At 32.9% G+C, this 69,710-nt stretch overlaps 7 protein-coding genes and 1 non-coding gene across 16 annotated transcripts; 5 read left to right on the forward strand and 3 right to left on the reverse strand.

Annotated features, from left to right (window-relative positions):
- Positions 1-576: 576 nt before the first annotated feature.
- Positions 577-6,376, reverse strand: LOC129315120 (protein RETICULATA-RELATED 4, chloroplastic-like). The gene is made up of 8 exons (XM_054958671.1): positions 5,689-6,376; positions 4,660-4,728; positions 3,848-3,979; positions 3,692-3,745; positions 3,566-3,610; positions 2,470-2,609; positions 996-1,121; positions 577-902 (listed from the first exon to the last, which is right to left on the reverse strand). Exons 1-8 carry the CDS (start codon positions 6,247-6,249, stop codon positions 854-856), a joined length of 1,176 nt encoding a protein of 391 aa, XP_054814646.1. The 5' UTR covers positions 6,250-6,376; the 3' UTR covers positions 577-853.
- A 2,192-nt stretch (positions 6,377-8,568) lies between these two features.
- On the forward strand, positions 8,569-14,206 carry LOC129315788 (F-box protein FBW2-like). 8 transcript variants are annotated; one of them, XR_008594594.1, is made up of 5 exons: positions 8,569-8,778; positions 9,584-9,863; positions 9,951-10,546; positions 10,757-10,934; positions 11,053-11,803. XR_008594594.1 is itself a non-coding variant. In XM_054959837.1 (4 exons), the coding sequence occupies exons 3-4, from the start codon at positions 13,081-13,083 to the stop codon at positions 14,092-14,094; spliced, it is 846 nt and encodes a 281-aa protein (XP_054815812.1). In that variant the 5' UTR covers positions 10,443-10,934; positions 11,053-11,804; position 13,080; the 3' UTR covers positions 14,095-14,206. The 8 variants fall into 8 exon arrangements, 3 of the variants coding, with proteins under 3 accessions (XP_054815812.1, XP_054815813.1, XP_054815814.1); XR_008594590.1 differs by having other exon boundaries at positions 9,951-10,934; XR_008594592.1 differs by lacking the exon at positions 8,569-8,778 and adding an exon at positions 8,790-9,018 and having other exon boundaries at positions 9,951-10,934.
- A 20,256-nt stretch (positions 14,207-34,462) lies between these two features.
- On the forward strand, positions 34,463-38,626 carry LOC129314812 (50S ribosomal protein L1, chloroplastic). Its single transcript, XM_054958244.1, has 7 exons — positions 34,463-34,948; positions 35,409-35,588; positions 35,689-35,743; positions 36,871-36,998; positions 37,602-37,685; positions 37,960-38,085; positions 38,167-38,626. The coding sequence occupies exons 1-7, from the start codon at positions 34,580-34,582 to the stop codon at positions 38,302-38,304; spliced, it is 1,080 nt and encodes a 359-aa protein (XP_054814219.1). The 5' UTR covers positions 34,463-34,579; the 3' UTR covers positions 38,305-38,626.
- Positions 38,627-39,539: 913 nt separating this feature from the next.
- Positions 39,540-40,520, reverse strand: LOC129316702 (heavy metal-associated isoprenylated plant protein 32-like). Its single transcript, XM_054961098.1, has 4 exons — positions 40,485-40,520; positions 40,321-40,396; positions 39,845-40,074; positions 39,540-39,560 (listed from the first exon to the last, which is right to left on the reverse strand). The coding sequence occupies exons 1-4, from the start codon at positions 40,518-40,520 to the stop codon at positions 39,540-39,542; spliced, it is 363 nt and encodes a 120-aa protein (XP_054817073.1).
- Positions 40,521-41,225: 705 nt separating this feature from the next.
- LOC129316015 (RNA polymerase sigma factor sigD, chloroplastic) lies at positions 41,226-44,116 on the forward strand. 2 transcript variants are annotated; one of them, XR_008594653.1, is made up of 6 exons: positions 41,226-41,854; positions 42,140-42,364; positions 42,440-42,580; positions 43,014-43,214; positions 43,387-43,458; positions 43,674-43,810. XR_008594653.1 is itself a non-coding variant. In XM_054960244.1 (5 exons), the coding sequence occupies exons 1-5, from the start codon at positions 41,300-41,302 to the stop codon at positions 43,950-43,952; spliced, it is 1,401 nt and encodes a 466-aa protein (XP_054816219.1). In that variant the 5' UTR covers positions 41,231-41,299; the 3' UTR covers positions 43,953-44,116. The 2 variants fall into 2 exon arrangements, 1 of the variants encoding a protein (XP_054816219.1); XM_054960244.1 differs by lacking the exon at positions 43,387-43,458 and having other exon boundaries at positions 41,231-41,854; positions 43,674-44,116.
- A 1,011-nt stretch (positions 44,117-45,127) lies between these two features.
- TRNAG-UCC (transfer RNA glycine (anticodon UCC)) lies at positions 45,128-45,199 on the forward strand. Its single transcript has one exon. It is a non-coding gene; the product is annotated as a tRNA-Gly (tRNA).
- A 195-nt stretch (positions 45,200-45,394) lies between these two features.
- On the reverse strand, positions 45,395-48,483 carry LOC129314982 (uncharacterized). The gene is made up of 5 exons (XM_054958475.1): positions 48,105-48,483; positions 47,696-47,773; positions 47,344-47,443; positions 46,849-46,991; positions 45,395-45,755 (listed from the first exon to the last, which is right to left on the reverse strand). The coding sequence occupies exons 1-5, from the start codon at positions 48,399-48,401 to the stop codon at positions 45,546-45,548; spliced, it is 828 nt and encodes a 275-aa protein (XP_054814450.1). The 5' UTR covers positions 48,402-48,483; the 3' UTR covers positions 45,395-45,545.
- Positions 48,484-53,209: 4,726 nt separating this feature from the next.
- On the forward strand, positions 53,210-56,203 carry LOC129316703 (receptor-like protein EIX2). The gene has a single exon (XM_054961099.1). It carries the CDS (start codon positions 53,210-53,212, stop codon positions 56,201-56,203), a length of 2,994 nt encoding a protein of 997 aa, XP_054817074.1.
- The last annotated feature ends 13,507 nt before the right edge of the window (positions 56,204-69,710 follow it).

A 69,710-nucleotide genomic window follows, 5' to 3' on the forward strand; every position in this document is an offset into this window, starting at 1 on the left:
TATATTTTTATATATAAATAATATCATAAATTAGTGACTTATATGGAAGAGAATATTTTTAATAACATTTGACAAGAAGTAGGGAACAATTATAAAATATATGATTATTTTTAAAAAATGTTAAATAATTCTTTTTAAATCATTATTTTTAAAATTAATCTGCATCCCCTGATATGGGGTCTTGACTTTGCCACGTTGGTTTTCAGACATCAGATGATTTATTAAAAACAACAAAGAAAGAAAGATATGCAACTCTAGTTTACTTTTGGAAAATTCCAATGCCCTTTCTTCAGTTCCCTTTCTTGCATGAAATGAAGTGGACAATGATTCATATCTAAACATTTCACACCTTATCATGTTATCTGCGCGAGTCCATGTTCCCTGACAAGCGAATAATGGGAATGGGAAGAAGCAGTAGGGGAAACACGAGAAATATCAATGTCCACAAACTTGTTGCCATTCATTCTCAATATAAGAGACTACACACTAACACAGTCCACCACCACCACCACCACCACCACCACCATCAACATAATCAATTGAGGGATATTTCCACAGTTGTCTAACTTTATTTAAAAAAAAAAAAAAACGAGACCCAACTTCATCTAGCCACTTATGCCAGTTTATGGAGGATCAAAATGCTGTCACTGACCACCAGTGATGGTGGTATCTAGAGACTCGCACTCACCAATCTTTGTTATTCTGATAAATTATTTGTACAGCCAGTTTACCCGCTGGAAACAAATTTGATTGGAACTCCACCCAATTCAGCAATTACATACAATGATTTGGCTGAATCTGTCTCACGAAACATCGACGCATACTGTACTTCTTAGTTGGAAAACCGGCATGTTCAATCCCGTATTTTCTGGACTCCAACCCACCGAGCATAATCGACCCACCTATTTACAGAATATATGTAATAAATTTCTTTAAAAAAGAGAGGATGCAGAAAAACGATTTAAAGATAATCCGAGTTCGGTCGAGAATCTTACAACAGTGAGCCCAAGAAAGTATTGCCAGTTCTAACAGCAAAGCAAACTGCACTTAGTATAAGCTTTTGTTGATGTAGCAAAGGCTCTAAAATCCGTTGTTCAATAATTCCTGCGAGTATTTGGTACCTAAAAGACATCCACAAAGACAAAGCCTCTGTTAAATTCTGCATATGCACACAAGAATCAGACATCGCTCAATTCATTTATGCAAAAATGCGGTATTATAGCTGTCAAATCCCTTTCATCTTCAGTGCAAAGTAGGGTCTAATTACGTTTGCTTTTTTCAGGAGTAAATACATAGCAAAGTATGGATGGATGTTTACATAACTGGAGATTATCTAGGCATGATGGGTTGGACGAGGAGAAAGGCTCCCTCATCCAACCTTAGTGAATCATCCTTTAGTAAATCATCTTTATAATAGTTTCTTCTTCTTAGTTAAACATGTGCATGTAGAACATCAGTATTACTTCCAAGACAACGTCCTTTTTTTCTCTTCTTCCAGGCACAAACATAAATGTAACCATCGGATCATTTTTATCATGACAAAAATTCCTAACAGCTGTGTTAGCTGCACAGTGGAAGTATTAGTTCTGAGATGTGAATCAAAATATTAAAAAAAAAATACTTCAAAACATATACATTCCCCCTTGCATTCCTGAACATATATACCAGATCATACACACATGCAAAAATCTTCCTTGATTCAGGTGTCTTGTTCATTCAGAATCATTTGCTGATGTTCCCAGGCTAGATTTTTAACTAGTTAAAGCACAAACTATTACTTCATTTTTTGTGAAATACCACCCTAAGCCTTAGTACCACCGGTATAGCGCTTGTTATCACAATTTATATAAACTGCATACAGAAGTCAAAGAGCAAAGCAGATTTAAGGTGTAGGAACTAGAATTGAACAAGGTTTGTGCTGTGCAGAGAGATTATTAAAATGCCCTCAGATATTCATATGAATAGGATTCATTGTAATAACAGTGAATTCCAATATCAAAATTAGAGTGATTATGCATGCAGCTGAACGGATACAACCTCCAAAAAAATCCCATTCATCAAAAGCGGGGTGAACAGATAAAAAACCAGCATGCCAATTCAAGGTCATTATGCTTTTGCTTTCTCGATAAGTAAAACAATAGCAGATATGTTTTTACCCTTGTACACTAGCACTCTAAGAATGGTATTTGAGCAGGCTAGCATTTCCATTCCATGTCAAATTAGCTTAGCAGTGCAATTATTTTATCCAAAACATCAACAGTATGCAACGGGTCAGAATTAATGCAATATCTCAAGTATGGTTTTCTTGGTCAAAACTATATTATGGCGTCCATCATCCCTCAAGGTGCAATGCATTCAGCCATTCACAGCTTGATGTGATTTCCTTGAATAAGATTTAATTTTTTAGTTGAAAATTTAGTAGACAAAGGAGCATTCATTTGTAGTATAATGTTTTAGATAATGACACACCTCAGGTTGCTAGATACTGCCATGTAAACCCCATATGCAACACTGGTCGATATTATCGGTACATCCTCAGCTTCCGCAGCAAAAGATTTATCGACAGCCTTTCGAGCATTAATCAATGCATTTGTTACACCTGTACCAACCTGAAAAGGCACTGCAACAGTCATGATACTATCACTTAAACATTACGTATTCTTTATGTTGATTTCATATATGCTATAATATACACCAATCATGAAACAAGATAGACGCCCCAATGCCAACAAAGTGATTCCTGCCTCAAATCAAAGTGAAGTTCATTATAAGATATGCATCATAAAATCTTTCTAGCTAAAATCTAGGAAACTATATGAAGAATATCATACAATTAAACCAAACAAATAGGATCAGCTAAGCACGAAGAAGAATAAGATTTGGCATCGTAGATGACATCCAACTGCAAAGGAGATGTTCTTTTAGAAAACTGTGCACCTATATGATGAACAATATGGGGTCCAGACTCCAGAGGAGCAAGAGTCCCCAAGAAAGAGATGACTCTACAATAAGATCTCATTATTAAATTTTCATTATCTATTCAATTTGTTGACCTAATAACCTATTTCTTCCTCTTCTCATTTTCCAAAAAAGAATCTAGCATTCTTGCTCAATACTTTTGATATAAGCTCTAGCACAAACTAGCACTAGCACAATAAACACCATGAAACAGGTACCAGCAGCAGGTTTGCAAATTGAAATGACGACTTTACTTTCATAGTTCTTCATTACCCATGAGAATCAAAGAAATGAAAATAGTGCAATGGCTTTCCTATAGGGAGGTTAAAAAAAAAAAAATAGAAGGGCACAGTAGCTGCCAGATCCTCTTTTCTGGCAACAACTTATGCTTACAGAACACATTCAACTACATGCCAAAAAATTGTTAAACATGACTATTTCTATTATTTTGAAGATCAGAATAGTAGCAACCACAGAGAATGGAATACCATTTGCAATGACCAGGAGCAAGGTTTTTGGCGATGGATAGATTTGATGCTATGCTCAGTGGATGAATACTAAGACAACACTAAAATGGTATTTTCAAGCACATTAGGAGTTAAATTACCAGAGATGCGCCCGTCCCAACTGCAAATAGCTTCGCTCCATTACGCTGCATAATAGATGGAGATGATAAAAATCCTCACTTACAATGAAGTAATTTATGTCATTCTTTACGTGATCCAAAACATACCACTATAGCACCTATTCTCTGTAAAAGAGAATATGACGTTCCAGCCAAGGCCACCTGTTCAATCAATGTGATATTTATATCATATCAATTATCTACAGAAATAAAAAAAAATTAAAAAAAAAGGGAAATGTGGAAAGCTTTGCAAACAGTGCCAACCTGAAAAGCATTTTCAGGACAGCCATGGAAGAATTTAGCAATAGATCCAGCACTAACTGCAAGAGGTGGTCGGAGGGAAACCGTGGGAGCTGGCAGCCACACAAGCATAAAATCTGCTACAATAGCCATTACCTATTGAAGATATCAAATAAACAAATTAGATGGCACTGATCTGCTTAATAACGAAAAAGTCAGCCTGAATTCTTCAGAGACATTCATGCTAAAAGGTAAAACCAAAGCTGATTAGTAGCAAGAGAAAAATATGATCCTAAGCAGATTGCGGAATAGAAGTTAAATAATGCAGATGGACTTTTAACTGAGCAGGCAAAATCTGCTCATGTTATTACCTATTGCATTATGTTGTTAGACCAAAAGAAAATAGCTATTAAAAGGATTAGCTAAAACAACACTTTTATTTCATTTTGTTGCATATATATTTACATGTTTGCAACCCAAGAATATTTGTTCGTAAAAACAACTCAATTCACATGCAGTGATTTAGTGGCATGCCACAAGCAGCTCATTGTACAATTATAAACAATTTTACAGAGCACCTGGGTTTTTCAGACTTAATTTCATTCTCATCTAGAAAAGCATCATGACCAAATCTTCCAAATAAAGCTGAGGGCTAGTAGACAATTCAGCCATAGTTTTCAATTTACCATCCAAAAAACACATTTAGATCCCAATCCTGGGAAGAAAAGGGCTGGGGAAATTTCTAGATTTCTATCTTGTTGGACACTCTACATGGTTGCATTAGTCAACTGACACTGCATAACATAGAAGTGTATATATATTGTTGAATGGCATACCACATCAGCAAGAACAAAATCCAGCTCCTTGGAAAAATTTTCTTTGCGCCGCTCCAACTCTGCAGCAGTCTGAAAAGCAAGAAGGATTCTGAATTTTCATTATAGATGGACAAAATGTCTGATAAGTGTGGGACGCAGAAAAGGATTCTGAATTTTCATTATAGATGGACAAAATGTCTGATAAGTGTGGGACGCAGAAATGAATAAGCTCCAAGTGAAGAACCAAGAAACAAACCTGAGCTTTGCACTCCGTCTTAATGACAGTAATGAGAACTAAGAAAAATAAACTTGATTTGATAGATAGTAGGAGAAAAGATTCAATTTATTGTATTAGAGACTTTGGTTCTCAACATTGTTTCAATTTGGCATCCTCTGTTTTTTATTCAGTACATTGATAATGATAATGGAAGAACTAAAAACATGACTATATTTTAATTATTTAAATTCTGTGGCGCCATGACAAAATCACGGTTCCTCTCCTGAGTTACATGTCTTGTTTTAAATAAATTTTAAAAGAAAATAAAACCATCAAATTCCAAGAAATAGTGGTCTGAAATCTGCAGGGAACAATCAAAAAGTAAACTCATGACATGTATTGCTTGAAAATGGGGGTTTAATTTCAATGAGATAAATAGATACGCATCCAAAATCTAAACAATTAAGGCCAGTGTGAATATTCGTTCGGTCTTTTTTTTTTTTTTTACTATGATAAATACGTCTCATTTCATGGCTTATATTTTCATTATCAATTGAGTGACCTAGAAAACTCCATTTTACATACAGGACACAGCATTCTTACGATGGTAGCTAATAAAATATAAACATGGCAAATGAAAGTGTCTTTGTTCCCAGTGTAAGTAGCATGTAAAAGAAACATCTAACAGCATTAAGAATGTGATTGAAAGACAAAAGAAAGGAGATTAAATTCAGCTAGACTTGCAATCAACAAGTTTAAATAATCACGTCCAGCATCAGACACAAATGTGCCTAATTAACTGAATTCAATTAATATCATTCTGAGAAACGAACCTTAGTAAAGATCCCAACCCCGCACTCCATAGCAACCTTGGCCAGGAACAAATCATCCGCCAACAAACGCTCCTTAAACCCTCCGAAATTGAGCAACCACCGGAACACAGCGGACTTCTCCAAATCGAAGAACCTCCTCACAATCGAACCCGGCACACGCCCCGCCTTGATCGCCGCCGCTAAATCCGCCGGCAAACTGTCCAGCGACCTGCCCACCTGCGCAAGCACCAACAAAGCCTCCTCCTTATTGTGTTCTCTGCCCTCCTCTTCACCGTCCCACCCACCGCCGCCGCCACCTCCACCTCCACCTCCATGTCCAATGCTCCCGCCACCGTCCCCCACTGAAAAAATGGTGGTCTTCGGCGGACGGAGCAAATGGGTAGGGGAGAAAATAGGAGCGGAGCAAGTGAGATTGGAAGAGAAGAGATTAGGAGATTGTTTTGCACGGCGCGTGATGAGGGTGAGGCTTGGAAGAGAAGAGCGGTTGTGATAGGAACAATGGGGTTTAGATGGAAGAGAGAAAGAGAGGGAGGAGAAGTTGGAGAAGGAAGCGGCGGCCATTTGAGCGGAGAAAGAAGCGAAGGTGATAGTGGTAGATTTGTGAAGCAGTGTAAGGCGGATTGACTGTTGACTGTAAAAGTGGAGAAAGAGAGATGTGAGAGTTGGTCAGCCCTTCGGCTTTTGCTTCGCGTGATCCTCCCTTGTTTGGTGGGGGAGGGAGGAGGTTGTGGCCTTGTGGGGTCCTCATCTTGGCGACTATTCAAGCGCGCCAATGGTTGGCAGTGGAAACTTCCTCTTCTATTTCCATTCCACCTGATAATATTTTTTATTATATAAAGCAAAAAGTATTTTCCAATATTATTCCCCAGAAATTCTAACTTATTCAATATATTCTAGCTGAAGAGGACGAATAAATTCTAATATTTATAATTTTATAATTATATTTCTAACTTATTCAATATATTTAATATAATTTTAATATTTATAATTTTATTTTTAAGACAAATAAACTAATATTTAAATGCTTAAAATTATAGATACTGAATTATAAAAATTAAAATTTAAGAATCAAGTTACAATCAAATTAAAATTTTAGGACTTAAGTTATAATAAATCAAAATTTAAAAAGTAAATTACAATTAAATAAAAATTATAAAAATTAAATAATTAATTTAAAAAATATAAAATATGTGGAATCTTTTAATATGTAATTAATGAAGTTTTTTAAAAATATATTTTTAAAGGAGGCATATAATAATCAATAAGATTTTCTATTGAAAAACTCAATTAAATGGCCAAACTACCTCTCTTTTTTCTCCTAACCCACCTCATTTCAAGTCACACGGTGAATTATCTTTTTTTTTTTTTTTTGGTGAATCGCCAAGAAAGCTTTCATATTATGCTTTATCTGTAAAGGGGAAAGTTATTTGTGTTGCCTCAATTGATAGTGTCAAATCTAAATCAATCAATTACCAAAAAAAAAAAAGCCAATCAATCCAAGCTTGTTTGGTTTTTATTCTTATTTTTTATTTTTAAAAATTATTTTATAATACAGTTTTTAAATTTATTTTTTAAAATAAAATAAAAAAAAAATCTTCTTCATTGTATTAATTTAAAAAAAAATTAAAATTAAAAAAATTGGTCAATAATAATGGTCACTAGCAGTTAATAATAATAATTTGTGATAATTATTGATTAAAGTAACTGTAGTTTTCAATAATCAAATATAATATATTTTAAAAATAAAAAATAAAATAAAAAAGCTTTAAAATATTTCTATTTTTTCTAGTGAAAACAATAAACTATTTTTGAAAACAGAAATTAAACAGTCTGTCAATATTTTTATATTTTGAGTGTTTTGAATTAATTAATGGCCCCCAAAAAAGAACATTTTGAGCTTCCTGAGTTCTTTTCTTAAAAAAACTTTTACATCTCCCTGAATTTTTTTTCTCAAATTAGCATTTTATTGACTTGATCTAAATTTTCTTCATATTCAAAAATTTGAATTTTGCATATGAAAAATATGATCTTGAGACAACTATTTTTAACTTGCAATACTCAAATATGAGTCAATAATAGCGAATATATTTTACATCAAATATTTTCATGTTAAATTGTGTCATCTGATGGCTTCCAATTTATTGCTGGATATTTATTGTGTTAGGATCTTTGCAAAAAATAAAAATAAAAACAGAGACAGAGGATATGACATCAGATTTAAAACAACCATTTTTCACTTTAAGGAATCTGATGAATTATTTAACTTCACATTCTGGTCCCCAAAAAGAAAAAAAACTCTGTATAATAATAATAGTAGTAATAACAACAACATTATATTTTAAATTTACACAACTGCCAGCTCGGGGTCCTGCCCCTACCAAAGCTGGAGAAAGTAAATGATAAGCATAGTGGGGAAGAATTGCTTAAATTATAAGCCATGAATGATCATTTTATATGATTAACATTAACAACAAAATAATTAAAAAGAGGACCTCTTAATTAAGTCTTAAACCTCACTCAATAATAGAACAATTGGCAACTTAGTACAAAGCATCAGAAGAAAGGTAAGCTAAGCCAAATGAGAAAACATCAAAATTTGGAAGTGAAATATGAAATATTTTAATAAAATAATGCCAAATATTAATAAGGTAAGTCAACACGTCCAGAAAACTAAGGGTCCCACTCTCGCACTTCTGCTTTCAACTAAAAAGTGCAAATTCCTTAGATCGGAAGAAATTAATAAAACAGTGATGAGTGATGCAGATTCTGTCCACGTCATTCAGATTCCTTTACTTTCCTAAATTAATTAATTAATTCATTGTAAAATTCATTAAAAATTACACCAAAAGTACTCACAAATAAAATCATGAAAATCCGAGAATTAACACTCAAGCCTGCGTTGCTTCGCGCCTCCGAGAATACCGGCGGCGCCTGTGATTAAGCCATTCGCGCCCTTCCCTCAGATTTTCTCCCTCCGACGAAAAGAGAGGTAAGTTAGAGAGAGAGAGAGAGAGAGAGAGAGAGGACGAAGAAGGGCGGTCTCGTACTCAGGGACACTACTCTATAATTCCGAAGAAAGGAAATTTCCAGGTAAATCTCTCTTCATCTTTGTAGACCACTTCTTTCGGCTTTTCTTCTCTTCTTGCCCGTACCAGTTTCGTTTCTTCACTCAGTAACATGTGATATTCAGTTACTAGTCCTCGATCACAGATCTAATGTTCTTTAGGCATCTCGATTGAATCGGGCAACTTCAGAGGAAGGTATTTATAGTCCTCGATCGCAAACCTAATTTTCTTTACATATCGATTGAATTCGTCAAGTTAAGAGAAGGTGCTTTTATAAATATTATATTTTCCCCTTAATTTTCCTTTTTCTGTCCCTCGTCGTCTGTTCTCTGGACATGAACTTCTTGGCTCTTTAGTCTTTAGATATTACTCAGTCTTTCTCGCTTCTTTATGTTCGTATATGGTTTTTTGGCCTAACTTTTTTGTGTTCATTTTTTTTACTATTATTAGAAATTCTGTAACCTTCACAATGTTGGTCTTTGTTTTGGTTCGTAATGATTGAATTGAAGTTTAAGTATCTCACTTTCAAAATTTGATATTGATGTCTCCCCCAAAAAAAAATTTTTTTTGATATTGATGAACATATCATTCCGTGTATCCCATTGTATTTTAAAACGGCTTCAGCGTTTTTGGTTAAAAGGTAGTATTTATTTTATGCTCTTTGCCTTTTATGTCTTATCTTGCAACTGATAAAAAGTCCAGGGAAACATTGACAAGTGCTGGATTGTACCTCCTCAAACCTGTGTTTACACACACGTCCAATTCAATCATTACGTATAGCATTTTTTATGTCGGTTAAAAAACATTTTCTGTTGTTGTTGAGAAAACAGAAAGGATAGCGATGGAAGCAGAATCGGAATATCAAAGTTTGGATGAACTAATACCGGAGGCACTACGGCTAATCTTTAGCAGAGTCACTCTCAAAGATAGAGTGAGTGAACCTCATTTCTGTCACGAGATAGACCTTATGAAATGGAGCAACTGTCCCCAGCAGCCTGACCAACTAGATCAAATCGTCCAGATGCTCATCACCAGAAGCTCTGGTTCCATCCGTACGCTATGTGTTTCTGGTCTCCAATCTGACTCCATCTTCACTTTCATTGCACAAAAGTATGCATATCTAACTTTGATTCTGATATTCTTATCTGAAAGCACAGATTATATTGGTCTTTCATGTTTTGTTTTCTATTATGCAAGTGCGGCCTGTCTCCAAACTCTGAGAATTCCCAAGAGCTGCTTGAATGATTTCATAGTAGAACAGATTGCTGGAAGGCTTTCAATGATTTCTTTCTTAGACGTGAGCTACTGTATCAACATGGGTGCACGTGGACTTGAGGTGATCGGAAAGAATTGCACCCTTCTGGAAGGGTTATGCAGGAACATGCATTCATGGGACACTGGAAATCATGACGAGTCTTCACGAGATGATGAAGCAATGGCAATTGCTTCCACGATGCCTAACCTCAAGCATCTTGAAATTGCTTGCCATTGGATGACCACAGAAGGTGTTCGTAAGATACTCAGTGCTTGTTCGAAGCTTGGGTGTTTTGATATGTGGGGATGTGAGAATGTTGAAGCTGGAAACTTAGGTCTGCACAAGTTTCCAAAACTCACAGTATGGGGGCCACGTGCTTATGACTGTTTTGACAGGGGAGACGATCCATTGGAGGCAATGGAAATAGAATGAACATGATATACCAAGTTATACATATTATGAGGATCTCACCTGGCAACTCATGGCTGGTGGCATGGGACAATTTTGTGATTATCAAAGTAAGCCATGCTTTATGCAGGTAAGGCAGACGATGAATTCGAAGATTCTGAAGTATATTGGTCTCCATCTCCATAAGCCCCACTATAGACACAGACACACTTTTGATTTGAGTTGCATGATCTGTGACTATTAACCAACGCTCCTACTTATTACTCTCAGATTTTTTTGGTTGAAGTTGACAATTGACTTACTGTTAACTTTCTGTCTTCTTATCTTTGTGGTTCCAAAGCCAAAGGTTTGGCAGCTCCCATGGTTTCTTCTCCTCATCTATCAGAGCGTGACCCTTGTCCGTTTGCTGATGCTCATTTATACCGTTAGGATGCGGGGGCACTGCACTATGTCACTATTACCAGGCCAAAAATATCCTTCAGTGTGAATAAAGTTTGCCAATTCATGCAAGAACCCAGGTAGAGCCACTGGACTGCTATCAAAGGCATTCTGCGATATCTAGTTGGAACTTTATCTCTCATGGTTTACTACTGACAAAACAGCACAATAATGCTCTGATTGCCTTGTGTGATGCAGACTGGGGTAATGATCCTAATGACAGGCGCTCAGCATCTGGTTCATGTATCATTCTTGGTGGTAATTTGATTTCCTGGGCAGCCAAATAGCAGCCAGTAGTAGTTGCTCAGTCTTCAACTGAGGCTGAATATCGAAGTCTGGCAAATGTAACACCTGAGTTAACTTGGTTACAAAGCTGGCTTACAAAATTGGGAGTCAATACAGCTCGGAGCATTCCTCTTGTTCTATGTGATAATTTCAGGACTGTGTTATGTTGTCACATAATCCTGTTCATCACAGAACTAAGCACATGGAGCTGGATGTTTTCTTTGTACGGGCGATTGCCAAAAAGCTTTCTGTTCGACATATGCCCACAATGTTTCTAGCTGCAGCTATCTTCACAAAGCATCTATCAACTTTAGGCTTTGAATATTTGAAAACTAAACTCAAGGTAGCTGATGCAACTTTACCCACCTTGACTATACGTGAGGCTATTGGATACGCTGCTGTCGTATGAACATGAATGCACATGGGCTTTGTAGGAAATGGGATACTGTGGGCAAGCCTTTAGAGCAGCACGCCCATGAGCAACGAATAATGATCCCGGCAAAGTGGCACTTGGAGCACGAAAGATTTCTCAGGCGTGAAGAATTAAAGAACCAAGTATTTTTACTGCCCACACCTTTTCTTCAACACAAGAAAAACGATGGTTTGTGGAATGTGGCGTCAAATTTGGATGTGGTAAATAAATTACAAGGATAAAGTCACTGAAGGTGAAGCATTAAAAATGACATTTAAAGTCACAAATTGAAAATAAAATTTTAAAAATGAAATGGAGATTCTTGTAATTACATTGATTAAGATAAAATAAAACGGATGTATATGTATTTAATTTAAAAATTAACATTAATGCATTTTATAATATAGTAGTATAACTTAACATTGAACATTTTTGGGCTAGCGGCTTAGACTTGAAATTTAAAATAAGCATTCATCTAAAATAGCAAATTTTTGGCCGGCTCACATTTGTTGTCACATTTATTAAAAACAAAATAATTGTAACCACTGACAGCATGAGAAAAGAAAGGTCGTGTGGGAAGATGACAAAAAAGGTAATTGCCACCCTTATTTGTTTACTCATTCATTTTGGGGAAGATTTCATTAGACTACGTACCAAACTTATTTACAATCAACCCTTCTAAAATTCTGAAACATTAATCTAATCCCTATGAGTCCCATTTGGATTAAATGGAAATTAAATTTGAGGAAAATAATACAAATAACTCTAATCCTTTTTAATAAAAACAACTAATGTAGGGAAAGTTTCCAGCTGATCGATGTAGTAAATGAATAATTAATGTAAAAAAAAAAATTAAAAACTTTTATTAATAATATAATACTATTATCAATAAAAATAAGTGAAATTACGTGCGTAAACAACTTATATAAAAAAAATGAAGGACTGACATATGGAAATGAATAATTGACATATATAAAATTTGTAATTTTTAGCAGTAGCATTATATCATTATAAATATAAATAAGTGAAATTAGACACATAAATAATTTATATAAAAAAATGAGCTAGTGTTACATGGAAAATAAAACGTAGGGAATTAGAATTATTTGTGTCATTTCCTTCGAAAGATAAACTTCAACTTTGACCAAATGGTTACCATAGGGATTGAAATGATGTTTCCAGTAAGTTTTGTGAGAGGAGTTTAATGAAATTTTCCTAATTTATTTTGGCCGCCGCATTTCTCTACTTTTCCATTTAAAGTTGTAAACTGTTCAATCCCCTCCCTCTCATTTTGTTAATCTTCCCGGACAACCTTTCATCTTCTCTCTCAAACCAGCGTTTTCGGTTTTCTCCATTTACCCTCCTTTATCAATTGTGCCATTTGATGTTCATCCACTGGATCCTGCTTTATATTCCTCCCGCCTGTGTGGCCCATTTAAATCTTTTTTCTTCTCTTCTTGTTCATACAGTTTTCATTTCATTCCAATTTGAGAAACCTTGACAACAACAAAAATTTCAATTTTGTTAGAATGGCAGCAGCATCGGAATATCCCAGATGGGATGGATTAATAGCCGACGCGCTAGTTGTCATCTTCTGCAAAGTTTCTCTCCTTGAGAGACTGGCCGTGATCCCTAGGGTTTGCAAATCATGGGCCAAAGTCGTGAGTTCACCTCATTGCTGGCAAGAGATTGACATTTTGAACTGGAGCTGCTTTTTCCAGCCACCTGGCCAGCTAGAAAGAATGTTGCAGATGCTTGTCGCCAGAAGCTCTGGTTCCCTTCACAAGTTCTGTGTTTCTGGTCTCCAATCTGACTACATCTTCCCTTCCATTGCCGATCAGTAAGCATATTTTCTGAATATTCTTTTTCACACGTTTTCTTGGAATACAAAATAACATGGAATGCTAAACCTAAGGAATAGGATAGAGCCCATTAAGTCATTCAATCTTTGCTTTTAACTTTGTGACTTTCTTTTGTGTTTCTTATCTTGATCTGTGCGTGTTGCAAGTGCGGGGTGTCTCCACACTTTGTGTGTGCCGGGGTGCAACATAAGTGATTCCATGATGGAGGAGATTGCAGGAAGGTTGTCGTCAATCACTTTTCTAGACGTGAGCAATTGTCTGAACTTGACTGCGAATGGGATTGAAGTAATCGGGAAGAACTGCAAGCTGTTGGAAAGGTTCTGTAGGAACATGAACGAGAACCATTGGGTTTCTGCTGACAAGCCTTCACAGGACGACGAAGCCTTGGCGATTGCTGCTACGATGCCAAACTTGAAGCATCTCGAAATGACTAATCATGTAATAACCTCGGACGGTGTTCGTCGAATACTCTGTGCTTGTCCAAAGCTTGAATTTTTGGATCTGCGCGGGTTTCAATATGGTCAACTTGGAGACTTCTATCTGCAGAACAAGTTTCCAAATCTCACGGTTCTTTGGGAGGATTCGCCTTCAATGGGATCAGACGTTGGGGTATATTATGATTGTTTAAGTGATGATGACGAGAACTTGTGGGACGAATTCCATGGAATATTTTGGCTCTAGCATTTTATGTTTTGATCTGGCTCAGTGCAGATGACGATCATATTCATACTGTCGATCTTCACTTATATATGATAAGAGAAAACGCAATTGACAATGATCTGCTTTAGCTTTACGTACATGCTGTGTACAGCTTTATTTGCCCCTTTTGATGTGCCTTTAAGTGAACGAAAAAAAAAAAAACATAAAAAATGGGATCCGAGTCTTCTAAAATTGAAGATATGTGAAGCTGGCAAAGTTGATTGCAGAGTATCGATCAATTTTGTTGCATGTTAGAGCCAACTCCCTGCAACAAATAATCATCGACTAAACAATGGTATTTTGAGGAAGAAAGACAAAGGGCTTGTTTGTTTTTTATTTTTAAGAAATTTTTTTTCTTTTAAAAATAGAAAAATTTAAAAATTTATATGGATAAGTATTTTTTATTTAGTTATTTTCAAAACTGTTTTATTTTTTTTAAAACAAAAAAATAGAAACAACTTTGAGTTGTTTTGTTTTATTTTTTTTATTTTTAAGATACACTATATTTGATTATTGAAAATTATAATTACTTTGATCAATTTTTATTATTAATCATTATCATTGACTCCCTATAACCATCATTATTAATTTATTTTTTAATTCTAATACTACTTTTTAATTGAGATAACCAAACAAATTTTTATTTTATTTTGTTTTAAAAATAATTTTTAAAAACTGTATTATACAATAGTTTTTAAAAACAAAAAAATAAGAACAGAAACCAAACAGACCCAAATTTCTCAGGCTTGAAAGTTCATGCCAAGAACATAGCCGTTCGGTAATTTTCTTGATAGACGAAAGCTTAGAAATCTTGTTTGGTTTTTGTTTTCAAAAACAATTTTTTTGTTTTTAAAAACAAAAAAAATAAGAAACTTGTTTGGAGGAATGTTTTAAATTTAAGACTAAATTATACATTTAGTATTTTAATTTTATATAATATTTTATTTTAGTTTTTTAATTTTATAAAATATTTTTTTTACTCTTTTAATCCTAATACTGTAAGTTTTACCCCAACCAAATAGAGTTTTTTTTCCTTTTGTTTTGTATTGAAAAAAAAATTTAAAAATTATATTACAAACAGTTTTAAAAACAAAAATAATACTAATAAAGACCAAATAGGCTCCAAGCGAGTTGCATGCTGGGATTCACTAGAACAGAGACTGCCCACCTTGAGTATACGGGAGGCTAAGCGATTATTGAATGCCATTATTTTAACCCAAGACAAACTCGTTTGTGGAAAGTAGCAGCATCAAACACCTTAGTAAGGTATGTTATATGATCAACTTCAGGTTTTGAATATTTGAAAACTAAACTCAAAGTACTTAGCTGATGAAACTTCACCCACCTCGAGTATACGTGAGGCTATTGGATACGGCTATTGTATGAACATGAGCGCGCGTGGGCTTTGTAGGAAATTGCCTCCACGATGTCTAACCTCAGAAACATCTTGACAAACGTGTTCCTTTCTACTACCATGTTAGAGCCTCACGCCCATCAGGAACAAGTAATGTTCGTGAGGTTAGGTTTGATAAAATAAAAAAAAAAAAAACTGGCATTTTGAGTAATAAAGATTTCTCAGGCGTGAAAATTTAAAGAACCAAACATTTTTTTTTTACTACCTATATACCTTTTCTTCAAACAAAAAATGATAATTTGCGGAATGTGGCATCAAATTTGGATACGTGGGCAGTCGAAGTAATAGCATAGCATAATTATACACTTGCTCTCACTCATTTTGTTCATCTTCCCACGCAACCTTTCTTCTTATTCTTCTTTATTTTAATTTCTCAGTTTTCCTAAGCAGCTTTTTCGGTTTTCTCCATTTACCCATGCATCCTTATCTTCAAATTAATCATCCTTTATTAATTGTGCCGTTTAATGCTCATCCACTGAATCCTCCTTTATGTTCCCATTAAAATCTCCCCACCTTTCTTCTTGTTCTTTTAGTTGAGAAACCTAACCTCACGAACATTTCAATTATTGTTATGATGACAGCAGCATGGGAATCTCCAAGTTGGGTTGAATTATAGCCGAGGCACTTTTCACCTTCTTCAAAGTTTCACTGTGTGAGAGTGACTGCAGTTAGGGGTATCAGTGTGACTTTTTCAACGTTCCCTATAATGTTTCAATTTCTCAATTTTATTTTTTATTTTTTTTAGATTATTAACTTTTAAGAGACATTTTGATACCTTAATGTCCTAAAATAGTGAATATTTTTTTTTATGATCTTTCAAAAATAAAATAGTGTATTTGTGATATTTTTAGTTAAAAAATTGTAAAAAAATACAAATATTCACTATTTTGGGATATCAACATATTAAAATGCCTCTTATTTATATAGAAGATTCAAAGAGAAATGAAAAAAAATGGAGAAATTGGGACATTAAAAAGGATATTAGAGAAGGGCATGATGCTTAGGGTTTGCAAATCATGTTACGAAGTTGTGACTTCAGCTGGCAAGAGATTGACATTATGTATGGGGAATACTATTTCCAGCCAAATGGCCAACGAGAAAGAATGTTGCAGATGCCAATAGCCAGAAGCTCTGCTACGCTTCGCAAGCTCTGTGTTTATTATCTCCCATCTGATTGCATTTTCACTTCCATTGCCGACAAGAGAGCATATTTTGCACCCATCTTTTAATTCTCACTACCCATTTCTTAGTATTCATAAGGAGTGAGAAAGAACCCATAGAATGAATATAAAAGGGCGAATGCACTAACGTGGAAACTGACAAGAGGCCTATTAACTTTTTGTGACATTCTTTTGTGGCGTTTCATGATCTGTAGGTGATGCAAGTGCGGGTTGTCTCCATACTTTTAGAATACCATATTACAACATATATTTAAGTGATTCCATGATGGAGAAGATTGCAGGAAGTTTGTCATCAATCAAGTTTCTAGACGAGAGCAATTGTATGGAGTTGAGTGAGAAGGGGCTTGAAGTGATAGGAAAGAACTGCAAGCTGTTGGAAAATTTGTGTAGGAACATGAATTTGGACTATTGGGTTCGTAAATACAAGCCTTCTGCGAAGCCTACTTGCTTCTACGATGCCAAACCCGAAGCATCTTGAAATGACTGAGCATGTGATAACCACGAAGGGTGTTAGAAGAATTCTCAGTGCTTGTCCAAAGCTTGAATTCATGGACGATCTGCGCTGGTCTCAGGATGCTCGACTCGGGGACTTTTTTCTCAGGCACAAATTTCCAAACCTAACTGTTTTTTGGGAGGGACCGTAGTATTTATATTATCTGCATAATGGTATTGGTATGTGGCCTGTCCTCCTTTACGTGTACGACGTAGATGATGCTTATGAGTTGATTGATGCTGTTTATGATATAATAGGTCTTCTGTTGGAATTTGGCTTGTTATTGTTGCAGATGATAATGACAGTATTTCCCATATATTTTGAAATCGCAAATTTAGTGATTATAGGGATTATCTTGACCGTTTGCCTAGGGGGCCAATATTGAGTTAGGATGAATATCCGTCTGATTTTACAGACATTCATATATGGAGCATATCTATTGAAAAGATACACTGCCTAATTCAAAATAAGCATGCCTTAGTTTTCCATTTGAGCAGGAATCAATAGACCGTCATTAAATTTCTTAACTTCTATATATCTATTCTTATCTTCAAAATAATAGAAATGGTCGTGTAGTTGAATAATATTCTACCGTACGCTTAATTCGTGGCCATAATATTATTCATCCTTTGTTACGTTATCAAAGAAATCAAGTTTGCGGCTATTGAGGCTATTTTCATCTTTGCTTTGATTTTCATGGAGAATGAAGAAAGACAGGAAAATTGTCATTCCAGGATTCAAATTAACTTGCTGCTGCCACCTGGTTCTTAAGTATAGAGCTGTTCTAATTTTATGTTGCTCAATCAATATTACTCGCTTTTTAACACATGAGAAAAAAGGCAAGGTTTTTGTGGGGAGGACAACTTGCGAGAGAAAGAATATTGTTGATGCTCTATTTGGGAAAATGATAATTTAGTCCCATATAAGAAAATTAATGTTCGGTAAGTCCCATGAATTTATTCCTCTATGTTTAACTTGATAAATTTAGCAAACTTACATGAGCATTATGTGGTTAATATTTATAATTAATCATCAATTCCATAATTTACTACCTATACCTATACTTCAACCAAAGAAAAACTCATTTGTGGAATGTGGCATCAAATTTAATTTGGATGAATCTATGACTGTATGAAACAAATATACTAACGTATGAAAATTTCGAGTAATTAAAATAAAATAACCTTTCGTTTGTCAAAATTATAGAAACATTCCTTTTAGTTTTATGAAAATTATAGAACCTTGGTTTGCCTTTTACATGCCTTTGGAGGATGATGAAGCCTTTGCAATTGCTGCTACGATGCCAAACCTGAAGCATCTTGAAATGATTTTTCATGTGATAACCTCGGAGTGTGTTTGTCGAATACTCGGCGGTTGTCCAAAGCTTTGAATATTTGGATCTGCGAGGGTGTCGAGGTGCTCAACTTGGGAACTTCTTTCGGGAGAACAAGTTTCCAAATCTCACTATTCCTTGGGAGGAACCGGTTTATTTATATGATCGTGATAAGTGGCATCTTTGGCAGGGATCGAAGTATTTATCTGGTCATGACTTGTGGCCTGAGCACGACATGGAAGATCCTTATAGTTATCCTGTTGATTGGTGTCGTTTAGGACATGTGGTACTAATAGTAATAGGTTTTTTGTAGGAATCCTGCGGAGTGCAGATGATGATGACAATATTTGCCATATATTTTGCATATCGTTATGTTATCATTTGAAAGTAGAATATCATCTATCTTCACATGATCTGTTTCATTTTAATGAAGTTGTTTCACTGAGTTATGAAAGTGGCGCTGGAATCGCAAATTTAGTGATTATAGGGATTATCTTGACCATTAGCCCAGTTATGATTGTTTATCTGATTGTAAATACAATTCATCTAATAGAATAGTTTTCCCCCCCGGAAAAGTAGTTATCTTTTTTAGTATCCTAAAAAAATTCAATAAATATCATCAAAATTACTTAATTAGCTCATAATCAAGCAGATGGTTAAGAATCACCTGAACCTTTTGCCCTTGTTTGTTCTCAAAAAATTAAATATTAGTTGAAAAAATAATTTCTTAAAAAATTTTACGTCTTTTTATTTATGCCTTTATTAAATATTTTTTATTATTGTTTATTTTAAAAAAATAACAAATGAAATGTGAATATAATTGAAAAAAATTGTTTTCAATATCCTGTATTTTGAATCCAGATTTCCAGAAGATGAACCAGGGGAGTATGTCATGAATTAAGGGGGAAAAAATTAATCCTCAAATCCATCAAAAGTTAGCCAAAATTTAATTGCCCTCGTCTCTTTGCTCCCATTCTCTCTAGAGTCTAAACTCAAATTAAATAAATGATGCTATGATGTTTTTTCTGAATCATGGAGATCTTCGAACAGAGTTGTCATGACGGCGATTCCACCCTCCAATGTCGCTGCCAAAAGGAAGGCCTTGCTCGATAAGGCCAGCTGCTTCCTGAAACCAGTTTAGTGTAATGACTACACTCAATTGCTTCAAGCAGCGAGCACCAGCATCATTGAGATGGTCGAGAAAATCATCGTCTCGCACGTCAGCCACCACAGTGAGCAACTGAGCAGAACATCCCGCACATCGCCATCACGCACCGTCAGAAGAACATCTATAAGCACTATGTTTCTGTGGATCAATGAGGGAGAATGGACGTCGTCGTCGACGTCTCGCTGCAGATCCTCATCATTGGACGCTCTACCTATATAGGAAAGGAGACGGAGGAGAAGGCCATGGCTGAAGCTTATGACGTGGCCGGCAAGAGAGGAAGGGGATGAAATGACGTTAGAGACAAGAGAAGGACGGGGTGGAGAGCAATTCGGTATGAAATATTCAATCTCCATATACTAATCTTCAAATACTCCTTTATTGTGGCGTTTAATGCTATCCACTTTCAAAACTTAGGTTTTTATGCACTGAAGCCTGCTTTATCCTGCCGCGCCTGTGCCCTATTTAAACCTCTCCTTCTTTCACCCCTTCAATGAGTGATCATCTTTCAAAAGTATGCAGTGTTCGTTTCATTCCAAGCTAAGATTGAGAAACCCGACCACACAAATTTCAATTTTGTTAACAGGATTGTCACACCCCAAAAATAGGACATATTCGGCACAGAATATAGGGATAGTACCCATATCCCAATAGTCTTTATGCATGAAAACTCTAATTTAAATCACAAAAATATTGGATAATAAATTAAACCATCCTCAATACAAACCATGCGAATAAAAGGTTTAATATTAAAAAAAAGTTTTGATTGAATCTCCCCTTAAAATAAAATTTCCTAAAAACAAATCTATAAATATTTTACAAAACAATAGTAGCAGCAAGAAACTCTCTTTCGATCAACAAATAACAAAATATAAATAATAAGGATGAGGACCCTAACCATATCTTATGTGGAGCACCTGACATAAGAAATTTACTTTAAAGAAGTTTGATTATAGCTTTATATCTCAACTGAATCTTACAGCCCCTCAAGGACTAGCGGAAGGCACAACATCAGTTAACATATCTAAGACCAAAAATAATAATTTTCAGTGAATAACGTCCCAACAATAAATAATAGAACATGAATAAAAAGAAAATGTTTAAAATAATTGTGTGAGTCAAAGAGACAACAGCTTTCATAAAAATTTAATACACTTTAAAATAGAATAGCTCTATAAAAGTGTAAAATTTAGTCTTAAATCATTGAATTATCATGGCAAATGTTAATAGGACTTGATTCCAAGAAGCACATAAATAAAATAAATATTTATAAATAATTTACCAATAACATCAATGGAATGATCAAATAGTTGGATTCGTAATTATAGGGACTTATCAGAATAATTAACAAACGTGGACACACAATCCACGAGGGTAACTAATTAAACGCGGCTTATGCCACGAAAACGAACGTGGACACTCAGTCCACGAGGGTAACAAACGCAACCGAAGCCACGAAACAAACGTGGACACACAGTCCACTAGGGTAACAAACGCGGCTGAAGCCACGAAACAAACGTGAGTACGATGCTCACAAATAACCATCCCTCCGTTCCACGTGCGTTGGCCATCGCACGGGGCTACCACCTCCTATAAACACCCTGCTAGCTAGGTGTACCATGGCACGCCAAGGGCTAACGGAACTGCCGTTAGCAACCAGTGTTCTGTATACAGTCCCTTTTTAAAACCATTTTCAAACATGCGAGAAAATCATCACTTTCAAGATACAGTTCTCATTCTCAAATTCAAACTCACATGAATACTTTTAAGCATTGAAACTTTCCAGAATAAAATTTCATATCTAACGCTCATGCTTGCCTTTATCAAATAATCAAAAACTTTTCAAAGTTAAACTCGCAATAATCATTCTCTGTATCAATCCAATATTTGATAAAATAAAAATCTCATAATCAAAGTCCAAACTTGATTTAATTGATCAAATAACATTTCAAATTTGGTAAAGCTAATTTCTCAAAATAAAGTAATGTTAATCAACAAATATCCAGTAATCACATTAATGATATTAAAATGATTTTCAGAAAAACGTAATATTCTAGTAAAGAAAATTTTGATTAAAAAAATCAGTTGGGACGCTATTCACTTACCTTTAGTATGCCAAGAACCAAAATTCATTTCTTTCGACTTCATCCATGTCTCCATTCCTCTAAGCATCCTATTCAAGGTGGTGAACAATTTAATGGCCTTACTCTAGTCAAATAAATTATCTCCCAATATTGGTAACACTATAACCAATCGAACTCTAAGTCATTATAATTTAATTAACCCAATCTCAATTTCTTTAATCCTTTCAATACTTTACATGTCTACCTTTCTATGTGACACTTTGATTAGATTTTAATTTGCCTTCCAATTCTTATACTAAATTTTAATCAAGTGTGTATGTGTGTGTGTATATATATATAATTTTTATTAATCATAGTACAACCACCACATATCCTATGCCACAATAATTAAGATTACTTCGTTACAATAACAAGTTGCTTAAAGCATGATTGCCATTCAAAATAAGCTTCCTAATCCTCAATTCAAGCTTACTTCAACACTATTCCTATCCTTACTCATGCATAGCCATAGAGCAAATTGAAAATAAATAAATAAATAAATTTTCTATCCACTTCAATATCTATGTACAGACTGGCCGAGAAAAAAAAAACAAGTGGTATTCACCCATCTATGGAGCATATGAGAATTTAAACCATGAGCACAGCAGTGACACCAAAAACAGGGGAGAATGATCGACAATCCATAAAGTTTATGATTGAAGTTTGAACAACCAACAACAATAAAGAATAAGAGAAGTTGAACTTACCACACACATAAACTCGACACCCATGCTGAGAAGAAAAAGGAAATTAAAGGCTGAGAATACAAGCACAACACGAGCTCACACGACCAACAAACAGGAAAGTAGAGGAGAATATAAACCATGCGGCTCAGCACTTCAAGTTGACAGCATAGACGAAAAATCAGAACAGAGACGGTACGAACAGGGGAAGATGTGGAAATCTGGCGGCCTTCAGCAGCAAAAGATCTTCCGCTTCACACAAACATTAGCAACGTACAGACGAGAGAGGACAAAAAAGAATGCAGCGGCACACAGACGTTCATAGCAGGGCGCGAACAAGAACGACGAGGACAGCAGCGGTTGAGGAAGACAAAACAGAGAGCACGTCTGAGGGCCTGGCATCATACGAGAGTGACAAGCTCCCACTTCGCCGGCGGCAAGGGTAGGCTAGTAGAGAGAAGCAGAGTCAGAGAGCACACGATGAACATGTCCAGAGTTTTGATCTCTGGCCCTCTCAGCAGCTCAAAACGAGATTAAAGAGAGAGAGAAGGAGGAGAGACGGTAACTCAACACCTATGCAACGATGGTCGAAACTCTCTCTCTCACTCACACACCTCAACAGTTGCAGATGGTAGGGGAGAAGGAGAAGACAGAAAATGGTAGAGTTTTCCAGAGTTCTCTGGTCCTAGAACACGATCGAAAAACAAAGAGAGGAAAATAATAAAAAAAATCACGAGCTCTTCCTGTCTCTTCTGCCTGATACACCGACTAAGAAGGTGCCGAAAATCAAATAATAACTTATGGAGAAATTTACAAAATAGACCCAAAATTTATTGAGAAAATTTTAAAAGAAGACCCTATCAATTTTTTTTCAATTATTTTTTTATAATATTTCTATAATAAATAGTAAGGACTCTTTGGTACTTTTTCCAAAAAAATAAAATAACATTTGACTAAAGTAAAATTTGAACTCTAAATCTTCATATAAATATGTAGTATAAATTCTAATATATCATAGCTCTTCTTTATCATAAAATTCAAACTAATTAATTATCAATTGAAAAAAATTTATTTAATTTAAAATTTAAATCATTACAGGTGGCAGCAGCATTGGAATATCCAAGTTGGGATGAATTAATGCCCGACGCACTTGTTCTCATCTTTTGCAACCCGTGATGCCTTGGGTTTGCAAATCAAGGGCCAAATTTGTGAGTTCACCTCTTAAGAGATAAACTGGAGCTATTACCGGACGGCTTCCCAACGAGAAAGAATGGTCCAGATGCTGACAGCTAAAAGCTCTGGTTCCCTTCATGCTCTTGCTGTGTGTTTATGGTCTCCAATATCTCATTCCTTCTTCCTTTCCACTGAGGACAAGTGAGCATATTTTGCACATCTTTCAATTCTCACCACGCTTTTCTTAATATTCTTTTCTACACTGTTTACTTTGAATCGAAAATAAAATGGAATGCTCAACCTTTAGGAATAGTATAACATAGAACCCATTGGATTTAAACAATGTACTACCAGGATACTGACCGAGGCTTATAACTCTCGATTTTCTTTTGCGGGGTTTCTTCTATGCGTGATGCAAGTACGGGTTGTCTTCATACCTTTGAGTGTGCCGGGTGCAGCATAAGTGATTCTATGATGGAGAAGATTGCAGGAAGGTTGTCGTCGACCACTTATCTAGACGCGAACAATTGTGTGAACTTGAGTGCGAATGAGCTTGAAGTGATCGGAAAGAACTGCAAGCTGTAATTGGAAAGGTTGTGTCGGAACATGAATGAGGTCTCTTTGCTTTTTGCTGACAAGCCTTTGCAGGATGAAGCCTTGGTGATAGCTGCTACGATGCCACACCTGAAGCATCTTAGAATGACTAATCATGCGATAACCACAAAGGGTGTTCGTGATATACTCAGTGCTTAACTTGGAAACTTCTTTCAGGAGAACAAAGTTCCCAAATCTCACGGTTCTTTGCGAGGATTTGCCGTCTTTGTAGTATATTATGATTCTTTAAGCGATGATGAGGATGACTTTGGGGACGAAGTATAATTAGATGGAATATTTTGGCTCCAGCATTTTCTGTTTTGATCCGGCTCAGGCCAGATGATGATCATATATCCATATTGTTTGTAACTCCAATATGGTTCTTTTGTCATGTTATGATCTGAAAGTAGAATATCATGCTAAGAGAACACAATTGGCAATGATCTGCTTTCGCTTTACTTGCTGTGTAATTATTTTCCCCTTATGATGTGTCTTTAATAAAGAAACCGATCAAAATTCGAATCCGGGTCTTCTAAAGTTGAAGATACGTGAAGCTGGTAAAGTTGAATGCAAAGCATTGATACATTTTGTTGCATGTTAGATTCACGCCCCTAGGTTGATGCAGGAACTCCCTGCAACAAATAATCATCCGGTAAACCATGGTATTTTGAGGAAGAAAGATAATTAATTTCTCAGGCTTGATCATTCCAGGGCCCTGCTTTAAAGAATAAAATACAATGGCCTCCTTTGAAGTTCCTTCTATTTTCAAAACCTATATTTTAGTTCATTTTTTAACACTACTAAAAATATTCTGTTAAATATCCTAAAATGTTATGTCTTTTAAAAATAATTTTAAAATTACTAATATGCCCTCATAATCTAAACTCTTCTCTCTCTTCCTATTTTAAGATATACTATGAAATTTAAATTAATAAAATACATTATATTAAAATTAATAAAAGAAGTAAATTATGCTAATTAATTTACCCCTCACTATATTAAATTCCTAATTTTTTTAAACTTTATAATTTATTTAATTTTTATGTATGTATGTATATTTGAAATATTATTTTTATCAACTTATGTATTTAAAATTTTAAAAATTACTATATAAATAAGTTTATTTAAATGAATTTTAAACTTGTTTATCACATGGAAGGAATCTTTTAAAATAGAGGAGAGGTGAGTGTTATGTAAGTTTTGATTTTGAGAAGTTCATAAGAATTTTAAAAAAAAAAAAATATATATATATATATATATATATATGTATGTAGGTATGTATGTAATTGAAACAAAATAGATGGGAGATTGTGAATTTTACTCTATTTTTTAATCTAAACAAAAATTAATTTGTGGAACGTAGCATCAAACATCTTTGAATATCATTATAATCAATCAATCAATCAAGATGCATTATATGAGGATATACATATTTCGATCAGTCGCATTTGGGCTAGCAGAGGTGGTATTATACAAAGTAAGAGTATTCATACTCCATAGCTTTAGTTTGGCTTTGATTAAAAACCAAACCCATATATATTATAGATGATAAGAAGTGAGTATATTGAAAATATAATTTGGTCTAAGGATATTATAATATATTAGTGATAGCAATAACATATTTGTATGCAATAGACACACCGCATATGGATTATGCATCTTGTGATGAGTACCGTGTGCTTATAGAATGTGGTTCAACTGGGCCTTCGATTTTATTTTAAAATGATATTTGTTATTCGTTTAAGTTAATTTGTAAGCATTTTTAAATATTCTGTTTATTAATAAAAAATTATAAAAAAAATTAATATTAAATTTAAACTGGTCAAGGCATATATAAATGCTTAATTTGTAAAGTTTTAAATTTTTTAATATTAACTTGAGTTATTGAAATTAGATTTGAACAGTTGGGTTATGTTTAGATATTTATACTATTCAGATTGATAATGAATAGATTTATTAAAATGTTTTATATTTTTAAAAAAAATTATTTTAATAAATGCAAAATAAAAAAAGTTTTAAATCTAAATGATCTGAGTTTCATCAGAGGTGATAAGTATCATATTCCTTGATAAGTACAGAAGATAATTTAAAATTAATATTAATTTTTTTATAATTTGTATATTAATAAACATTATATTTAAAAATTAACTTAAATGAATCACTGAGACTATTTCAAATTAAAATGAAAAGCTCAAATTGACTGACTGAGCCACACGTATAATGAGCACACGGTGCTCATCCTAAATGCATTCGCTATGGATTATGAAGGTTAACAAGAAAATGAATAAAATATTGCTTGAAGGAAGACCACTAACGCAGCATCAAAAACTGAAATTGAAACATGCTCCATCACGCAACAAAGCCAGAGAACATTTCAAACAAGTTAAACCCATCACGCAACAGAGCCAGAAAAACAGTAACAATTAATAGAAATAGAAATGAAGCAGAGCTGAAGACAATCAAAACAATAAAATGCCTCTTTTCTAAGGTCATGTTTGATAAATAAGAATCTTGATATTAGAAACAGGATTGGAAACAGATTCCACGTTCAAGTATGTTTGGTAGACTCTAATCACAATTTCTAAAAATCTTGATTTAAGGAAAAAAGTCAAAATTAGATTCCATCAAAGTAGTTATGAAATTGGTTTGATTTTATGGAATTATTTTTTCTTCTGACTTCTACCCTCATCATCATCTCCCTCACCTCACCCACCGTCACCCCCTCTCATTCACAGGCCAATGTCCTAGCCATCATAGTGTCAGGCAACGACCACCACCAATGACTTGACAGATGCAATGGCGGAGCTCAACATCAACACATCCATTGCAACTTTTGATGATTTCAACATCAATATAGGAGCAAGGGAAACCATGGCCAAAGAAGATGCAACCCTTGGTGGAGAAGATTGAATTAGTATAGAGAATCAAATAAGAAGACAAAGCTTCAACTAAGAATTGCGGTGAATGTTTGCAAAAACAAAGACTAATGATGACCTAGGAAGAGTTAGAAATGATGATCATGAGAAGAAGAGAGAATGGGCGAGCACGATCTGAGCCTTCAGAGTTTGAGATTAGGAGTGATCATTGGAGTTGGTGTTGCCACACAACCCTTGACAGAGAAGATGCCAATGATATTGATTTGGGAGATGATTTTAGGGTCATTAATGATGGCATTGCTAGGCTTGATAGATGGAGATAGCTTTTTTTTATTTTAAAAAAATAGTACTTTGATCTTTTCTATTTTAATTACATATATTTATTAAAAATATATCAAGATTTCATCTTCACACTAAATATACTTTTAAAACTCAATTTTAATTTCGATTCAAATTTTAATTATGATTTTAATTTTATTAAAAACTCTTTTGTCATACCAAACAAAACCTAAGTAAATAACCTGCAATTGAATTTAGGACAATTTGTAAATGTATAATTCAAAAAAAAAAACCATTAACCATGGAAAAAAGTGTCAGCTTCTTTTAAAGAAAAGGTGCCGCTAATTTTAGTATTTAAGGGTTCAAAATGATTTAAAAGTCCCGTCCCTTGCCTCCCTCAACTTTGCTTTATCTCGCCTCTACAATTCTACAGAAAATGAATTCTCCAAGTAAATGCCTCTTCTCTTCATCACAGTTCTTACTTCTTTTGGCTTTTCTTCTTCCCTTCTCATTTGTCCCATTTTCATTTCTCCTCTCTTTGATCTGAGTCATTCAGTTTTTAAACCTCGATTTGAAAACCTAACTGCACAAATTCTTCCTTTTTTTTCATTAGATAACAGAAAGAATGGGGACAAAGAGGCGAAGAGAAGGAGAAAGCATGGAATCAACCTCGAAATTGAAGTTAGGTCAAATTGATATCGGACACATTAGGGATTATCTTTCGCAAAGTTTCCATCGACAAGAGGGTGACTGTGATCCCCAGGGTCTGTAAATCTTGGGCCAAAGCTACTTGTCAACCTCATTGCTGGCAAGAGATTGACCTTTTAGAATGGATCAGCTATTGCTTGCAGTCGGTGGACCATCTAGAAAGAATGGTTCTGATGCTCATCGCCAAAAGCTCTGGTTCCCTCCGCACGCTCTGTTTTCTAGTCTCTAGCTTGATTCAGTTTCCACTCTCACTACGGAAAAGTACGCAAAGATTTCACATCTTTAAACATGTTCATAGCTATCTAGCTTCAGTAGATTCACATATTTAACTTCGATTTTATTCGAATGCTCTTCTCTGAAAGCTCAAATCAAGCTTGACGCACATTTTCTTGACACTGTGTCATTCGAATCCATTTTCTTGATGTTAAGCTTAAGACAGAATATAAGAAGATGGTATGCGAAGTGTAAGATATATGAAAGAATCCATTGAATTGATTCATTGCACCATGACAAATATAAACAAGGCACTTATAACATTGCCATGCTGAATGTGGCTACAATACAAGCAAATATGTCAACTCTGTCTCTGTCACACACAAAACATCATTAGCATGACATAACACGCATATTTTAAACTTAGGCTCTTCTTGGCTGCTTGTTTATAAATTATCAATTATGTAATGCCATGTCTTATTTTATAGGAAATTTTGCACATATAGCCCATTTAATAAGACCAAACAAAAATAACAGCCTAACATTTTAAATATTTGGCAATGTGGCCAAATTAATTTAAGTTAAATTGAAATGATAGAAACACTCCTTCTCTTCAAATCTAAAATCTGAAATATACTATGTCTATTAAACTAATGGTGAAGTATTCAAAAGTGTTTAAATATTAAAGTGATATATGGTTATAAATGGGTCATGATTGTAATCATTCAGTTATGAGAGTTTTGCTATTCTGTTACACAATTTTTTTTGTTTTAGGGATAAAAAGGAAACATCACACCCAATTAATTGTAAATGGGCTACATCCTAGAATTTTCAAAAACTTCTTCCATAATTTTTTGTTAATATATTTTTCACGATCAATGTACTTGATTTTTTTTATCTTTTTAAAGATCAATTTAGTCTACTAGCCAAATTTTTAAAAATTTGAGAGTATGTTCAGTTCACATTTATATACAATGGATTTATTATTGAATGTATAAAATTTTACAAGTGATTTATTATTAATATACAATAGTATATCATTGATAAATATAATAAATTAACCATAATACAAAATATAATAAATGTTGGGGTGTTTTCTTAGTTTGGTCTTATAACATATGCTATATCTACAAAAATCTCTATTTTTAAACATATTTAAAAAAAAATGGTTATAGTGCAAAATTGAGAGAATATTATTAACATAGATATGTAATCATAAATCAATCAATATTAATGTTTTATGAAATATAAAAAGTATGCCGAAAATATAAAGTTTCTATATTTATTTATATTGAGAGTAGTTTATTAAATATACAATTTTATTTTATTTGTTTGCTATGTTGTGTGATTTTAAATAATTATTAAATTACTATTTTATATTAAAAAAATTAGAATTAAAAAAGTTTGGACTAAATCTAGTGAATAAACATTGACTTTGAGGGATAATCTGGGTGATGAATGGTTTTTCTTATCTATTATATTTGAAAACGGAGGAGGTATAACTTAATTGCTCTAATGATGAACAAAGAGAATTTTTGTTACAAAGCTCAGTTAACTTGGTTGCAAAGCATGCAGAATTGGTAGGTAAAAGTTAATACAGCTGGGAGAGCATTCCTCTTGTTCTATGTGATAATCTCACCACTGTGTTGTTGTCACACAATCCTGTTCTTCATCACAGAACTAATGAGCACATGGAGCTGTATCTTTTCTTTCAACGGGAAAGAGTGATCCCGCCACATGTTTCAAGCTGCAACTATCTTATATAATTTACAAAACTTTATGAATATTTGAAAATTAAACTAAACTGAGGTTAGCTGATACAACTTTACCCACCTCAAGAATACAGGGGGGTTATTGGAGAATCAACTATAGTTAGAATGCTCGTGATTAAGTTGTGATCAGTTCACTTTGTTGTGACTAGTTAGTCTGACTAGTTTTGAACTGTACAAAGGATATAATTGTAAACATAGATCCATAGAATACTATAGGCAAGCCTTTAGAAGATGATGAAGCAATTGCAATTACTTCAATTATATTTTGTGACCTAGAATAACTTTTGATCAAGGATATTATGGTCCAACAAATGTTACTTAACTGGCAGTTAATTGGATGAATAAAAATGAAATCTAAAAATAGGAAGTCATGTTATGTTACGTTACTTCTGATTTCAGTGAAGATTTATATGATTTTTTTAAAAAATAGAAGTTTCATTAATCATCAATATATAATTAATCAATCTAATCCAGGCAAGCCATTTATGCAACCGGCTCTAGACACAACATGGCTTAATGAATAGTGTCCAGCTTGGTCTACAGTGTCAAGCTTCTCGCTCACTAGCCTGCAATTAAATTAATTTTTTAGGCTTGAACTTGGTTTCCATTTTAAATCATTGCTTGTAACCCCAATAGGCCAAGTCATAGGTCCTTCGATTCCTCTGACTCTGACATAGCTTCCAACAAGCCACAAATCTCTTGATTCCTCGGACCACCTATTCTACCAGGCCACATATTCTCCGATTCCTCTTACCATCGCTTCCACCAAGCCAAAGGTCCTTCGATTCCTCTAACCACCACGTCCTTTTCCATCAATATGGGCTACCTTTTTCTCTTTACCTAATCTCATCTTTCCTTCCTTCATCTCATCTCGTTACTCTACGATGGACATAAGGAGAAATTGAAGATAACAAAAATTTGGTTTTGCCTCAATCTTGACTCCCTATAATAGATTGTAGCCTTCGACCTCATGACAAGCCACAGATCCTCCTGTTTCTCATCCCATTCATCTCACCAACGATGGTAGCTGAGACTACTGCATTCTCCAACCTTTTCTATCAGATATAGATGAAGAACAGCAAGGCCTTGCAGGAGTTGGGGCCTAATGATGGTGACAAGAAGGGTAATTGGTGGCCATTCGATGAACACAAAGGGGGTTCCTAAAATACTTGGAGCTTGTTCAAAGCTTGAATATTGGAGCTTCTTAGGGTGCGATAATGGTTTTTTTTTTTTTTTTTTGGAATGAGAAAGACCATAGCAAAAACCATATAAATAACAACAATAAAGTCATGTTAGCGCTAGAAAGCTTTTGCACCTTAGAGTTAGCTCATCTAAAATCTTAATATCTAAACTATCGCTAAAGACTTGGCGTCCCAATCAAGCCACTCAATTATTAGCTTTTTTATAAACGTGATAAAAAATGATCATCCAATCTCTCATAATAATGTTTTTGACTTTCATGATGGTTTTAAAGAGAGGGTAATTGTCATTGAAATCATGATGAATAAGCAAAAGAACTTTAAGAGAATTAGAGTAGACATTAACTTTAAAAAAATTGCTTTTCTAACAAAGGTTGAGCCTCTTAAGGATACTCAAAAAGTTCAGAGGAGTGATAAAATAATAATCAAGGTATTTAGAAAAGTTTTTTATCCAATTTCCTTTTATGATGCCTCCACAAACAGTTACTTCATTTATGTTAATGGAACCATCAGTGTTGAGTATAATCTAGCTATGTTCGGGGGGTGCCATCTAGCTTGAGATCTATTGTGATCCATTGATATGAGTTTGAATTTTGATTGAAATTTTAGATCATTGATCATCTCTTCAATGCAAGTAAAAATAATGTCTTTGATAGGATGTCTCCTTTAGAATAGATAGATTTATATCTTTTTTTCTATATGTTCCAGCATGTATAAACAAAAAGCCTTTTCATATCTTTGATGAGTGCCATAATGTTGGATTTGGGGCCCTCTATTTTTCCCCATCCTTTTCCCTCCATTTTCTCAATCCTCACCTTTCATTAATTTTATAATTAAAAAAAATCATCTAATAAAATGATATGAATGATAAAGATTGGAAAAGTAGAGGGAAAAATTGGAGAGGCCCTGATCTGACAATATTGACGCTGAAAACTTGGGTCTGGCCATGCACAAGTTTCCAAAACTCACCGTATGGGGCCGCGTTCTAGTGACTATTTCGACGGAGAAGGCCATCCATGGGAGTCATGGAAAGGGAATGCAAATTCTGGCCGAATTTGCTGTGCCCCGTGGCTGTGATTATTTTTATGATAATGCTCATGCTTATGATACCACCGACGATGAAGATTCTTACTGGTCTCCATCTCCATAAGCTGTCTATAAATATATATATATATATATATATATAGGATATCCTTCTGACTTAATGATCGGTAACTAAAGGATTCTACTCTCAAACTTTTGTTTTTGTCAGAGGTAGCTCTTGTTGCCATGTCCTATTGCAGATGTGTGTTTAATTATTTTGTACCTGTAGTTTTGATTTCTTGATTCTCGAGTTTTAATTCACTGAAATCCTGAAATGAAGTGTTTAGGATTTAAAGGAAAAATTAATCTTTTAATTCTTCAACTTTTAACTCACTTGTAACTCAGTTTCTCATTTATAACTCGCTGCAACTCAGTCCCTCAATTATAACTCGCTGCGACTCAGTCCTTCAACTTTTGATTCACCTATAATTTAATCCTTATTTTTTAATTTTTTTTAAAAAATTTTTATCAAATAAGAGTGATAAAAAATGTTCATGTATTATTCTAAAATATCCTCCTCTTGCTCATTAATTTGAGATCTAAACTAACATGAAAAAAAAATTAATAAAAGTTGAGGGACTAAATTGTAAGTGATTCAAAAGTTGAGGGACTGAGTTATAGGCGAGTCATAGTTGAGGGACTGAGTCACTGCGAGTCATAATTGAGGGACTGAGTTACAAGTGAATTAAAAGTTGGAGGACTAAAAGACTAATTTTTCCGGATTTAAAATATTAATTTTTATATTTTTAAAAAATAAAATAATAAAAACTCAAGTTGTTTTTTAAAGGATAAATGAGTAAATTAATTTTTAAATTATATGTTTAATGTATTTAGAATTTTAAATTCATTTCTAATATAACGTTTCTTCTCAATTTTTGATAATGGTATAATTTAGTTTTATTGTTGATTAAAATTAATTTTGATAGTTAATTGATTAAAAAGTAATAGAAAAATAAACAACCTTAAAAAAAGAAGAAGTTGAATTAGGATTATTTTGGATGGAAGCTTTGCCACTCATACTACTACATTCCTAGAGCTTAAATTTGAGGTTTTTGATTAAGTTCATCCTTTTAATTACAAGGAGTAAGAGTTAAACATAACCAAATAACATAATTAACTATTTTCTCTGTTAAAAAATATAAAATATTTTTTAAGAAGTTGAATGTTAAAAAATATAAGATATTTTTAGTCTTTCAAGATATAATTATTATTTTTTTTTTAAATATCCATATTGATAATTGATTTTGTATTTATCGTAAAGTATTTAATAAAGATAAATATAAAAAAATTAAATTAATTTAAAAGTAAGTAATTATTTTATTTAAGAATAAAATTTAATTAAAAATAATTTATATTTTCAAACAGACAGGGTATAAAAGATTGCAATTAACGAGTTTGCACGTTTGTTTATCTCAATCTACACGTGACTTTGACCCACAGAAATTACACATGACAATGTTACTATATTAGGGTGGGTTTGATTTTGTTTTCAAAATTTATTTTTTTTATTTTTTAAAAAATGAAAAACTTATTTAAGAAATGTTTGAGATTGAAATATTTGCAAAAATATTCTTATTTTTTGTTTTTAAAATAAAAATGTAAACATTTTAAATTGTTTTTGTTTTATTTTTAATTTTCAAAAAAACATTATATTTGACCATTCAAATTATTATTAGTTATAGTTAATTATTATCATGAGCCATCATTATTAAATACTAGCCATCGCTACTGATTATTTTATCAGTTAAGACTTCTTTTTAACTTAATTCAATCAAACATATTTTATTTTCATTTTATTCTGAAAAATAATTCAAAAAATATACAAGAAAATAATATTTAAAAATTAAAACACAATCACAAATGCCTTATCAGTTATTACCCCGATCTGTGATAGGATAATTCTTATGATAATTTAACTTAATTTAATTAATTGTAGGACCACATAATAATTACATATAAAAATGATATATTTACCAATCTTATATTTCTTTACAGAAATAATAATTTATCAAAATTATAGTTTATATTTTCCCCCGAGAAACATTCTGGATTGTATTTACTTTTTCAGAAGCCAAATGGGGCTTCGCTAGACGATAAGGCTCCTTATCTTCTCTTCTGTATGGATAGTCTGCACTCAGCAACAACCTCTGCCTCCTGAAACTCACAGTTCCTTCGGCCATGGCTACCTGCACCGCTCCTTCATCCTTCATGCTAAAGCATGCCGCCTCCGTCCACCCTCAAGACCTCACTCCCTCGCTTCGCTGCTTCAATCCCAAACCTCTATTTCGGACTTTCTCTTTCCATCCTTTGGTTTTAAAGACCAGAGCCAGAAACGCCGGTAAATTTGTCGATGTCAATTCGCAGAAGGAAGCTAAGTCAAGGAATCATCGTATATTTGTGGCTGCTTTGGCCGCCGAGGCTGAGGTTGAGGTTGCCGAGAAGGTCGGAGAGGAGGGAGTGGATGGTGGTGATGGGTCGCCTGCTAACACTGTTGTCACGCCCAAACCTAAGAAAGGCAAGGCTGCATTGCCTCTCAAGAGGGACAGGGTAAGTGTAAAACTGTAAATGATTTTCTTGATGTTAATTTGCTGTGAATGAGGGACTTAATTTTTTGTATAGGATTTAATTAAGTACATGGGATTTCATTGCTCCTTTGTAGAGAATTTGTTATTGTATATCTCTTGTATTTCTTTTTTCTTTTTTAATTCATAGTCAACTCTCATACTATAGGCTCTGAGTCTACATGATGGTTGTTTGAAGCCAATTATGGGTAAGTTTTAGTGAATGGACGCTCTTGTGGATCACTTTCTCTTGCATGATAGTCTATCGAGGAATTGCATCTGTAAGGTCTGATGTTCTGTATCTCCGTTACACTGGCAATGGGGAGTGCTAAGCTAGGGTTAAAATCCAATAATATTGTCATTGTGTCTGGGCTTGTAATTTTGGCTTTTTAAAGTTTATGTGCTTAACGAATATAAGGTTAATTGTTGTTTTTATATCTCACCAGACGAGATCCAAGAGGTTCTTGGAGATTCAAAAGTTGAGGGAGAATAAAAAAGAGTATGACTTAAAGACAGCAATATCTTTACTTAAAGCAACAGCAAGTACAAAATTTGTCGAAACAGTGGAAGCCCATTTCCGCCTCAACATTGACCCTAAATATAATGATCAACAATTAAGAGCAACGGTGAGCTATTATCCTTTTGCATATACTAGTACATTGGAAACTAGACTCATGATTTTGTAATACAAGCAAAGACGTGTTACCTTCATGTACTCCATAACAGGTAAGTCTGCCCAAGGGAACTGGAAAGACTGTTAAAGTGGCTGTTCTTACTCAAGGTACATGCATGAGTTGGCTATCTATTTACTTAAAATAAAGTCAGGAGGTGCTTTTATGTGGGTGATGGCTCTTTTGATTTTGATTCTGTACTGGATGCAAAATTTTAAGAGGTTTCTGTCATCTCCAAATTTCTTTTTCAATGAATTAACTTTTGAACATTCCTGGGCCTCCAACAAACGATGTTCTCCTGCTTCTCTAATTAAATTTCCTTTATCAAAGAATAATTTTTGGGTCTGAGTAGGTATTGAACCTTAGCTTGTTTGAGACATGTTGTGATATGCACCAGAATGTGAAGGTGGAAAATTTGTCCAGTTGACTTGCCCATGAAACAGTACCCTACATATATTATTAGGAATAAAAGGTCAATTTGCCAACTGTCATGTGTATAATAACATCAGCAGGTCTGCCCGGTCTGGTTTAATGCACCTTTTTATTTTTTATTGGTTTTTGATATGTAACTTGTACGGAACCAGGGCTCCTTATTTAATTTTGATGGTAGTGATCAAAGACCCTCTGGTTCATTTATCTTTCTTAATGGTCATTTGTGAGTATAAAACTTTTGAATGATTTTTCCCTTGGTATCTAAGCAATATCTGTATATAGAACTAAGTAGATGTAATCTGATTGTCATTCCTTTTTTTTTTATGTTTAAATTATTATTCCAAAGCACAATGTTCATGAATGTTCCTTGTTAAAAGACATGGAATATGTCAATGAGAGATGTGCTTACATTTAATGTTCAACTATGTCTCAATAGAATTGCCTCCAATAGAAAGACATTTGCGCGTGGGAAAAAAACAAAAAAGACATGGGATATGTTTTTAATGTTTGACAAAGTAATTGAATATATGCAATTATTGAGTTAGAAATTCATGAATGAGAATCATGGGGTGGTTTCCATTAATCAGTTATGTGTTGATGGGTGAACTGGCACCTGGCTGTCTGTCGCAATTTGTTGATGGGCCTGTTAGATTTTCCTATATATAGTGATGTGGGCAAATAACCAGTATCATCCTCTAAGTTATAGTGTGTGCATATAAATTCTCTTCAACCAGCCTAAATGCTACCAGTAATTTAAGCATCAATAATTGTCGCTCTGACTGTTCTAATGCTAACATTTCCATAGGTGAGAAGTTCGATGAAGCAAAAAATGCAGGAGCTGATTTGGTGGGTGGAGAGGACCTGATAGAGCAGATAAAAGGAGGATTCATGAACTTTGACAAATTAATTGCTTCTCCAGATATGATGCCTAAGGTGTAACTCTGATTGTCTGGTTCAATGAGTGTTCATGTTTTCTTGGTATGTGTAACAAAGAACCTATAGCCTATAGACTCACATAATTTTCAATCTCTGTGAGTGATCTCAAGAGTTGGTCAATACAGTTAATCAGGTCCTCCAATGTCAATTGAAAATAACCATTTACCTGGTTAGTGAATAAAGTATTACTTAATAATGCAGGGATTATTATCTTCTTTGTTATCCTTCTCATATAAGTGGCATTAATGCATCCTGAAATGTGGTGTAAATTTCATTTTATTTTTATTGGGTATTTAACTTTTATGGACGTATTCTACACTTTGATGGCATGATATGAGATGTAACTAAAGGGCGTTCTTGCTTTGCACATTGAAGAGCTTTTAATACAATGTACTTTTCTGTTTCACATTGGACTTTATCGATGTTAATTGTGCTTCAGGATATGAGGAGTTCTTGCTCTTGGACCTTACTTTGAGTAGTTATTTGCATCCTTTGGCTTTATCACTTGTCCATCAACAAGTGTTTAATTCATTTAAGATTTCACTAACGTTGCCTATTTATGATGGAAATTCTCCTAATTGTTGATATTGGTTGTATCAGGTTGCAAGCCTAGGGAAAATTCTGGGGCCAAGAGGACTGATGCCAAATCCAAAAGCTGGCACTGTGACAGCCAATATTCCTCAGGTGTACCATCAACTTGTTTAATTCTAGTTCATGCTATGGCTGGTGTATACTTAGTTGGATTAAACCTATAATTTAACGAGTATCTTTTTGGTCGATGCTTTTCTTGCAAAATATATACAGGATTGCGAGATTCTAAGATTAAAATATCCTATATTTTCCTTGGTTTTAACAGCTTTGAAATTGTTATTACACTTGTGACAAAACATCAGCTCCTTTGTTTGACGAAACCTCTTAACTTTGCTGATTGAAATTCTGTAAACTTCTATCTATGCAGGCTATATCAGAATTCAAGCAAGGCAAGGTGGAATACAGGGCAGATAAAACTGGAATAGTGCACTTACCTTTTGGAAAAGCTGATTTTTCTGAGGAGGACCTTCTCATAAACTTGATTGCTGCCGTGGTACGTTCTTCTTCCCCAACTTGTTTCTATGAACTCATTTCACTCAAAAACTCTCTTCATTTAAGTGTCATGCTTTTACAGAAATCAGTAGACGCCAATAAACCATCAGGTGCTAAAGGAGTGTACTGGAAAAGTGCACACATATGCTCAGCAATGGGGCCTTCTGTCAGGTTAAATATCAAGGAGATGCTAGATTATAGGCTTCCTTCAAACCCTTGAAGAACACAGTACAACACTGTACATGCTTGTTTTGATTCGTTAATTAGCTGCCGGGGAGCCTCAAAGATGGTGGTGAAGTTGCTTACATATAGGGATGAACAGAGAAGTGCTTTGGCGGTTTTATTTCTGGTTATAATCTGCTCCAAAAGTAAGGGACATTACACACTACGTGGTCTTTGACAATGGCTGAGGAGAGACTTCTTGTATTGCTGTTGTAACAAGACGACATTAATTCAATTATATGTATTTTGTTTTTCTCTTACATATTGTAGAGATTTTGTATCTGATAACGTAGCTTGAGGTGCTTCTGCTATTTCACTCACTTTACCTGTTGCATGGTACTCGTTTTGGTCCTTATTTATAGAGACTTCTTGTCATGGTCCTCGATATAGAAAAGGTAAATGTTGGCCAAAAAAATCAGAAAAGGTGAAAAAGTGTATGAAGGTAATTTTTGTTCTACGTTACATGCAATCAATTTGTTTCTGTAGGAAATTAAAATTCATTATTGTGATTTATTTATAAAAGTTAGTCAAGCATTTATGATCTATTTATAAAACAATCTTTTCTTCACCATTTCCATCATCTATCTCATTTCAACTTGATTAAAGATGATTTTGGAAAAATTATAAAACTTTTATATGCTTAACTGCTTTTAGCTAATTTTATTATATATATATATATATATTAAGTAGCAAATAGCTGTGTTATCAGGACTGAAATGAGTATATTGCATTGTGGCTTTTGGTTTGTTGATTATAGCAATTACCATATCCATGTGTATAATGAAGAAAATCTAAATGTTGTTAATATTGCTAATCAACTTAGGTGATCTGTTTTCCTCTATTATATCTTTCCCAAAAAAACAAATTACTGAAATTGTATTATGGTTGATATTCTTTATTGGATCTGGAAACGCAACCAAATATTATCGATGCGCGTCTCCTCAATCTTTGCCCAAAAAATGAAGGGTACAATTATTCACCGACCATTAATTGATTAGAAACAGAAATCAAATAACATAAATGCAATAATACACAGTTCAATCAGCATGACGTTACATGATATTATTAAGAGTTAAAACAGTAACCAGAACTACAAGAGAAAAACAAGGAAAATTTTCTTTAAATAAGAAAAAGAAAAAGACAATGTAATGATCCGAATCATGGGTCTCATATAAAACATGGCCCATATCCGAAGCAATCCCTCTGTCACTAAAATGCACGAGATTGATAATCCTAAGGCACATGAGAACCATCCTACATATTCAACCCTAATTGCAGCTTTAATCTATAGACAATCTATATATCATAAAGCTAGACATAGTGTTTATGAATAGCAGTAACAAGGATAATGATTTATATGAGGTCATCTTACTCATAAGTCATGACTTCATATAAAACATAAACCCACAATCAAATTTAGTAGTAACGAGGAGGAAAGAGTGATGGGGGTGGCAAGGGTGGTGAAAAATGGGACTGATATGGCATTGAATGAGTAAGAGGATGAAACTCAAAAGAACGATTATAAGGATAAAATCCACCATGACAGGGAAGTGCCCTCCCTGAGGCAAAGAGGGTATAGGCATAATCCCTCCTCCATAAGGGACATGTGCCCTTTCATCCATGAAGACGTGATTCTGATCTCCAGTCTTCATCCAACATAGCTCTGCATGCTTCCCATGTTTGGTTATCTTGCTCAATATCTTCTGTGGATCCACTTTTCCTGATATGTATATCATCCCTTCTTCTGCATCCAAATCATAACTCACCCCTACAATCACAAAATATATATATATATATATATATATCAAAAGAAAACACAGCAAAAGTACACACAAAAAGATTGAAGCTTTTTTGTTTTTGGTTACACATAAAGATATATTTTTCTACATTTGGGTATTAAATGCAGGCACATTTCTCAATAGAAATTAAAATCTTGGTTTACCATGTTATAAAGTATTGGCCTTTGATCTCCTTGGTAGAAGATCGAAGTTTTTCATTCAAAGGAAGCATGTACCTTTGATTTTTTTCAATAATTTGCCCATAGTTCTATCCCATCCTTTACACCGAGTGTCCACTTTCAAGCCACACGTCTGAAAAATGAAAGAAAAAGATTATTACAAAAGAGAATAAGCCATGGCACACAAAAGAGCAAGAAATGATGTGGATGGAGGATATAACCATGTTCGTAGAACTGACTCGTTCTGAAGAAAACATTTTGAAACAATGAATCAGTTATAGGGTATGGTTTCAGATTAAGCTTTGAGTTTTGTGGATGGTCTTCGAGGACAGGGGACATTTATATAGAGTTGTGACAAATCTTCTATGTAATCTTTTATATACAATCATCATTATTATTAATGGACTTACGTGTTGCGATTTTATGGTGCCACATAGAATTTCCACTTAGTTATAATATTTCAGAAAATTCCACATCATTTAAATACTAATTTCTGATATTAAATATTAATTTCTGATTAAAACAAACATAAGTATTGATCAGTTGATTGATGCAATTTGTTATTTGTACCGTATCCATACAATTTATTGCATTGATAATTTGATGTTTTCACATCTTTATAAATATGGTAATTGCTCATATTTCGTTTCGTTGCTCTTTTTGAACTTTTTTAAATTAAGTCAAATGAACGAATAATTATTTAGGTCAAGTTCTTGCTCAAATTTCTCAATAACCAAACTGCATTTTTTGGGCCCAACAACTAAACTGCATGTTTAAAACAAAAAAAAAAAAGAATTTAATTAAATCAATTTTTGTAATCTAAGTTACTTGATTTTAAAATATTTCCTTATGTTCAAAATTATTTGTCACACATAATGCCAAATTACCTTCACTCACGTCCACACAAAAGAGTAATCTACTCCACTTGTTCTATCCTTTCCTACTCTATCTGCAAAAAAATGTAGTTTCTCAGTTCTCATTCTCATATTCTATCTTAAACGAAAAAACAAATTATCTTCACATTAACCACCACAACATGAAGTATCTTCACCCTGAACAAAATCTGCCAAGTGTTTCTGCTCATCTATTCCATTCTTTTATGGCTATAGCTAGCATATGCTCGTCCCCCAATCCCTCCCCAACTCTTCCCACCATTTCTCTACCTTTACTTCCAACCTTCCCTTCATCAAAAACCCAACAATATTCTCTGCAACACACTCTTCCTACTTCCTCATCTCCCTCCAAATTCGGCGGGAATTTGGTTTCTGGTGATTCATTGTCCATTGCTGAAGCAGCTGAGACGACTGCTTTTGGTGGTGGTGCCATGGAGGCGGCCAGTAATGCTGCGTCCGTAGCTTCTGGAATTGGTAATGTTGAGAATTTTGGGGAACGTGAGAATGGTGGGGTTAGAGGTGGGGGTGTGGGATTGGATGTGAGGAGGAAGAGGAGGAGGAAAAGGAGAAAAGGGTTGGGATTTTTTGATGAAGAAGAGCACAAGAGAAACTGCTCAGAGCAGAGGATTTTGATTGAGTCTGTAAAATCTTGGTGTTTGAGTTCAAAAGCAGAGGCAGAGCTTTGTTTGTGTCTCAAGGTAACGAGATTGGTTATATATATATATATATATGATTTCTTGCAGGAAGAAGATTTCTCATTATAACACTTGTTACTTGGGGATAATTGTTTTGAATTAGAATTTGCTTTGTAATCTATATGTCTTCTTTCTGTTTGTTTTGAGTTCAAATTATCGTATAACTGTTCTACATGTCCATATGATGCTCATCATTTTAGCTGAATAACCATGAGACAGACCCTTTTTAGAGGGACCCATTTTGATTTATCAGCATGATTAATACAATGCTTTGGTGCCCGTTAACAGGAGGGAGCAAGGATTGAAGATGCTATGCTAAGAATCACAGAATCTGAAGAGAATCTTGCAATCTCAAGAAAGAATCCTCTAGGTTCGAGGGAAAGGAATCTGGACAAGGTGTTGTGTAATACTAGAGAGTCAAGAGAAAGAATAGCTCGCGCCTACCAAGGACTAGTTGCCTCCATTGCTGCTGACTACCGAGGCAAAGGATTAGGCCTTCAAGACCTCATGCAGGTTCCTCATATATTTCAGTCACTCTTGACATCTCATTATTATGCATTGCTGATGCAGTTTATGTCATTTTACCAGGAAGGCACCATTGGACTTCTTAAAGGGGCACAAAGATTTGATCCTGATAAAGGATTCAAATTGTCCACTTATGTTTACTGGTGGATCAAACAAGCTATCATTAAAGCTGTGGCCAGAAAGTCCAGATTAGTCAGATTACCGGTGAGGCTCTATTTCAATTGACAGACTTTTTAAAAGATCCCATCTCTAATGAAAAATAATTAAAACACCTAATATAAAGAGGCAGGTGAGTATGTCACAACTCAAAACTAGGTTCTACTGATAAGTGTGATCTTCATGATTGACTTGTCTACCTAAGTTATTTTCACTTCAGTCAACATTATTTATTAATGTAATAAATGATTTTTACCTTGAAACACACTGAATTTGAGGTTAGAGCTTGAAAATTTTTGCTTTCCAAGCTACTTTTCAGGAAAATGCCTCTGGTTTTTCATTCTTCTTTTGAAGCATGTTAGGCCTGCATGTATTTTCATTCTTCATATCAATTGCTTATGGAGAAGCAATTGCTATATTAAACTTATGCAACTTCTTAGGTTGGTAATTGTCAATGGCTGGTTAGTATGTCATTTTATAGGGGAGCAAGTATGAGATGATTGCAAAAGTTGCAGAGGCCAACAATGCCTTAAGATACAGGCTGAGAAGATCGCCAACTTATGAGGAAATAGCTGAGGTGCTTGATGTAAATGCTTCTACTGTTAGACTTATTTCTGAAAATAGCACAGCCCCAATTTCACTGGACAGAACTGAGACTGATAAAGGACACATGACACTCCAGGTTCTTTTTCAGCTTCATTCTTATGCAATATGAACTATTTTCATTTAGTTTCACCATAGTTCAGAAGATGATCATCTTCCATGTCTTCCCCCCTCATCAGAACTGCTTTCAAGTTGGCAGTCATATTATATGATAAACTAGAGAGCTAATACTATTCTTAGCTATAATGCAGATGTCACCACAATAGACAAAAATTTGAATAATTTTCAGTCACTGTAAGAAAGAGAAAGATATATCAAGACAGGTTGATCTTACTCAATATCTCCTTTTCTCTTGTTAACTTACAGTTAGAGAATCATGAGTAATTTTCTTAAAGCAAGTGACCTGTAATATAAAATTTATATGAAGTCTCACTATAAGACTCATATTTAGGCAACCCTGTATTAGTTCTTGGATCTTCTTAATGGAAATGCAGAGTTGCAATGAAATATTGATGATGGTGTTATGGAAATAATGCAGGAGATTATACCTGGGCCAGAAGCAGTGGTTCCAGAGAAAATGTTTGAGAGGAAGCTGATGAAGGAAGGAGTGGAGAAGCTTCTAGAAACACTGAGCAAGAGGGAAGCAGAGATAGTGAGATTGTACTATGGACTGAGTGGACAGACTCCTCTTTCGTTTGAGGAGATTGGAAGGATGCTGAAGCTATCAAGGGAGAGAGTCAGACAGATTCACGGTGTTGCATTGTCAAAATTAAAACATTCCGCTATCATCAACGGTCTAAAATACTTTGCTGAATAGTTATAACATTTGTAATACCAGAAAAATGAAATCAATATAAGGTTGAAAGATTGAGGGGCCAATGTGCTTATAGCTTAATGCTACTATGAACAAGCTAAGGCAAAATTATTGGAGAGGTTTATTATAGTATAATTCATCAATTCTCATATACTTTTTATACTTGTTTTGAGTTGTAAAAAAAAAATAGTTATCAATTTTTTATAATAAAATAATTCTAACATTTTACTCTCAATAAATAATATGATTACTCCACGCAGTCTATCTTATGGCATAATTGATTTTAAATAACACCTGAATAATTTTAATTTTGAAAAGCTTTCTTTCAATAATATTTTATAGAAAATACGCATTTGGAAAGAGCTCAAAATTTCAATTAGGGTACTACTTTTTTATTAATATTTCTTTCAATACTTTTAATTCTAAAAATAAATTAAAATTATCACAATGTTCAATAAAACTTGAAAACTTTTGAAAAGTAATAGAAAAATTTGTCAATTTATTCTCACCCAAAGTTAAATTCTTTTAGATTAAAAAAACAACAAAAAATAGTTTGGTGTTCTTAAAATTATTCAATTGATTCTCCCTAAAAAATAATTTGATCTAATATATATTGAAAATATTTAATATAAAAAGAATCTTCGACTAAACACGTAATCTCGTTAGTATCTTTTCATCACATAGTGGTACAAACTACGAAGTGACTAGTGAGAGGCCTAAGGAAAGTGTCTCACTTGTCTACCCTTGCCCATGGTTTGATTTCACTTACTAACATATGTTCCATGTATAAATGTAAAAAGGCTGGGGATGATAAGTTGAACAAATTAAGCTTCTTGAATAATCTGGGGAAAATGTTCCACAAATGGATATAAAAATTTCTCCTTTCATTGGGAATTATGCAAGAGTGAATAATAATTCAAATTAAAAAAATTATTTTCACCGCTCTTAATTCCATGTCATGTTTACACTTTAACCTTTTCACTATCGATTAGATGTAAATCAATTATAAAAGGATGATAAGACACACACACACATATCTTTTTTCTTTCTTTTTTTCTTTTTCTTTGTTTTTTTTTTTTTGCCAACCTTAAGGGACGATAAAATATGAAACATAGAAAGATATGCGTGAATGTACAAAATAAAGATATTTTATGATAGGTGAATAAAACACCGCCAAGGCGTTTGTAGTCCAACGGTTAGGATAATTGCCTTCCAAGCAATAGACCCGGGTTCGACTCCCGGCAAACGCAATTTTTGCTTTCGTTTACTTTCAGTACAAATTTCCCTCCCTTTTCTGTGTGCACTTGTTAACATCATAAGAACTGAAGGTCTGTATCTTCTTATTACAATTTTGCTCCCTTTTCTCCTTGTTCTTAATAACGTCTCAAGGACTTAGGTCTATATATCTTCTTAAAACGAAACGTTTAGTTTAAATTTAACCAGTGTGCAGCAACAGAGACAGGATGTCATATTAATCATTGACCATCGTTCTAAATGGTTCCAGGAGTGATTTTTAGATGACGGGCATATATTTGCAGTCGCAGGTATAAACTAAATGTAATACAATGACAATATTTACTATATATGTCCAACATCCTATTCTTCCCTATGCAAGTGATGGAGGATATACAAAGAAGCAGATGATAGGAAAATACAGATTGAATAACTTAGCAGATCCATTCCTGTGTGTATTTTTACCATCTTGCTTCTCTCAAACATTTTCACCAGTAGAATCATCACAATAACGTGCCCCACCTTTGTCTTCAATTCATCAAGTGAGCTGATTTTCATCCATTTAGGTCTCTCCTGGAAAGGCGGCATAAAACATAATATAAGGTTATGATGATTGTCAAGGAAAATGGAATGGTACTGGAGAAGATCCAGTTAGACTATTCTCAAGTTGGTCCCAAACAAATTTTTCATTCTCGTCATAGTACCTTATATTTTAAAATCCATCCAAGTCTCTCTGTTGATGACTCTAATTTTGACCAACAGATACTTAATTGCCGACTCACTAAAGAAGGGATTAGATAGGATGGATTTTGAAATGCGAGGGACCAAAAATGAGAATAGAAATCTGTTAGGGACCAACTTGAGATTTCGTTCATCTTTGAAGGACCCAAGGGATTTCAGTCTATAACATGTATGCTTGTCATAGATTAATGTCAGAAAAGCAATTTTGGAATTGATATGGCCAGCACAAAGTTCATAATTCATGCAGTCCTGTCCATCTCCTCAAAACAAGTTTGGTGTGTGAAGGTTAAACTGACTGCTATTCAAACATCTAGATAGAAACAAAAGCAAGGATATAAATGCAATACAATGATAACGATTTAGATAAATTATCAGAAAACAGTACTAGCAGAAGAATAGCAACCGATAGACAGCCAATACACGAAATTCAAAAGCAGAAATAGGAAAGAACTAAGCTCTGTTTCCATGTTTGTCTGTGTGTTGGTTTTGCAGTTTATAAATAGTAAATAGGGCAGCTTCATTTTCACTTTTTTGAGAAATAGAAATAAATAATATCCCATGATGGCTACATCCATCGCGATCATATGATTATGGTTTAAATAGCCTTGCACTCATTAGATAATATATACTTCTGCATCATAGACTAATGGTACCTAAAAGAATTGGCAGATACATATAATAAATTTCGGGATTAATTTTGTAAGAATCAGCCCAAAATCCAAACCCTAAAAGACTTTCATGCATCTAACAGCATGTAGGTGAATTCAAATCTGCACTCCATCAAGCCTTGATGGGTTTTAAGAACTAGATATCCGGTGAACCAACACAAGAGAACTTCAATGTGGTGGATGGTGCAACTCAATGCTTATGTATTTTGAAGAGAGAGAGCAATACTTGTCATTCAGACTGATGCATTTAAGATTACCTTTAAGGCAAACATTCCAAACAAAGAAGACCCTTTAAGGGCACGATCACCAGCAGGTGGCGCATCAGGAGGTACATTGCTTATAAATAATCCATATAAGCCCATACCAAATATCAACATAACAGTCCCAGCAAGATAGACATCTGCAGCAGTGAGATTTATGCATTCTATAAGGAAATAATAGAATACATAGAAGATTGAGTTCTTGGATTCCAAAATAAAAGTAAAGATCGAGTTCTCTTACATGAAAGGATAAAACTAACATGCTACTTGCACAAGTCTTCTTCATAAGTAACATTTACAGAAAATTTTGCAGGTTAAGTATGATGGAGAAGATGCTTCGGAGGGAAAAAATTGAGAACCATATAATGATTCCTTTTTTCACTTCTTCGAACTATTTTAGTTAAGCCCTTTCTGATTTGAGCATAGTGTAAACAGCTGAAGAAAATATTGACAAAACAAGTGATTTTAGCTGGAGTATGTACGATATATTACCGATTGCTTCAACCAGCCGTAAAACCATTTGTCCAGTGTGAATCCCTTTGACACAGCTTGTCCAATATACTTTGTATGCATCAGTAATATATACACAGCCCTACAGTGACCATGGGCAGTCAGATCATATCTAACCAACTTAATGACACAAGCTTAACTGTATTAATAGGATGCCAACTATTGTTTCACATATATTTTACAAAAACATTCAAAGGAAATCAGGATTCTCAATGGAGAGAATTTATATCAAGTGACAGGGAAATCAGTAAAATAAATTATTTCACTCTAATTCCATAAGACATTAATAAATCGTCAACAGAATTTAACAAATTAAGGGTGTTTTGAGACTTACATTTAGAAAGCACAATAAAGAACCAGCCAAGGAGCCTCCAACGGCAAAGAGTGCCAAGAAACGGAAGTCAAAAATAATCTGCTCAACAAGGGAGAAAACCAAAAAGTTATTACAATCATTTCGTCATGTGATTAAGAGATGTATAATTCCCATGAAAGTTTTTACTTTTAACGACTAGCTCATGCTTATACTCCTAAATTCTAAAGATTATGATTAAGTAGACTTACTGAGGGCTAAATCATCATCATATTATAATAATCATAATATTTTGTGCCTCTAATATTCAGTTATTCGCCCATCGGTTAACAACTGAACAAACATTACCCAGAAGCCAGAAAGAAGTGTGAAGCAGCATGAGGCTTCAGCAAGAACTAAAAACAAAGCAACAACAAAAACCCAATCAAATTACCCTTTCAATGGAAGACTCAGAAGATCGAAGAAACCGAATAAAGGGGCTTCCATTGGGATTTGCGATTGCGTAATTCAAGTTCGTTTCAGGTGACCTAGATTCAACAAAAGGCGTCGAAGAAGAAGAAGAAGTAGCCGCCGAAACAACTGGAGATGGTGCTTTGGACTCGGGGGACGACGGCGAAGAAGAGCTTAACGAAGCACGTAAAATCAAACTTCGACGCCGAAACTGAAAGGGAGTCTGAATGGGTAGTGGAATTGAGCGTGGTGAGCTAGAGATTAAGGCATAGGAAGCCATGGAAGACGAGGATGACGATGGAGGAGGAGGAGGAGGAGTGGCGGGATTTCAAGGCTTCCAGCGCTACGCAATTGTGTAAGTCAATCATTGTCTTATTTTATCGTCGGCACATGGCGGGAACGCAAACGCGCGTGGGTTAGGCGTGTGGGAGGAGGCTGATGTATTAAGACGGAGCGATCCACAATGCCAATACATATGCGACATGTGATAAGTGTGACGACATGTTTGTCGCATGTGGCACGTGAAGTGATGAGATGATTGAATTTGAGCCTCAAAATATCATCATGGACATGATATTTATTTGCGTCCGTCTTTGGTTGCTCATCGAGTCAAGAGTAATCTGGCCCTTCATGAGCTGGTCAAAAGAAAAATTATTCTGGCCCTTCATTAAAATTTAAAGTAATCTCTATTGTTCATTTAAATTAAATTTTAAATATTTTAAATATTATATTTATTAATATAAAAAATTAATATTAAATCTAAATTATTTAACTATTTAATTTATAAAATTTATAAATTGTTTAATATTAAATTAATTATTCAAATTATATCTGAACTGTTCAAAATTTATTTAAATAGTTAATTTATAAAATTATAAAAATATTTAATATTAAATTAGATTGTTTAGATTAAATATGTACTGATCAAATTGATAGTGAACAAATTTATTAAAATTTTTATATCTTTTATAAATTTTATTTTGATAAATATAAAATAAAAATAAAAACTTTTAAATTTAAATGATTCAAATCTCATCAAAAGTGATAAATACCATAATGTTTATTTCCTAATAAACACTAAAAACAACCCAAATTTAATGTTAATTTTTTTATATTTTTATATTAATAAATATAATATTAAAAATATTTAAAAATTGATTGTTAATTTTTTTATATTCTTATATTAATAAATATAACATTAAAAATATTTAAAAATTGATTTAAATAAAAAATAGATATCATTTTAGATTGAAATGAAAGGTTATGATTGCTCCTGACTTCACCACCGAACGTGAACGCATATTTATTTAGTACTGAGAATGTATTATTTGCAATCTCCACACATTTTATAATTCGTATCTTTGCAACTTTTGCATAGTTTTTGTACACGTGAGAATTTTTTTTTTAACCAAAACACGTGAGAAGTTCAAAACTGGTCCCCTCCCTTCAATGGATAAATTTTTTAAGTTATTTTTTAATATTTTTACTGCAATTCCAAAAGAGATATTTTATGACAAATACGACAGGTTGACTGGAAAGGAATTAAAGAAACGAAGGGGTTAAAAATGTTAAAGATAAACTTAAGTAGGAGGAGAGTATATGTAAAATCAACTATGGTAAAGAATTTAGGATAAAAGAAAAAAAAATACCTATAAAATTATCATCTATGGGCACTGATATCTTAAAATGAGAAAAAAAAAGTAAAAATAATCATAACATTATATGAGTGGGTGTAAAAGTGATCAAACCATTAAATTTGACCTAATATTGTTAACTTGGATCGTTAAATACTAACTGTACATGTCACATGTCAGTTTTTGATAACATTACTTCTAAAGGGGCAAAAATACCTATAAAATTATCGACCAAGAGCAAAAATACCAATAACATTATCAATATTAGTGTAAAAGTGATCAATTTATCAAATCTTTTAAATGCAAATAGTTTCACTAACACCTAAGAAGAAGTAAACTATTTTTTTATTGATGTAGACAAAAAATATTTTTAGATGAATTTTTATGAATGTTAATCAATCATTATATAAGTATTTATAATGTTACTTTAATAGGTGCAATAGTAATTAATTTGTCAAAATTTATGTCACGTGATTTTTTTTTCATCGTCACATACCTCTCTCCCTTTCTCCTTCCCTTTCTACTCATTTTTCTTGTTTGCAAAACTTGAGATTCAATATAGTGAGATAGGTTGTGCACAATCAAAGATCAAGATTGAACACACCTCTTACGCTGCCCTACCTGGAGAACATTGTTACAATCTTAAACAATTTCATTCATGATAGGTTCAAAAATTTTAAATAATTTTTGCCCCTACTGCAAAGAAACAAGCAATTTAATTTGATATTCGATCAAAACGACATTTTCTCACATGAAATTTATATAATGACTTATAAACCTCTCGAGAATTTCATCTGAGAATATTTTGCTGTCCACGTTAGCAGGAAAATAATCAACTTCTACTTAAATTTCAACTAAATGGTCAACATTTTAGGAATTTGATGGATTAATCACTTTTACACCAATTTTTTGTAACATTATGGATATTTTTGCTTTTGGTCAATAACTTCATGGGTATTTTTGCTATTTTAGTAGTTCATATCAGTAAAAACTGACATATGACATGCACAGTCAACATTTAATGATTAAAATTAACAGCATTTGATCAAACTTAATGGTTTGATCACTTTTACACCCACTTATATAATGTTATGGATATTTTTATTATTTTTCTCACTTTAAAATATTAGTTACCTTGATTAACTATTTTGTGGGTGTCTTTGTGCCTTCATCCAAGAATTTAACTTGTAGTTGTGATGGTTGGCCCAAAACAATAATAATATAGTTTGTTTGATGCAAGAAAAAGACCCAACTTAATAGTTTATTTAAATTTATTTTTTAAACTTAAAAGCATGCCGTGATGTTTATGGATTTCCAAAACCTAAATGACTGATTTTTAAAAAATAAAAAATAAAAGAAAAGACGACACGAGAAAGGAATTCGGAATAATTTTCTCCCGTGGTTCACTGTACATGTTGGGAGGGTCTGAAGTGTGGACTCTGAAGGACACAAATCAATCAATAGGAGCATGCGAAGGTGTTTTTTTTTTTTTTTTAATACAAAGTTTACAGGAGGCCCCATAAATCCACATGTCATGGACCAGTCTCTTAAATTGGGCCTATTTTATAAAAAGCTGTTGTAAAAAATAATTTTGGGGTCTTGCACTTAACTCAAATTTGATGTAAGTCCCTACACATTTTTTTTAGTGTTTTATGTTTTTATATGTTTGTTTTTTTGATATTTTAAGTCTCTCATGAGTGGTGTTATGGAGACCTAAAATATTAAAAAATAAAATATAATGATCTAAAATATTGAAAAAGATGTAAAAATTTATAAAAAAATTTAAACATAAAAATATAAAATTATGTATTTTTTTTTTCAAAACTTTCCTACCCAAACCTGGATAACAAGGCCTGCAAGAGATAAGCCCATATTGTGTTAAATCAAATCCAAGCTACTAACAAGATTTATAAAAACAAATACTCCAATACATTTATTATTGCTAGAGAATTGGCGTTCATCTATTGTGTAGACTAAGTAACGAAATGGTAATAATTTTTGGATGCTAATGAAGGGACGCTACATGTTCTTTTATATTATTATTGGGGAAATTAAGTCACTTACAGGTCTCGTGGAGCAGACTTGTTTATAAATAAGTTTTATGAAATTTAAAAATTATATTTAAATCTCCTGGAATCTGAGTGTAATTTAAAATTAGGGTGTAAAGATAATAATATTCTTAATAAAAATACATTACAATAAATTAATTTACAATCATTGTATATATGAAGTTACAATTATAAAAAAATAGAAGTGATAGTTTAACATTACTAATAAAATAGTTATAAATAATTAATATTATTATTAATAACACATGATCAATTTAATTATTAAATATATAAAGTCATAGTTGTAAAATATTGAAGTAATATATGTAAATTACTCGTGAGGTAATTATAAGTAATTGCTGTTAAACTTTATTAATAACATATGATTGGTTGAACTAAATATATAAAGTTATAGTTGTAAAATATTAAAGTGATAGTTATAAATTATTTATAAAATAATTGTATGCAATTAATATTAAACTTATAATACATGCTCAGTTTAACAATTGAATATGTAGAATTGTAGTTATAAAAAGTTGAAATGATAGTTGTACAATATTGATAAAATAGTTGTAAATTACTTTATTGATGTAATATGCTTTTAATAGAAACATTATTGTCTTTTCACCCCAATTCCAAATTATATTCAAGTCCTAAGGGATTTGGTTATAATTTTTAAATTTTTTAGAACTTATTTGTAAATAAATTTGCTCCATATGGCTTATAAGTAATTTTTCCAATTATTAATTGAATTAGTTAAATACACTTAAAACACACTTTTTGAGCAATAATAATTTTTTCTTAGGGAACTAAAATTCAAGTGACTTGACTGTAATTTTTTTAAAAAATACATGTTGATCTTAGAATTTTGAAGTGTTTGGCCTTGCAAGTTCTCAAAATCAAAGACGTTAAGGAGGAATAGCCGAACATTGGAACTATCTCTTCAAAGTCAAAGTAGAAACATATGCATGACTCATAATTAACTTTAGTGGATGAAAACATTAACATCCAGATGATTCTTAGCACATGGTTCTAGAGGTGGCATTTGACTCTATCAATGACTTATTAGCATTAGGACGACTCTTAACATGGTTACGTACCTGAAAGGGCAATGCACTAAAAAATGTTTACTACGTACACGGACCACTACGTTTATGCATGTTCACATTTTTTCTCATTGAGACTTCGTTTCTCTGGTTGGTCCTAAAAGAGAAAAGAAAAGAAAATCAAAGAAAGTTTGTGTCCGAACCATTTACCACTTAGAGGGTGAAAAAAAAACTACTTTATCGTGTTATTTGGAGAAGAAATTAAAGGTGTATGCTGTGTATGTATATATATGCTACTGAGATTTGTAGCTTTTGTCTACAACCAGAGCTTTCTAGAGAGAGAGAGAGAGAGATACATCAATGGAAAAATTACCAGCAATCGAGTTGTTATTACACTTCCTCTGTTTGTTAATCTTAGTTTCAGTTAGAAGCAGTAATGGCCACTTGATTAATTGCTTGGCCTCTGATGGAGAAGCTCTCATGGATTTCAAAACTGGGCTTCAAGATCATGGGAATGTGTTATCTTCGTGGAGGGGCAGAAACTGTTGTCAATGGCATGGAATACAGTGTGACAACAATACAGGTGAAGTGGTTACAATTGATCTCCATAACCCATTTCCATATCCTATGCCGCCTTCATTTAGCAGGTATGGACCCTCCAACTTGAGTGGTGAGATAAGACCATCTTTGATGAAACTCAAGTCACTAAGGCATTTAGACTTGAGTCTTAACACTTTCAATGGCATACCAATTCCTCAATTCTTGGGATCACTTAAGAATTTGGAATATCTGAACTTGTCACATGCTGGTTTTGGTGGCCTCATTCCTCCACATTTGGGAAACCTGTCTCGTTTGGAAGTTCTTAGTCTGAAAAACAACGTCCTTGATTTGGATGGTTACTTAGATTTTCATGCTTCTGAATTACATGTTGACAATTTTCAGTGGATCAGTGGTCTCGTCTCTTTAGACTATCTTGCTATGGATGGGGTTAACCTTTCATCGTTGAAAAAATGGGTTGGTGCATTAAATCAACTTCCTTCTATAGTTGAATTGCATCTATCTCGCTGTAAATTGTCTGGTGATACTCTATCTCCTGCATCTCTAAATTTCACTTCACTTTCTGTCGTAGATCTCAGTTATAATAACTTCCATTCAAAGATACCTGATTGGCTTCTGAATGTAAGCAGCTTGCAGTATATTGATATGACTCAGAGTAGCCTACATGGAAGAATACCACTTGGTCTAGGCGAGATGCCATATTTATTGTTGTTGATTTTAAATGGCAATTCAAATCTTACAGGAAATTGCTCACAACTCTTCAGGAAAGGATGGGAAAAAATAAAAATTATTAGGTTAAGAGCAAATAAGGTATATGGAGAACTCCCTTCATCTTTAGGAAACATGACTTCTCTCATGCTCCTTCATCTTGACTCCAATGCTATTGAGGGTGGTATTCCAAGATCTATTGGAAAACTTTCTTACTTGGTTGATTTTTCTCTATCAAGAAATAAAATGACAGGAAGTCTACCTAAAATTCTTCAAGGAGAAAAAAGTTGTCCTTTTAGGAATCCTCTTTCTAATTTGAAATATTTGGATTTGAGCAACAATAAACTAGGTGGTAAAATCCCACACTGGTTAGGTCAACTTGAAAATCTTGTTGAACTTGATCTTAGCCATAATTTGTTGAAAGGTCCCATCCCTGCTTCAATAGGGTTATTGTCAAATCTCTCTACGTTGAAACTTGGAAATAATGAACTCAATGGGACTGTTCCTGAAAATTTTGGACAACTTTCTAACTTGTTGTTGCTTGATGTTTCTTCCAATCAATTGACAGGCACAATCTCTGAAATTCATCTGTTAAAGATGTCCAAATTGACATTTTTAGTCTTATCATCAAATTCATTCATTGTAAATGTCAATAGCTCTAATTGGATGCCTCCATTTCAAGTCCTTGGACTTGGAATGAGTTCATGTGTTTTGGGACCTTTATTTCCAACTTGGCTCCAATCACAAAATGAGGTGATCTTTTTAGACCTCTCAAATGCTAGCATTTCAGATTCTATACCAAATTGGTTTTGGAATTCCATGCCTAACTTGGGATTCTTGTCTCTTTCTCATAATAATTTTTTTGGACAACTACCAGAGCTCACAGTAGAGATGAGTCATTTTCTTTACAGCATTGATCTTTCAAGCAACCGCTTCACAGGAAGGATCCCTTCAAGCATTGCCAACTGTCCATCCTTGACAGTGCTAGATCTTAGCAACAATAATTTGTACGGGGCTATTCCAAACTCATTAGGTCAGTTGCAAAAGCTTCAAGTATTGCACCTAAATGACAACCAACTCTCAGGCAAGTTGCCATCATCTTTGATCAAATTATCCAATTTGGTAACCATGGATCTTGGAAATAATAGACTTTCTGGTGTAATTCCTACTTGGATTGGAAACGGATTTTCACATCTTATGATTCTTAACTTAAGGCCCAATTCATTCTTTGGAGAAATACCTTCTGAGCTCTCAAAACTTAGTTCACTGCAAGTTCTGGACCTTGCTGAGAATGACTTGAGGGGCAACATTCCATCTAGCATTGGTGATCTTAAAGCTATGGCTCAAGAAAATATCAATGAAGATTTTAAGTATGTGGTTTATCGAGATGTGACCTATCATGATAGGTTGGTTGTGAAGACAAAAGGTCAATCGCTAACGTACACTGAGACTCTTCCGCTTGTCACTAGCATAGACCTTTCTGGAAACAACTTGTCTGAAAGACTTCCCCAAGAAATTACGAAGTTATCTGGTTTAATGTATTTGAACCTGTCAAGAAACCACATAACTGGGAACGTTCATGGAAACGTATCTGATATGCATCAACTTCAATCACTTGATCTCTCAAGCAACCAACTTACTGGCACCATTCCTCAGAGCTTGTCTTCCTTATCATTTTTGGCCTACTTGAATTTGTCCTACAACAACCTTTCAGGTGTTATCCCTTACAAGGGTCAATTAACAACTTTTGAAGCATCTTCATTTGTTGGGAACCCTGGTCTCTATGGTTGTCCTCTTCCTGTGAAGTGCCTACATAATAATGACAATCCTAGTGGTGGTTCTAACAATGATGGTGATGGTGATGGTGATGATGATGGTGGGCTCAATGATAAGTGGTTTTACTTGAGTCTTGGTGTGGGGTTTGCAGCTGGGCTTTTGCTACCTTCTCTGATATTAGTGATGAAGAGAAATTGGAGTGATGTTTACTTTGATTTTGTGGAAGATGTTATTGTCAGATTTCTTGTGTGGATGCATAAAAGACGACTCAAGAACCATGGGCGTGAGATCAAGCCTCATCACAAAAAATAGGTGGATATTTACATTTCTAGTTTATTCCTCTCATGAAATATTTATTGTGTGGAAGTTGTTATTTGCATTTCTTGTGTCAGATTTCTCATGTAATATTTATCTAAGTGGCTAATACTAGCTACTGCATGGATGAATTTTACCACCCGTCAAGCTTGGCTTTGTATGTTGATTAATGAATGGGATAATCTACCTCGATTTTCTCAAATGACCGATGCAATTAATTTTAATGGCCAAATATGTTTGATATAGAGATTTTTCATAATTCCAAAATTTATCAAATAATCGAAACTCCTAATCAATGGATATCATATATGTCCTTAATTGGAAGTGAAATTCGCAGTATATTATTTTTAGTCTAGATCCTTTGCGATAAATTATTATTCTACTGAGGTGAAAAAAAAAAATAGTTGAGATGTGTGTAAATTAATGAATTAAATGAGTTCTTTCATGTATTCCTATTTTTTCTTTTTCTCACTAATATGACAAACAAGACTATGATAAAGCAACGCATTCAAACATGATTTTTCTTAGCAACATTTGAGTGAAGAAATCACCTTTGCGTATTAGGCTCATTTGTATAATTTACCTATAACGATACACACAAAATTATAAAGATCAATCTGATTAAATTTTGTTAATTAATATTAATTCATAAATAAATAAATATTCCAACAATATTTTCAAGCCATCACTTATCTTTTTTTTTTTTATTGAACAGAAACAAAAATAGCAAAGCCATCATTTATCCTTTTTTGGCCCTAAAAAAGCCATCATTTACGATTTTATGATTTTATACTTCAAAATCGATCCACTTTTCCTCATCTATTCGAAACGCTGTCGTTTCCTTGAAGGAGGGCAAATCCGTAACTCAACGGAATAGCTTCCCGTAAAGGCAAAAGCAACCTAAAAATGGGAACAAATCGATAATAATAATAATAATAATAAAGGATGGGTCAAGAAAAAGGTGCCTTTTTCCGATTTCCAAGCTTTCTCCCGATCGATCCTTCTCCAATCGCGTTACCGTTTTGGAAGACAATGACCAATTGCTCAAAATCGCTCGCTCGACCTGGTAGCTTCCTCCTCAAAGAAAATAAAGCTTCTTGGGTTACGAGATCCAATGATGTCTTCGATAACGTGTCAATTTTTATTTTTAAGATTTTAATCACATGAGATAAGATTTTGTAGTAATTAAAATTCACCAGATAATTACTTGAGAAAAGATAAATCACAAAAAAAAACAGAAGGTTAAAAATAAAATTTTAAAAAAGAGTGAGAGACGAAATTTAAAAAAAATGATAATAAAATCATTTGAATATAAATGACAATCTGATATTTAAAAATGTTATATTTACTAAAATCTTTAAAGATTTATTTTTGTATTAATAAATTTTAAATTAAAAAGATTATTTTATCCTTATTAATAAGTTATGATTTCTTATTTAATTTTTATAATTCTTTGAATAAAAGATGTTATTCATTAAATAAAAGTTGTGATTGGAGTTAGTTATTTTGAAAACTTATTTTTCAATAATAAAAATTATATTTGATAAATTGTGATTTTTTGTTCAACTCTTACGATTTACAAAACAAAACTTATGATCGAGGCTTATTTTTCAATAATAAAAATTACACTTGATAAGTTATGATTTCTTATTTAACTTTTGCAATTCATAGAAAAAAATAGTTATTCCTTAAGCAAACGTTGTGATTAATGCTTGCTATTTTTAATAAAGATAAAATAATTTTTTCACATTAAAATTTATTGATACAAAAATCTTTAAGTACTTCAGTGGAATTATAGCATTTTGAAAGACTAGATTGTCATTTATATAATCTAGTGAGATTTTATTGTCATTTTTTCTAAAATTTATAAGAGTGTGTGGGACTAAATAAATATTTCAATTTAATATATTATTTAAAGATTAGAAAAAAAATTCATTTTAAGAAAAATTTAACTTCTTTTAAATTTTTAGAAGTAAAAATATAATTTTGAATCCTTGCATTTTGCTTAAATTTTGTTATAAATCCCTGCACTTTTTTTTAATATTCTAGGACTCCACACTTTTATTTTTTAGTGTTTTAAATTCCTATAACATGTTCATGTAGGGATCTAGAATATTCAAAAATAAAAATATAGAAATTTAAAATATTAAAAAAAGTGTATGAATTTATAATAAAATTTGAATAAAGTTTAGGGATCCACAGTTATATTTTCTTTTTTAGAATCTTTAAATTGTAATGAATATTATATATATATATATATATATGAAAGAAAAGAAAAGAAAGAAAAACAAAATATAATAAAATAATCAAATAATGTGGCCCATGGCCCATATTGGATGCTTTAAGTTTATGTACCTGTGTGCCGAGGACTTGACTTCTCTCTATTTTTTTTTCACTTTCCATCTCAACCATTAAATTTATTTTTGAATAGTTGAGATTTGATTCTTCATAAAATTATTATTAAAATATAAAATTTTATGAAAAATAAATATAATAATAATAATTTTATGAAGCATTAAATCTCAACCATTCAAAAATAAATTCAATGATTGAGATGAAAAGTGAAGAGGAAATGGAGGGGAGGAAAAATGAAGAGAAGTCAGGTCTGTGCGCTAAAGGGTTGTACGATTTTAGGAAGACTCCACTTTCCTCCCCTCCATTTTTCTTTTATCACTCTTGGATTAAAATTCAATAGTTTAAATTTAATTTCTAATAAAATTATTATTTTAATTTTATACAAAGATCAATAAATAAATTTTAATTATTAAATTTTAATCTAAACAATTATAGACTATAGTATTTTATTTATATATCTTATATAAAATTAAAATAATAATTTTATTAAAAATTACATCTACACTGTTGAAAAGTTTGATCTAAGGATAATGAGAGAGGAATGGAGGGAAATAGAGGAAAGAGGGTGCTAGTGTATACACTTGGGATTAGGGGTGAGCATTCTATAGCATCCCATTTGTAACATCCCAATTTAAATTTTAATAGTTAATTTGGGTTAATAGAAATTTAAAAAAATAATTTTTAAAAAAAATAATTAAAAAAAATAATATTATTAAATTATTATTATAATAAAAAAAGGTGTAAAAAACAAGAAAGAAAGGAAGAAAATGTGAACGCAGCCGCCGCCTCAACAGTAAAATATAATAATAATAAAAAAAAGAAGAAGAAAGAAAGAAGAGAGAGAAAAGAATAAAAAAAAATGTGTGGGACCCACTGAATTTTTATAAAAACTCACCTTCCTTCATTTCCTCATTCATTCCTGCGCGCGAGCTAAGGCGGAGAGAACGCGAGTCATCGGTGCGAAATATCTAAATTTTTAAGGTAAGAGTTTTTAATAGGATATTTAGGGTGTGATTTTAAGCTTTTCAAGACTAAGTAAGTGTTCTAAAATTTTTCTTAATCATCTTTCTTCTTTGGTTTCTGATTTTATAGTGGTAGAAAATTTAAGATCTGAAAGAGGGATGAATTTATGTTGAATAAATATGGTTTTTGAGGTTGTTAGTAGTATAATAAATATTCTAGAGTATAAATTTATTGGTGATCTTTGAATTTGTAGCTTATGGATCAAATTCTAGACTAGATCTGAAAATATATGTTGATTTATTGAGGTTTAGATGATTATTTGGGATGAGAAATGAATTATTATGGCTATAGGATTATGATTCTAAGCTAGAGACTTAATTTTTAATTTTTGGGTATTTTAGGTACGAATTTATGAAATAAAAAGAAAATTTTGATAATAAAAATTAGTTTAGAAGTTGATTTTTAGATTATTAATGTTTATTGATAATTAAAAGAGGAGTTGAAAATTATACTTAATAGTATTAACTATAGATTTGTATTAAGATTGAGATTAGGAATTATGTTATATTTTTAATTCTATTATTAGAATTATTTTATTAGTTTCAAAAATTGAAACTAATATTTATAAATAATATGTTATTTGTAGATTGTATTACTGGTGAAGATTGTGGTGAGAGAGAAATTTTAAGGAATAATTTATTGAAAAAGCCACAAGGTAACCATGCTTTTAATTTATGATTAGTGTTACTTCATGTTAATTGGGTGATTATTGAGAAATTATGAATTTTGTAATATTGTATAATTGTACAATATTATTATGAATTTGTTTATTTATTGTGGGAGGTGTTGGGAGACTTGCTATTATTGTTGTAATTATGTGCCACGTAGTACGCCCCTATTGGAGCTCAATAGGTGGCTTGTAAGGGCTCGAGCTAATCTACCTTTGGCCGGGTAATTTAGCACCGAGTGAGGGCTACGGCTCAAGGTTAATGGAGGGATATAAGGATGGTTGTTTGTGTTTATTATAATATTTCTTATATTTGTTGGAATTATATTATTTTTAATTCTCACTTAGTAAGCACACACTTAACTGTTTGTATACACTATCATAAATTAGCTTTGGTTACTGGGACTTTTGAGTCTCATTATGTGGTTAACAAATTTTCAGGAGAAGAGCCACGAGTGACACGTGGAGGAGTCCCAGAGGCTTAGTGGTATAGATCCACTGTCTCTTTTGGGTATTTAATTTATGATTTATAATGTGTTATATTGTCAATATTAAGGCTTTTTATTTATTGTCAATTATATGAATATATAAATGTAATCATGCCTTTCAAACTATTTCTATTTTTGGTACAATTTGGATGACTGTAATTTTAATATTTGGTTTACTTTGGATTGGTTAAAATGGCATGATTATAAGGCCAAATAACTGGCTTGTGTTGAAAATTGACTAAATTGCTTATTTTACTTGTTGGGAGTATAAGGATGGACAAATGTGATTTAGTTTACTTGTTGGGAGTATAAGGATGGACAAATGTGATTTAGCCTAATGGCATGTGGGAGGTAAAAATTTATCTGAAATGTTATAGTGTGTGAGTTGAAGCCAATTATAAAATATTTTATATCGAAATTATTGATATAAAAATGTGTTGGGTGGCTGTAACCCAACCATGGTTGAGTTAAATTATTAAAAAAAAAAATTTTGGTGTGTTACACCATTTTTTAATTCCCTAATTTATTAAGGTTAATAAAGATAATTAAGTAAGTTGATGTGATGTGTGGTCAGATGAGAATAATAAATATTTTTAGTTGAAATTTCAGGTATAATTTAGGTTCAAAGTGAAATTGGGTCACTTGGGGATAAAAATTAGAGAAAAACAAGCTAAAAAGCCTTTGTACCACATGCCGCAATGTGTATGCAATGCGTCATGGCACACAGGGCCATCAGGCGAGAGAGGTCTTCTTTACACCATATGCTGCAGCGTGTGGGGACATGCACCATGGCATATGGTGCAAATTCTGCAGTTATTAGTCACCAAAATGAGACAGAAAAAGAGAAAAGAGGAAACAGAGAGACACACCAAGCTCTGTAGTTAGGGTTTGATAGTAAAAATGGATTTTCAATTTATATGAATTATGGGTCCAAATTTATTAACTCAAATAGAGTTAATAAGAATAGTTTAGAGTATCTAAACCTAAGTATAATAAAGTTTGATGTCTTGTGTAACATCCTTAATTTTAAATTAAGATTAATTAAGTTTAAATAGACTAATTAAATGTATTTGTGAGATGTGTGGCCAAAGAGGCCTAACAGGCATGTTTGGCCTCGATTTCAGTTCTAAACAAGAGTTTAAAGGAGAATCGGGTCAACCGGGAATGGAAGAAAAAGAATTTCTGAAGGAGGTGATTATGTGCCACGCATCGCAGCTTATGGTTGGTCCACCATGGCACATGTATGACAACACGCCTGGAAGAGGCCCTTTGTGCCATGTGTCATGGTGTATGGTCAGAATTTTGCAATATTAAGTTGCGAACCTGAAGTAGAAGAGAAGAGAAAACAAAAGGAACCGAGAGAGTGACGAAAGAGCTAAGCTAGGGATTTAAGAAACTGACTTATGGGAGTGTTTTGAAGCTCATAAATACCAAAGGTAAGTTTTCTTACTTAAATTTTCCTTTCTTCTTCTATTTTCTTGATGATAAAGGTTAGGGTTTGATTGTTAATAGTAATTTTCATTCCATAAAAGTTATGGGTCTGAACCCATTGACCTAAATAGAGTTAATGGGAGTAGATTGAGTAAGTAAACTTGATATTTATGATTTTATGATAATTGATGGTTGAAGGATATTAAATGTCTAAAATTCCCATAAATTTGGTGGTTGGGAATAATATGGCTTCATTAATACCCATCTAAGAGCTCAATGTTATTAATGAGAGTTAAATAAAGCTAAGAAGCTTTATGGGTACTTTTACATGAGTCGAGAATAAATCTTAAGTATTAAGAACTGATGAAATGTTAGTGAAAAATAGCTCAAAAATGGATATTGATATTTTGCATGGTAAATGCTCGTAGTATGACTACCTTTGGCACCATTTAAGCTTCTTGGAAGCTTTAAGAGGGAGTAGTTGATGGGTGAAACCTTTGATCTCTCAAAGTTTAAGGTAATCAGGAGAATTCTATCTTATACTTGTGTGTGTTTATTAGTTTATTAATTTATGATTTATTATTGAAATGCGTAAAATAAAAAGAAATGCAAGTGTGACTTAATTTATTAGGAAATCTACTAGATTCAATTTGTGAGTTTTATGCCTTGTGATGTAAAATGTCTTTAAGGACAATAGTGGTGGATTTTTATATTAATATTTATTGAGAGTTCAATGATTTTACAAATTGAGAAGTAACATGAATCTTGTTTAAAAGAAGTTCAATGATGTTTTAAAATAGGGGAGTTCAATAATTTTAAAAGTGTGAAGTACAATGATTATAAAGTTAGAGTTCAATGACCTATTTATTTTGAAGTTTTATGAAATGCGATTGAGAAGTTCAATAATTGTATAATGACGAAGTTCAATGAAAATTGATATGTGAAGTTCTATGAATTGTATATGTGTGAGCTATGGCATGAATGTGCATGACATGATCTTGAGAGGTAGGAGTTCACCTAGGAAATGAAGTAGATGATAATCCACATAGTAAGTCCCTATCCGTGTGATGGTTTATGTAGATTGATTCTATCCATATTGTCCTACTTGTTCAATGAGGGATTCTTCTACTAGTTCAACGAGGGACTCGAACCTAACTAGCTATCTGCTAGTTCAATGAGAAGGCTAGTTTAAGGTGTATAACATCCCATGGTATGAGAAATAAGGGAAACCATGATCCATAAATGAGTTGGGTGCGCCTTGGCTGGGCAATCCCCTCATAAGTGTTTATTCTAGGGAAATCAAGGAATATAGACTATTCCATTGAGTTATAGTCCACAGTTTTATGTCAGAGGAATAATGAGGATATAAGAGGGTATGATCATGTATCTAGTGAGTAAAGGCACTTATTGTCTATACTCAATCCATAATGATGACATTTTAAGTTGAATCTTAATTTCTAACATTATGTTTGTTAATGAATTGTGTGACCAACTCTATTGATATAAAAAGTGCTAAAAACATTGTTTTCTAAGTAAATGCTATTATGTGAGCTGAAATTCTGAATATCTAGTTTCAATTGTTTCACTTGGGTTAAAGTGTTAATATTAACTGTCACTTGCATTTAAACTTATTGATATGCATTAGTATGGGTTAGTCGGACCTTGGTTACTGAGTAGTTATACTCATCCCATTATCTTCAATATTACATGAAATAATTTAAGAGGTGTGGACAAAGGAAAATACCTGGAGGCTTAGGATCGCAATCCCTTATAATAGACCTCTTTATTTTGAGTAAACTTATGTGTATGACAATTTCAATTGCCAACTAGATTTTCTCTTTTGTTACTTACTTTCATTATGTGAAATGTAAATTGTAATAGTATTTTGGGCTCTAGGAAGAGAGTTGATTATTATGTGTTCTGGTGATAGGACTAAAATACAAATACAAGTGAGAGTAGAGAATATTATATGATGATTTGAGAGAACTTGATTAAATTATGGTAAGCTTTCCCTTTCTATATTTTTGAGTTTGAGGGATTGAGTAGTGAAAATTTGATTTGAAAATATTTCTTATGTTATGGTTCATTGCATGAGTTGGTTTTAATGATTTGTATATGGTTATATTGGTGTTGGTGGCTATTGGTCCTTAATATTTGGTTTGGACACTTGAAATTGTGAAATATGTTGCTAAAATGTAAGTTTTAAAAAGGATGTCCAATTTTTATTTTAAGAAGAATTTGAGTCAGAGACGAATGTCATTAATTAGAGCCTGGAAAGATTCTGGAAACACCTAGTTTGCGTCATTCAGATGTCGGATAGAGATTTGAGGTGTGTCGGAAGTTGGCCCTAATGCTGTCAAATTGACAACAGAATTCACTGTCAAAATTCATGCAATTGCACCGCGGCACATGCTGTCACGAGCTGCAGTACATATCACAGAGACAAACATGCCGCGGCGCATGTTCAACGAGCTACGGCACATGCTTCAAAATTTTTTAGAATTTCTTTTGTTTTAAATTCTTAAACAAATGCACTCACTTATACAATGATCCCTTGCTTTTGTGCTATTGTGAACTTTGATTTGTTTGATTGCAAGACTTAAAAATGATTTTAGTTTTATAAACTTGGAGTCTCCATTTTGTTAACCAACTAAAATTTTGCATTTTGATCATTACTATAATCCCATTTCCTAATTATTTGGGACTTGGATTTAATTATAGGATTTAAGGAGGAGGATATTACATTTTAGGTTGTTGGGCACCATCAATATTCAAAAATTTCATTTATTATGGGTGGTTAGAAGATTGTGATGCCATTAATAAAAATTTAATAGTTCATTAATGTTATTGGAGACTAAAGATAGATAATAAATTTGATAGATAGGCTCAAACTCTTGTAAAGTGGATATTGGGCAATTTAAAAGTAGAGAAATGAGAGTTTAATGCTTGAGTTGTTAATGTTGATGAAATTCAACTTGGTTGATTGTAGTTTTGACACTTGATCACCTATTTGGCTTAAGAATTCAAGCTTGAAAGCTCTTATATTGAGAGATAAACCTTTGACCTCTCAAAGATTTGAGGTAATCAGGGGAGAAACTCTACTTTAGATAGTTATATGTTAATTGTAATATGGATGTTGATTATGTTTTTAAAATGCAAATGTTGACTTGTGAATGAGTGCATCATACAATGAAAATTTCATATTTATCAAATCACTTTGATTTTTGTTAAGTATCTTCAGAGATTTCAAAATGAGTTTTAAATTGCAAAAGTGATAATTGATATAAGTTGCATGTTTATGATATGCTTTAAATGAGTGGTTGGTAATGGTTTTAATGAAGATGATTTTTGTAATCGAAAAGGGTATGTTGATGTGTTATAATTGAAAATGAGAATTTATGCTTACTTGGGTAGCATTTGATTGTGAATCCAATGTGAAAATGTGATAAACAATAAATGAAAATGTAGAAATGAGTGAGTATGTTTATGCATGATCAATGAGCGAGAGTTTGCCCAGGGATTAGGAGTAGAGAAAAATTCATATGGTATTTAAGCTATCCTTTAACGTAGGAGGGTATAGCCTTGTCCCACAATTTATTGAAGGACTATCCTATAGTTTATTGAGGGACTAGAACTTAGTTATTTCTACCCGTTCAATGAGGAAAATAGCCTAGGATATGAGACAACCCAGTGATTCGAGAATGAGGGAAGCTGTGGTCCGAAAGTGAGTCATGTAATCTTTGGCCAGGTCATATCTTATGATTGGTGAGCTTAGGTGGACAGTCACACGGACGGAGTCCTATTCAGTGTTATAGCCCACAGTTTTAGCCAGAAGAAATAAAGAGGTTATGAGATTGGTTAATTATTGTCTAAATAAATATATGACGTGTCACACATGTTGAGTTGTGGCAAGTCACGTGACTAAGGGGTCATAGTCGCATATCTAAAAATATAGTGACAATGTACTTAGTATATGTGAGACAAATATATTATTAATGAGAATAGCTGAGGTATAATATGTGTGTGCATATGTCCTAAGTATTTGGTTTTATATGCATATGCTTGTTTTTATAATTAATATATAATTGTATAGGGTAGGGTTTTACCTTGATTATTGAGTGGCTAGACTGACCCCTTGCATTTAACACTTTTCAAGCTCTAACTCTGGTACAGAGAGGGAGAAGGCTCAAGAGGCTAAGAATTAACACATTATGCCTCTAGTTTAGATTTATTTTGTGTAATAGAATTCGAATGTCAATTCTAAGTTGTATGCCATCTCACTTACCCTATTTGTTGTTGCAAATGTCTGATTTATATTTTAGGCCCTGAATATTTGTGTATGTTGAGATATATATGTTTATAGGGCCAAAATACTAATGCAAGTGTAAAAATGGATATTTGAACATGTTTTGATTGATTTGGGTACAATGCAATGGAAATTTTTCCTCCCCTTCTGTTTTTGATAAAAAGGGGTTGATAAGTAAATTTTAGTTATACTGTAGTTTAAGTGTGTGTAATGTATTGTACTGATAGTCTTGAGTCTAATGGACATGGTCCAAGTGTCAGAAAAGGTTTTTTTCACTTGTCGAGGGTTTTGAACACCCTTTTTATGTGAAAGTTGTGAAAAGTGATCAAAATATGTTTGGATGTCTAACTTCTTGGTGTGACTTGTTTTAGAAGTGAAACCCATGCCACTAATTAGTTCATGTTAAGAGCTTTTCGTAGACACCTAAATTATGTCGTTTAGACGTTAGATGGAGAATCAAGGTGCGTCAAAAGTTTTCCTATTTTGCTGTCATTTGACAACAGAATCAGCTAAATTTTTGTGCACACGCCACGACGCATGGCGCTTGAGCCATGGTATGTGGTATAGAGAACAACACGTCGCGGCACAGTGTGCAAGAGTCGTGGCGCACTGCTCTGTCACACATTAAAAGAGTTATTTTTCACTTGTTTTTGATTTCTTTCACTCCTTCGATGTATCCCATGCTTCTGTAACTTATTTTTACTTTGATACAAGAGATCTTGATCATTTTAAACTCTTTGTGATTATGAAAAACTTGGGATCCCTTACTTTTGAATTAAACCTTGGTAATCACTCTTTGAGTTAATCTTTTAATTACTATAAGTTATATTAGTTAATTGTGTTTAGTAGAGTGAGACACTACACATTCAGTCAATTCGATCAGTTCGGTTCTAGTTTCTCAAAAATCAATCGACCAAATTATATAAAAAATATTGATCAAATCGAAATACATAATTGAACCGAATTAAAATCAAATCGAATTGTAACAGTTTGATTTAATCGGCCTATTCAGTTCATGGTCTTTGACTTGAGTTTATAGAGTCTAATTGTTCATATATACTTCTATCCAATTTTTTTCCTTGGTGTTAAAAGCCCAACAAAAAAAAATTGCAATCTTATACCATAATTTATGAGAAAATTAATAAAATTCAGTACTATTGTATTAAAAACTAAATTATAAAAATAAAAAATTAGAACACATGTTAAACAAAAAAAAAATGCTACTACTACTAGTAGTAGAAATATATTTATTACTTATCTAAATGAAAATTTATTCACATTTTCAAAAATATAAAAAAATATGTATAATTTTGATTCAGTTTATTTGGTTTAAGAATTTCTAGACCGAATTGAATCGATCAACCAAAATTTTTTTTAAAAGAAAATCGAATTGAATTGAAAAACTGAACAGACTGAATTAAATAAACAAAAATTTAATTTAATTTTTAATTTCAATTCAGTTTTACCACCCCCACCTAAGATTTCCTTTCAACTTTACTTTTGATTGAAAATTATATATAAATTTGATACTACTACAACAGCAACAAAATGCAAGCATTATTCTACTAGATGAAATCAGTTATATGGATTGAATGATAATATTATACTTTATTATTAAGCAAGTTTTTAAGAATATTATTAATAAAAAGGTCTCTTTTAACAAGTTTCATGAGTATTCTCTTTAATCTTCTTCTACCTTCTTTGCAAGATTCAAGGCTATCCATTACACTCTCCTCACCGGTAACTCCCATGGCTTTCTTTGTACACGGCCAAATTATCTTAAATAATTTTTTATTATCTTCCTTTCAATAAATGTCACACCCACTTTTTTTTATATGTATTCATTTTAAATTTTATCTTTACATATATGCTCACTATCCATCTCAACTTGCTATTTCAACTTTATACTTCTGTTATCCCTTTAAAATCAAACATTCACTACCTTACGTGGTAGAAAATTTGATAAAAAAATATAAATATTTTTGACTTCTATAAAAATATAATAATGAATATTTGTTGAATAAATATTTCTTATTATACCATTGGTGAAACCTGAAAGGCACGTGGTTAAGGAAACGGGTACAATTATTAAATCTTTGCTGTAATATTTTTGAATAAAAATATAATAAGAAATTTTTTTTTTAACAAACGCTTCTGAACATTACAAAGAAGACTTGCCAAAAAAAAAAGAAAAAAATTGATCCTGAAAACTGAACTAATCCTTAAATTAGTCAACATAGTGAGTCAAGGATTAGTTACTCAATTGGGAGTCAACTCAGAATAAGACTGGTCTTAATTAAAATAATTTAATTTAATTTATATACATAAAAATATTTACATTTGAATATGAAAAAAATCAATATTTAAATAAAAATTATTAGTTCTACTCAAATAATCCAATAACAATTTAATAAAGAGAGAAAATTTTTACACATGTTAGCACAATCTTAATAGAAATTTAGCAAACTCAGTAAAATCTCAATAAAAAATTAAATACTTTTGCTCAAATAAACAAATCGGGTTAACCAAGTCACCATTGTGTTTGTCAAGATTAACACTATCCCACCTTAGGTCATAAATTAGACTAGATAACTAATCGATGAGATACTAGTCCAACTAGTTGGTCTAATTTGAATTTTCATTCATTGGTAAGCATCTACTATTTTGGAGTTATCTGAATTTTCTTTTGAATCTTTACTGTCCTTGTGGACATCAAGTCTTGCCGAATTTAAGTTTAATAGTCTGGATTATTGGGATTTGGTCTGTGGTTTGAAACTCAAATATGATTTTGTTTTGAAGTGAAATTTCCTAATATATAATGTTATGGTTTCTTCATGGGACCATTTTCATGCTTCTAGTACTTCTATGTTTATTCTTCCACGAAATTTTATGTTCAATAAGTGAAAAAGAATGTAACTTGGTATTTTTTTTTGGCATAAAAATTAAAGATAAGGATTAGCTTGGGCCTTTTAAGCATTTTTTTTAGGATTTGATTCTTGAAAATATGTATGAAAAAACGTTATTTGAGAGAGGACAACCCCCTAAATAGTGCTTACATTTTTTAAAGAATTAGTCTCACAGCCACCAATTATGGGAATACTTTAGATAATCAAAAAACAAAAATATAAAGATATCTTGTAAAAAGTTACAATTTGTTTGTGTAATATATGTTTTATGTTTCTCATATCTATTCTTTTTTTTTTACTATTTTTATTAAAATAATAATATGGGAAT

Source organism: Prosopis cineraria, unplaced genomic scaffold (assembly GCF_029017545.1).
Source record: "Prosopis cineraria cultivar Desert tree isolate PC_DT_omini unplaced genomic scaffold, ASM2901754v1 PC7, whole genome shotgun sequence".
Classification (NCBI taxonomy): domain Eukaryota; kingdom Viridiplantae; phylum Streptophyta; class Magnoliopsida; order Fabales; family Fabaceae; genus Prosopis; species Prosopis cineraria.

Coding starts and splice junctions, on each gene's coding strand:
- LOC129314982 (XM_054958475.1), bottom strand. CDS start 48,401: ATGGCTTCCTATGCCTTAATCTCTAGCTCACCACGCTCAATTCCACTA. Junction 46,992..47,343: donor ACGGCTGGTTGAAGCAATCG/GTAATATATCGT, acceptor TCACTGCTGCAG/ATGTCTATCTTGCTGGGACT. Junction 45,756..46,848: donor TTGGAATGTTTGCCTTAAAG/GTAATCTTAAAT, acceptor CCGCCTTTCCAG/GAGAGACCTAAATGGATGAA.
- LOC129316015 (XM_054960244.1), top strand. CDS start 41,300: ATGAAGTATCTTCACCCTGAACAAAATCTGCCAAGTGTTTCTGCTCAT. Junction 42,365..42,439: donor GCCTTCAAGACCTCATGCAG/GTTCCTCATATA, acceptor TCATTTTACCAG/GAAGGCACCATTGGACTTCT. Junction 42,581..43,013: donor CCAGATTAGTCAGATTACCG/GTGAGGCTCTAT, acceptor GTCATTTTATAG/GGGAGCAAGTATGAGATGAT.
- LOC129316702 (XM_054961098.1), bottom strand. CDS start 40,520: ATGTTTTCTTCAGAACGAGTCAGTTCTACGAACATG. Junction 40,397..40,484: donor GAGTCAGTTCTACGAACATG/GTTATATCCTCC, acceptor TTCATTTTTCAG/ACGTGTGGCTTGAAAGTGGA. Junction 39,561..39,844: donor GAGGGCACTTCCCTGTCATG/GTGGATTTTATC, acceptor TTGAATATGTAG/GATGGTTCTCATGTGCCTTA.
- LOC129316703 (XM_054961099.1), top strand. CDS start 53,210: ATGGAAAAATTACCAGCAATCGAGTTGTTATTACACTTCCTCTGTTTG.
- LOC129315788 (XM_054959839.1), top strand. CDS start 13,081: ATGGCAGCAGCATCGGAATATCCCAGATGGGATGGATTAATAGCCGAC. Junction 13,392..13,559: donor TTCCCTTCCATTGCCGATCA/GTAAGCATATTT, acceptor GCGTGTTGCAAG/TGCGGGGTGTCTCCACACTT.
- LOC129315120 (XM_054958671.1), bottom strand. CDS start 6,249: ATGGCCGCCGCTTCCTTCTCCAACTTCTCCTCCCTCTCTTTCTCTCTT. Junction 2,610..3,565: donor TTGGGACGGGCGCATCTCTG/GTAATTTAACTC, acceptor GTGCCTTTTCAG/GTTGGTACAGGTGTAACAAA. Junction 903..995: donor ACTTTCTTGGGCTCACTGTT/GTAAGATTCTCG, acceptor TTCTGTAAATAG/GTGGGTCGATTATGCTCGGT.
- LOC129314812 (XM_054958244.1), top strand. CDS start 34,580: ATGGCTACCTGCACCGCTCCTTCATCCTTCATGCTAAAGCATGCCGCC. Junction 35,589..35,688: donor ATCAACAATTAAGAGCAACG/GTGAGCTATTAT, acceptor ACTCCATAACAG/GTAAGTCTGCCCAAGGGAAC. Junction 38,086..38,166: donor TAAACTTGATTGCTGCCGTG/GTACGTTCTTCT, acceptor ATGCTTTTACAG/AAATCAGTAGACGCCAATAA.